This window comes from Botrytis byssoidea (assembly GCF_014898295.1).
Source record: "Botrytis byssoidea strain MUCL 94 chromosome Unknown BBYS_043, whole genome shotgun sequence".
In the NCBI taxonomy this organism is placed as follows: domain Eukaryota; kingdom Fungi; phylum Ascomycota; class Leotiomycetes; order Helotiales; family Sclerotiniaceae; genus Botrytis; species Botrytis byssoidea.
In genome coordinates this window covers 1-54,609 of record NW_024065884.1, presented here as the reverse complement: position 1 = coordinate 54,609, position 54,609 = coordinate 1, and the positions used below count along the sequence as shown (strand labels likewise).

Here is a 54,609-nt window from a genome sequence, read left to right as displayed (position 1 = left end):
GTAGCCCTAGCTTTTAGAACCTTAAGTAATATTACAATAGTGTGAACTATAGTACTATATTGTCTTCACTATCCCTATAGTGATATCAATACTAATCAGTAATATCACAGATCAGGAGCCTGATATCTTAATTTCAAATACAATATAAGTTTGTAATTAAGATTGATATTTCTTTGAAGAGATATAAGCTTTTATATCAATCTAATGTGATTTGATACCTGCTTTTATATAAATAAAAACTATTAGCAATATAATAATAATTCTTATATTAAATATTAATTCAATATAATTTAATATTAATAAAATCTAAGATTAATTAATAATATAATAATAACTTTTATATTCAATTTTAATTTATATTTTATTCTTTAAAATAATATATATTAAAAAATATAAATTAGTAGCTATTAGCTTAAGCTAAATATTATCTTTTTTGAATAAATATAATTCTATTAGATTTTGATAAAATTATATTTAAACTATTTTATTCTATTACTTATTTGCTATCTATCAATATAATAGGATTATACAAAAACGACTCCATAGAATACAAGTCTAAGTACAGTAATATTACTGGAAGTATGACCGAATTGACTATACCATTAATTATTCTGTCTAATAATTTTAATATATTAGCTATAAAATGATAGAAATACTCTATTAATTTTATAAAAAGAATAAATATAAAAGAAATTAGGGATTTCTGTAAGTATAAACTATACGAATATTAATAATCGATTTATTATAATAATAAGCTTTAATTGGATTACTTTAATGTATTTGAATACTTTATTCCAGAATATTTTTAGGCAGTTGATATGTATCTTTTATACAAGTTTAGGTATAAACTATGCTTATACAGCTTATTTATTATAAAATATGAGATCTGTACAATACAAGTTATTTATAATACTTTAATTAATATAATTCAATTATTATATAGAGAATAGTTTAATAAAGAGATTATGAATATATTTATAGATAAGGAATTTATATTTCAATTGAAAAGTATATAATATAAAATAGTTATAAAAGATATTTGAGTATTTATATATATATTATTAAAGAAACCCAAGGTATTTCAAGTAAATAATTAGCCTGAATTATTAGATTTTAATTAATATAAGCTATTACAAATATTAAATGTTCTACCCCAGATTGTAATTATTTCCGGATTTCAATCTTTGAATAATAAAGGAAAGAGTATTGAGATTAAATAAAAAGTATTATTATAAGCATTCTTGTATTCTGAATTCATTTGTCAAATTAATATCAACCCTCTACGAAAGTATAGTGAACCCAATGAATATATTATATACTAATTCTATTAATAGAATAATTCATTATCTTCAAAAACTATTCAGTATTATTTGGAACAATTTCAATCAGAATTATATTCTTAATAAATCAACTCTCTATTATTATAATTATTATTATTATTAAAGAAAAAAGATAATCAATTATATAGTATTCTATATAAAAGTAGTAATGATTTAGGTAAGGGCGAAAGAGGTGAAGGGAATAATATTTTATAAGAAAGCAAAGGAAATAATATCTTATAAGAATATAATGGGAATAATAATAGTAAAAGAAAAAGCGATATAGGAGAAGATAATGGAGATAATCTAGAATATAATTAAAATATTCCAAAGATTTTTCTAAATCTATTATTAAGAGTTATAAATATTAATTAACTTTTTGGAAATCTTGTAAAACTTTATAATAAAGATAACAAGTATAGTGAGCAAAATAACAATTTCGCTTATAAATATAATTTATTTCTCAACAATTACTAATATATTGATATATCTAAAAATCTATTTTCAAAAGTATTTTTAATTATACTTATTGATATAATACTTGACTTTTATTATATAAATTTAGAATCTATACCGAATATAATATAAGATATTCATAATCTATTTGAGGTTATATTTAAAGATTTTGAGTATAAAAGGAATATCATATGGTAATAAGAGATTGTTACACTAAAGAGTGTTATAGTAAAACCAGAGAATAATGGGAAATCAATTATCTACTGCTTATAGTAAATAATGACAAAACTATATCACTTGTATAAAGAACTCAATGCTGTTATTCGAATAGATGAATTATTTTATTAAAAGATTATTAACATAACGTGGTTTATCAGTGGTCGGCTATATCAGTGGATCGGCCACTTTTTACCTCGAATTATTATTCTAAAGCTATATTATTCAATAATGATTAAATCAATTAATTGAAATTATAAAGATTCTAATAATCTAGGATCTATTATATTATTTTGATAAATCCTTATATTATATCTAGTTTTTCTGTATTTATTATAGTACCAATTAGAAAATACTTTTTTATTAGAATTTCCCCCTTTTTAATACTCATTATATTAAATCTGAATATCAATCTCTTACTAAAATAATATATTTTTAGTCTTTTATTCAATAAGTATTCCCTTTATTATATAATTGAATCTTTTAGTATATCAATATTTACTTAATACTTTATTTGTTTTTCGAAGTATATAATTCTTTATATTTAAAAATATATTCTTATAAGCTAATCTCTTTATATCTTTAGCTAAAGTTAATATAGTTTCAAATAACATGATTTAACACCGAGTACACCATATCACCGAATGTACCACTTTTACCTCAATTTGCATTCTTCAACTTCAACACACGATTTATTAATCATTTATTATATAATCAAATAGAAAAGAAGCTCAAATACTTTTAGTTATTAAAGTTATTCAAAAAGATAAAAAACTCAGTATTTGAAAAACTATCAAACTATATAATATAATATATATAATACTTTTTTATAAAATAAATGATTTACTCCCTTATATAGAAATTCGAGCAAATAATTATAAAATAATTGATTTAGAAGAGAAGATATTTATTTAATATATAATTAATATAAATAATAAAGGATTTTTATTTAAATTAAATAATATAAAAGATATAATAAATTATATTCTTTAATTATAAGGAATAAAAAAGATTGAAAAGCTTTAGGTTTATTGATTTATAAAATATTATATAAAATTAAAGATATATTTTAATTATATTTATAATTTTCAAAGAGTTTTTTATAAAGATTCTAAATTTATTAAAAATTAATTTTATATAATTTCAAATATATAAACAAAATATAGTATTTTCGATTATAATTTCTATAATTTCAATAAAATTAGTTTTATAATAAATATAATATACTCTAGAATAATTATAATTAATATTAAACGAAATAGTAGAAGAAAAGTAATACAATTAAATAATTGAGAATGGGCGATAGTGATTATATATGATAATAATAAAGGGAATATTATATCTTCATTTCTGATAATTCAAGGATAAATGTATCTTTTCAATTAATATATTAAAACTAATTTTTTTATGAATTGAGCTATTAAACCTATATTTAATAAATAAATAAATAATAAGATAGGATTAAAATAATTGAAATACTTCGATAAATATATAAGAAATCGAATTAAGAGCAAATATAGAATATTAATACTAAATAGATATAAAAATCATGAATTAATATTATTTCAAAATTATTATAAGAAGAATAATATTAAATATATATATTTATTATTATATTTAAGTTATTTAATTTAATTTCTTAATATTAAATATTTTAATATTTTAAAATAAGAATATAATATTTAAATTAAGAAGTTTATAAAAACATATATTTATTATATTTTAAAAATCAAATTCTTTATAGTTTTTAAAGCTATATATCAATAATCAATTACAAATCAAAATATAAGAACTAAATTCCAAGAAGTAGAATTAATTTTATTTAATTCTAAAATTATATTTTCTAAATTAAATATTCAAATTTATATATTTATTCTTTTTTCTTTTAATTTAAATCTCTAAATCTCTTAAATACCTTAGAATTCTATAAAAACTTTTTTTCAATTAATATTAATTAAATCTCAAATAATTTATTATTAATTAAACTTTTTTATATTTATATTCAAAATTATATTAGCTTTAGTTAAAGGTATAGAGAAATTAGCTTATAAGAATACATTTTTGAATATAAAGATTTGTATATTTCAAAAAGCAAATAAGGTATTAAGCAAATGTTGATATGCAAAAAAAACTTAATTATATTAAAAAGGAATATTTATTAAACAAAAGGCTTTTAATATATTATTTTAATAAAAAGTTGATATTCAGATTTAATATAATAAATATCAAAATAAGAGAAATCCTAATAAAAAAGTATTTTCTAATTAATACTATAATAAGTATGGAAAATCAGGTTATAATTCAAGAATTTATTAAAATAATATAATAGATTCTAGATTATTAGATTCTTAATAGTTTTAATCAATTAATTCAATTGTTATTGAATAATATAAATTAGAAAGCGCAAATTGAGGTAAAAGTGGTGTATTTGGTGATATGGTGCACTCGGTGTTAAACCACGTTATAAGTATAGAAGAATTTAATTGATAATAAGCTATTTGAGATTTCATTAGAATTGATTATAAAAGAGCTTTAGTTAAATTATAAAATATTTGAGAGATTCAAATGTTTGAATTAATAGATAAAGGGATAAATATATAAATCTGAATATTCAATTTCGAAAGTATAGCTTAAGGATTAAATAATATTAAATTTATTTCTTGAAAATCAGTTTTTATATTTTAAGCTGTAATTGATTATTGATATATAGTTTTAAAAGCTATAAGGAATTCAATTTTAATAATATAATTGATATAAGTTTTAATAAATTCATTAATTTGATAATTATATACTCATTTTAATATATCAAAATAGCTAATATTAAATGATTGAGTTAAATAATTTAAATGTAGTAATAGTTTAATTACTATAATATTATTTGATTTATAATATAATTAAAAAAATATTAATTTGTGACTTTTATATTCATTTAATATTAATATTTGATATTTGCTCTTTGTTTAATAAACTATATATTTATTAAAATACTTTAATTATTCTAATCCTATTTCATTATTTATTTATTTATTAAAAATAGTTTTAATAGTTTAATTTATAGGAAAATCGCTTTTTATATATTAATTAGAAAAGTAATATTATTCTTATATAATTAAAAATGGTAGTATAATTTCCCCCTTTTTATTATTATATATAATCATTATAGCCTATTCTTTATTGTCTGATTATATTATCTTACTTTTGCTATTTCGTTTAATATTAGTTATTATTATTCCAGAATATATTATATTTATTATAAAACTAGTTTTATTGAAATTATAGAAATTGTAATTAAAAATATCATATTTTGTTTATATATTTGAAATTAAATAAAACCAATTTTTAATAAATTTAGGATTTTTGTAAAAAGCTTTTTGAAAGTTATAAATACAATTAAAATATATTTCTAATTTTATATAATACTTTACAAATCAATAAGCTCAAAGCTTTTCAACCTTTCTTGCCCCTTGCATTTCAAATATATAATTTATTATATTTTCAATAATATTCAATTTAGATAAAAATTCTCTACTATCCATATTAAATATATATTAAATAAATATCTCCTCTTCCAATTCAATTAAATTATAACTTTTTGATTGATTTTTAATTATATTAGATTTACCTCGAATTCTATTATTCAATATAGATTGAGATATACCATAAAGCTAAGCTACCTTTCGAATTGTTAATTTTTTATTTGATTTAATAGCTTGAATAGCTAAGATTATATGTACTTCTTTAAAATGATTTTTTATATTTATTTATAAAGAAAATATATATTGAAAATAGAATAATAATTCGAGGTAAAAGTGGTCGATCTACTGATATAGCCGACCCACTGATAAACCACGTTATATGTATTAGTTTAAGCATACTCTCTAATTTGTTTTTGTTTAGCTAATAATATACTAAGCCTTTTTGAAGAATTTAGATCAGTTATTATGATATAGGAGCTAGCTTATTCAAGTGGAAATACGATATTCTACACCAACCGGAAGTATCAATGCAAAGAAGGATATAATTAGAATAAAGACTTTGAACAAAGCAACCAATATTTATTTAAACCGTAAGATAAAAAGAAGTGTTTTGTTTGCAAAAAGGATAACTATTGATCAATCTAATATAGTAAGGAGGAGTATAATGAATTATAACACAAATATAAAAAGTAATTTAAGAGTACTAGTAACAGCTTTGATAAGGGTTTTAAATAGTTTCTTATTGAATATAAAGGATCTGCCGAAAACTTTAATCTCGATATAGATAACAAAGTTATAATTTATTTCGCATAATTCGAATTTCAGGATTTATCTATATAAAAAAACCATATTCAAGTTTCTTTACCCAAAATAGATTTATTAATAATAGAGAGATTATATCTCATTTAATTAATAAATCCTTTATATATATTCTAATACATTAAGTCTATAGTACAACATATATTAGCAGATATAATACAAGAGAATTTCAAGGAATCATTATCAATACAGCTATAGTATAATAATTGATAATAGGCTATAAGTAATATATAATATACAAGACAATTATCAAAGATATACTATTAAATAAAAGCCAAATAGGAATTATAAATATAATATTTGGAATTGGAAAAATTAAGTTAATTGAATCAATCAAACTCAAACTATTATCAGGAATTATCGAATTTTATATTATAAATACAGAAACATTATTTCTACTATTATTAAATAATATAAATAAATTTAATGTATATTATAATAATATTATCAATTCGATTATTGAATAATATATAGGAGTAAGCTATCTATATATTTATTGTAATAAGTATACAATACTTTTTTGATATATAAATATATAATAATTTATATAATAGATTATTAATAACAATAAGTATTATCTTATTATTATAGAACTATATTGCCTATATTATCATTTTGATTACCCCTCAGCCTACAGACTTCTACAAGTATTGCAATAAGTTGGCTATAATGATATTTCACAAATTGAAATTGATAAATTTATTAAGTTCTATTAATATTATTAAAAGTACAATAAATCACTAGATCGATTTAAGTTCAATTTACAAAATAATATTGATTTCAATTATTCAATTATAGTTGATATAATATATATCAATACTAACCCCATTCTATATATTATTAATGAAGATATACAATTCCAAGTCGTATAGTAGCTGAATAATATTATTACGAAATATACCTTTAATACTCTTCGAAAATATTGAATGAACACCTATATTAGCTTTTTAGATTATATTATACATAATACTAAAAAGAATTTTATCAACAAGGAATTTATGTAATATGTAGTAATTATATCAACAAAAACAAAGAGTATATTAATTAAAGTTTATTAATTAATTAATATAATTAAATAATATCACACAATTATTAAAAGAATATATACTATCATTGCAAATAAACTAAATAACTCTATTTCAAAGGAGATAATACTACAAATAATTATAAAAACAGTAAACAATACCGCAGAACCAGATAGATTAGTTCTAATACTCTTAGTCTTTGGAGTATATCCATATATATTCGAATCCAACCCATTTATACCTATAATCCTATAATATTAAATAGTAATCAAGAAAGCAATATTTGAGATCTATAAACTACAAGCTATAAGACAAATATTTAATACTTTAAATCAATATAATAAACTATTTATAATAACTTTATATAATTTATTTATTAACTTAAAGATTTGGGTATAAAAAGAATACAAAGGATAGATAAATTCATATTATTTATTAGATATAAAGAATAAAATATATATTATATAACTAATAAGTAATTTAACGGAATTTTGTATCATCTAAGTTAAATTATATATAAAAGAGAATCAAGATTGACATTAGGATTAATCCCAAAACGAATAATTTATTAAATTGATATAATCATTATTATCTGTATAACCTATATGAGCAATATATTCAATGCATTAAGAACAGGCTATTATACCTATGTAAATAATAGATTAAATAATATAAAATATATTCAGAAATATAATTAAAATAATTTTACTAAAATCTAATAAAGTTACATTTCTCTTTTTATTTATTAATACCCGAATTATTTATAATAGGAATTCTAAGAAAATACTTTTAGATATATCTAGGGATTTACAATATTAGTAATATTTATTCTCCTAAGTTATAATTCTTATATTCTAAATTTATTTCTCAAATAATAATATAATATATATTTTATAAAATCTATAATATTATTTAATTTAATAATATATCTTTTAAATAATAATAAGTATATTGAATATTATATAGTATTTGCTAATATATAAGTATCAATAATTTTTATTAAATTAAAATAAAAAGAAATTAATAACTTATAAAAAACAATATATTCTAATTTATAAAACTTATAGATATATCTATAAATACTAGAATATTTAATTTATATTTTATTAATAAAATCAAGAATAAAGGAATCAATAAAGTATTTCCTAAATTCCCAATTGGTTATATAAGTATAGAAAAATCAAGGAAAAAAGTATTATTTTAATACAATTATTTACTATATATATGTTAGCCAATGTATTATATTAACAGTAATAGCTATACTACCTAAGAACAAGATTACTATAAGTATTTGTAACATTATATAAGTATATATATAATTAATATCAAATCTAATTTGAAAATTCTATATATAATTTTTAATAAAAATAAATATTCTAAAAGATTTTATTCTGTAAGTAGTATAATTATTATATAGTATTCCAGAAGCAGGTAATTACTGATTTAATATTTACTATAAGTATCACATTAATACTCTCAAAATGATATAATCAATCTATAACCTATATTTATTATATATAATTAAAAATGATACAGTATTTAGCATTGTTGAATTATAAATAGATAATATATTTATTATAGTTAACGTAACGTATGGGGAGCTCGTGCATATGAGGAGTTCGTGCATTTTGCCCCACCACCCTACCAAAAACTACTTGAAATCAACTACAATACAGCTTCCAGTAGAATCTGAATCAGTAGAATCACTTAGTATCTCTTCCTCTTCCTCATCCTCTTCTACCTCTTCAATAAGCCTTTTACATAGCCGTCCCCGTAGCTTTTTTGCGACCAATCTCTTTTCAGCCTCCCGAGCGATTTTCAATACTTTAGTAGTACTGAAGACAAATTGGCTCTACAATCTAACCCTCTTGCCCTTTTTATGAGTCTTTCATTGATTGAGTATCGCTCTCTATTCTTCAAATTCCTTTCGAATTACTATAAGTTTGGCATTCTGTTTTTCGAGTAGCTGGGTTACTTGTTTTGCATATCGACGGGTTGGACTTGCAGTAGGCTTGTTACTTGCTAGAGCTGAATTAAATACTGAGTTTGCTTCCCGGAGTTCTGTTCTATTAGGAGGAGAGCTTTTCAATATTGAGAGGTTTAGCTGAGGGGTTTTTCTTGGTTGCTGGGGGGTAATAGGTTGAGGCTGGAAGGGTACGGGTAGCTGATTAAGTATTCTATTACTACAAAACAGAACTAAACCAGCACCTCTCCATTCGCTATGTATATTCTCGATAGATAAGGCCTTTTTATGGATAATTTGGTATAGTGTCACCCATTCTGCCCGCTGGAATCGCGTGATGCCAGTGCGGATAAGCCGATCGATCTCAAGCGCATGGTATTTCTTCATTGGGCCAAATACCCCTATATCTAGCGGTTGGAGCAAGTGGGAGCAGTGGGAGGGTAGAATAAGGAGGTCGATGTTGTTGTCGATACAGAAACTGATCATATTGCCAGTTATATGGCTGGAATGGCCATCTGCAATGAGTAGTCGTGGTTTGTCTCCAGACTTTTGTCGAGATTCAGGCTCAAATACAGTCCGCAACCACTCAAATCCATGACTGTCTGAAGTCCAACCGCTGTTACTTGTTGAGAATCTCCAATCCGCTGACACTTCTTGTGGTATCCAGCTTGAATTGGTGTTTTTGGCTTTGAATATAACCATGGGTGGGAGAGCCCCACCAGCAGCATCGACACATTCAATTGCAGTTATCCATTCTTGCCGTCCAGGTGTAGCCTTCCAGCTAGATTTCTGAGTAGAATCGATTATTATATGCGTAGATTGGGTGGTTCCTACTGCGAATCCCGTCTCGTCCATGTTGTAGACGTTCTGGAGTTCGTACTTCTGTTCAGCAAAACGCGATCGGAACGCACTAAACCACTGGGAGATCTTATTGTATGTAGCCCCTTGTTGTCTTGCCGACTCTAATTGTTTAGAGTACGTTCCCTTTAGTATAGGGTATCGATTTAAGAACCGGTAGAGCCATTCGTGGCCAATTGGAGGTAGTTGAGTACGCTGAGGATGTAAGGAGGGGCTAAGCTTGATGCGTCCCTGGCGAATTTGTTCAGCTGTTTCTATGACCAACGCTGGAGTTGCTGGATATCCAGTACTGGTAAGATGTGTAATCCATTGTTCTAGGGTCTTTTCTTCCGCGTTTGATAGTATTTGGGCCTCCTCATGGGCTGTTGCGTTAGTTTTCCGTTCAGCCATTCGGTCACGTAGTGTTTGAACTGGAACTTGAAAATGGAGTGCTGTAGCCCGAATCGACTTAAACTCTTTCCTTTTCCAGCTAGTTATTGCCTTCTGCATATCCTCTTCGGTATACACTTTAGCAGTTGCTTTTTTATAACCCATTGTGGGTGGTTGTAGGGATTAGTAGGTAGGGTGGTAGGGCAAAATGCACGAGCTCCCCATATGCACGAGCTCCCCATACGTTACGTTAATAAAGCATTTGCAGATTATAAGCAAATTGAGTTTAAAAACGCAAATTTCATAGTAAAAGAGCATGAAATACTTATATTAGATATATTATTTAAATTCAATAGTGATCTGATTATTCAATGATATAATGATATAATCTATCTTAATTAGAAGAAACAATACGAAAACCTTTATCTAATTAAATCAAAACTATCTGATATGCAAAGCATGTGTAACAAGCTTAGAAAGTTAATAATAGCAAAAGATCAATATATTATATAATATGCTCAAGAAGTATATATAGTAATTATATATTAGTCAAAAGTATCTTTTGATTTGTTATATATTATACAAATAATTAATTTAAAGGAAAAAAATGCTAATTCTTTCAATAAATGTATTTAATAATAAATTAATAATTTAGAGAAAAAACTATAATTTATTCCACTTAATATAAATTCTCTTAAATTGATTATATTCATAGATATATCCTTTGTGAATAATAAAGATTTATTCTTTTAGATTAGATATATTATTGTTTTATAGAATAGATTCAATAAAGTTAATATTATTCATTAATCATTAATCAAATGCAAAAGAGTTACTAGGAGCATATTAATATCAGAGCTCTACAATATGGTTTTGGGCTTTAATATTAGTGTAGCAATCAAAGGTACACTTAATAAGATCTTTCTAAACCGCAATATACTATTAGTCATATATATTAACTCAAGATCACTTTACAATTATCTTATAAAGCTCGATATAATTATTGAAAAGAAATTAATGATTGATGTAATAGTTATTTAGAAGATATATAAGAAATAAGAAATTGTAAAGATCAAATAAATTAATAAAAAATCTAATCCAGTTAATATAATAATTAAATCTGAACTATATCAAGCCCTAAAGAATTTGATTAATAATAATATTATAAAGATTAAAGTTATAGAGTGGATTGAAAAAGATTAGAAGGATAGGTGATTATACAGACAAAGAGGTATTAGCTAAAAGGATACAATCCGATAATTTTAGAGAATTGCTAATATCGGGATAGGGATTATATGACTGCACTAACGCTTACACTAGTGTCTCGGCATTATAGTATAAATGTATCGTAGTCCTAGCTTTTAGAACCTTAAGCAATATTACAATAGTGTGAACCATAGTACTATATTGTCTTCACCATCCCCATGGTGATACCAACAATATTAATAATTTATTATTTTTATTACATTATTCCCTATTATCCTTTTTATTATTATTATTATTATTATTATTATTATTATTAGAATCTCTTTCTTTATTACTTTTTTTATTCTTTTGATTGTTCTCTTTATATTTGAAGTTATTTTTAATAAATCTATTAAGTATCCTAGATTTAAATTTAGGCTTTTTAATATTATAATTTTTCAAAACTTTTTGAATTTGTTTTTTTATCTATGTATCTATAGTAAATCTATGAAATTGATTATATAAAGCTTTAAATACTTCAATACCTGTTTTTGATATTAATATTCCTTAGGTATATAATACCATACATAGCTTTTATACATCTATTTAATAAATTTTCGTGAATTATATAGCTATAAATATATTAAAGTTATTATAAAAGATCTTAATAAGTTTGTTATTATTGATATTTTCATAATTATATTATTTACATTTGAATTTGATATATTTAGTAAACTCTTTAGTATCAAAATCAATAATCCCATTATTAATCTATTATTTCTTTAATAAACTTAATTATTTCTTGTAATACTCCTTTTTTTCCTTCATATATAAATCCTTATTGATAATTTTAGAGATAATTAGATTAATAGCGTTATTATTATTTGATATAATAGTATATAAAAATATTCTGAGATTTATAGATATTTCGAAGATTATAAGTATAAGTATTTATAAAAAGATATTTATAAAGATATTTAAATAAAGGTTTTATAAGTTACCTTGTACAATATATAATACAAAAGTGAATATATAATGAATACAAGCTTGATTCGTTATAATTAATAAAATCAATCTTCTTGAATATATCTTCCTGATATAATTATTTAGAGCATATTCTTTAACATAACAAAAAGAGATAATGTATTATACTAGATACAATAATATCTTCTTTATAGTTTTTTCAGAATTTATATTAATTCTAAAAACTACCTTAAAACACTTAGTGCTTTATAATAGAATTCAAGGTCCTAATTTGTAATATTATTAATTAGTGTTAATATCAATTTGATTGATATAAGTATAAAGTACTTTAGTTTATTATGATTATATTCGTTTTTGATTATTATTATCTATAAGAAGCTAGTACTTTATATAGGGTAGCGCTAGTGCGACGCTAGCTAATACAGTGCCCTCTTTGATCACATGATCGATGTCCCGACAGTATGTAAGTGTTGGGATGAAGGATCATTTCAGTAATCTGGACATGCTTTTATATATTTCATGATGTTCAAGAGAATCTCTAAACAAAACCGAGTGAAGAATCTGCTTCGCAACATCGGCAAGAGTAAATTTACACGGTCTCATTACCCCTTCCTCCGAAATTCCATTTTCTTGTGTACTGGCTATATAAATTGAGATTTCCCAAGGCATTCATTATGCAAGCATAAGAATCCTTTGCACGCTCCCAATTTATGGTAATTGGCATCTTTTACAGCCTCAGGAACTGTCTGTAGATATTCAAATCATTCATTTATCGCTTATGGACTATGCGACAAAGAGAATTCTCGACGACCAGCTCATATCTGAGTATTGCTGTTAATTAACAACGATCCTATAATAATTGATGATGATACTCATATTGATAATGAGTAATAACTCAGTGATAATTGCACAAGTAATATATTCGTCTGAATACTCGCTAGTATTCACTACATTATTTTGTGATAAGATTCTCCTTTCCAAAAAGCTGAGCTGTATTCGTCAGTTCTTAAAACATGGATTGTGAGCTATTCTCGTTTCTACTTGGAATTTCTCCAGGGGATGACCTATCAATTTATACTCGCAGCCTGCTTGAGATATTGTTTTCTTGACACTAGCTTTCGATTGAGGGATTGCACTCTAATCTCAATATGATCCGACGAAAAGTGATTCGTAAGATATAAAGATCATCGAGCTAATGAAGTGACATGAACCATATGTGTCCAAGAGGGCTGAAAAGAGCTTTTAATCATCCCAGAAGGTAGGCTAAGCGTGCAAATAAAGATTTCAGACACAAGGCAAGATTCCGATGCTTTACCGCCCTTGTTCTTAGATCATGTTCGACAAAAATTGTGCGACAACGAGCATGCAATCAAGAAATGGAAATAAAAGAAAAAAGTTGATAGTAATCATTGAGAACATCATATCGGAGATGTGATCAGACGAGACACAAGATGCGACATCAAGCCCAGCTTTCTTATTTCCAATTTCTAAATTCCATTGCTGAGGTAGACTTTTTATATCGTATTAAAGTTCTATATAAATCTGACGATTTGGGGTAGTCCTGAGCCAATGCATGTAAATTTCTATAGTCGAAATCGATCATGTAACAACTCGTCTTGATACTGGATTTGTATGTAAATAGTACCTGGGGAGTTATCAATTGTTGTTACAACGTTGAGTATGGTAAGTCTGTCGCAAAAATGAAGTGAAATGAATATTCCGTGATAGCAAATCACTTCTCACTTCAACCGGAATAGTGTACATTCCACTCCAGTCCAATGCCGGACATCCTCCCGAGAAAGCCTTGATCCGGACTGTTATTAGTTCACTACATTGACATTCCTTGCTGCTGGAAACCCAATAAGCATTGTGGTGTATTCTTGATTTATGTAAAGACTCAAAAACTTTATACGCCTTAATGATGAAACAAGCGAAGCCATCTAAGAACAAGACGAAATATGGACTTGCTCCTATGATTCTCTCCCATATTGATTGATTCTCCAAAAATTTCTATATGAAGTTGGAGTTTATCAAATGTATCACCAGAAATAGTACTGCATCCGAATCATCAGTGAAAATTTTAGAGATTCGAGGACTACACAATGGCCATGGGTGCTTGAAGACATGGTACCACAGAAGAGGTGCAAGAAAGAAAGCACGCTGAGATGTGTATTTAAAACGCTCTAATCAGGAAACATCTTTGATAACCAAGGGCTGAAGTGAAATTGATAGAAGTGATTGGGAATGACAGCAACAATGACGCAGAAAAACTGAATCATGTGAGACTTTAAGCCTACTCGAGTAGATACTACAAAGTGCATATCTTACAACAAGAGATAAGAGAATAGCAAAAAAATTGAGTCTTCAATATTACTACCTAGGATTAACACTCATTAGTGACAGTATTTAGGAATTGTGACCCTAGTTATTAATCATTTGAGCAAAACACTTACACTAGTTGCAGTTTTAAGTTTTGAGCTGGCCTAGAAGTTCTTATGGTGTTTGTGGTAGATGAATTCACGCAACTCTTCGTCCTCATACAGATCATCCAGTGGAAGTATAGATCATGTCTGTACTGAATCCAAGGAGAAACAACAGAGACTTTTATACCTCCAGTATCTGAGCTGAGATGTTTGGGAAAGTAGACGCGAAATACGTCACATTTCGCAAAATCATCGAGATATCCCATTTATTTCAATATAAAACTATAAGAGCAGTGCCTTAGTATTCCTCGAGATCGGATACTGAAATTTCTCCCACAAAAACACACTCCCAATGACATGGTAGTGGTTTAGTTCCCCGGCTTCATATAAACGTGTCCAAGCTGAAGTATCATAGAGATTCTAAGAATTCCAGACTTTGAGTCAAATGTTTAACTGAAATAGCAAAGTATGTTAAGAATTGACGACATGATGAAATGAAAAAAGATAAGACCGATAGATGGCAATAATAATAAATTGAGATGATAAGACTACACCGGCAACGAAAAATTAAACGAATGAGAATAGTAACCATTAGCCAAACCTGGTAAACGATTGATACTAGTTCTTAGTCAAAGAATTATATTCTGGAATCTAAAACCAAACGCTATCGTCCCACCTCGGGCGTAAAGCAGGAGGCGACGACATACGATTGTTTTTTCTATCATGTCAATCTCATATTTCTTTACATCTTCTTCCTCTTGACATCTCCAATTTCGCTTCGTGGAAAGAGACAAGCAGCCAAATGAGGATAGCGGGGTAGGTGCCTGCAAATAAGCGAGCGACGTCACACTTTGCGTCTCCAGCCCTAAGACGTCTCAATTCATTGAGGGCTCCCAATTTTCACAATTTTGTCAACATGCTGTATTTGAAAATGAAGTTTGTATATCTCGCCGAGCCCCATTGTCAGAATACTTTCAGATTATATTGACGATAAATTCCTGACAATAATGAGTGAAAATAACAAGCATGAATGAACAGCAAAAGAACGTCTCAAGCCACAATGGCAAAATAGTGAATTGCAGTACCGTGGATGGCAAGCTAAATTCTCATAATAATGGTCATATACTAAACCCTGGAACTTTCACATTCATGACACGGTATCCCCTCTCGTCGAAGCTCCTGAATCCATGCAGATCCCAATTCTAGGTTTCCTCAATCTAGCTAAGCTGTCTACTAAATTTATACTCCGCGCCCTGATCCTCCCCTAAAGCCACGCAAAGAGAATGGTAAAATCCACTACAAGTGGCGAAGCACAATGTTATCTCTTTATCAGATCAGTTAGCAAATCTGCATTTGCTCTACATAATCTCTCGAATGTAGATCCTCTCAATCAGAGAGATCCAAGCCATCTAGAAGAAGATAAACAGGCTGGAGTGCGCGAGCTGCGGATTCGCTGGGAGTAATATTTCTCGCATTTATGTTTATATTGGTATCTATATGGTTGAATCATTCAGAAATGGTCTTAAATTCATTACTACTCAAGATAAAAATCGACGATTCTTTTGAGAAGTCTATGAAAATGTTAAACCATTTTTTTGACAACAAAAATAACGGAATATATGTGAGAACATCAGATCTCAACAGAGCTAATCCCCAGAGACCAGATCAACCTATAGTATAAGGAAGAAAACATTCAAAGACTGGTCAGAACGATCACCTCATCTTCGATGCCACTTCTCCGGGAAATCATTATTTGATCACAGAGAGTCGGAATGAGGGACTTCTTATATCCCTCCCAGTGCTCAAAACCTCAAGGCAAGATGTATTGTACAAAAAGTGGTATACACCTATGTGTAGCCACAAGCAAGGCTTACAGTATATTCCAACCCTCGCAGTACAAAAGCCACACTCTCTCTTCTTTATTGAGTTCCTCCAGCTACTTTAAGACATATAATCACCATGCCTATGCTTCACAATGATCCTCCCGTCAATTTTGAAACAATCAAAAATTTCCATTTCAAACTCTCATCATAGATACTAGACTTCATCCGACACACCCCAGAGAAACTCCAACCTACCTTCACTTCAGTATTTCCCAGTCATCGTAGGACTCAATATTTTATGACTGACAGCAAAACCCTCTCTCCAACTGAGACTTATCAACAGCGACATTAATATGTATCATTATTATTATCAAAGAGAACCCATCATTCCACCATCAACGCAGAACTCCTATCCGACGTGCAAATTCTGATCCCAACCCCAAACCACCAACCACCAACCACCAACCACAAACTACAAAAGTCCGAATTGTCGCTCACAAATCCCTATCTTGTCTCTCAGTATTTGCTTTATTCGCAAACATAGAGAGAGAAAAAAAGTAATAATAGAGTAACTTATATACTTCCGCTTTTCCTGCCCCTTTCACTTGTTCGCGAGAGCCATTGATCCACTTCTCCAGGCTCTATCTCCATACCTAATTACAACACAACAACTACCGAGATCCACCAGATCAAAATATTTGAAATACCTAAATCCACTTTCCTGCTCCTTTACTCCTATACTCCGAAGAACCAATAACCTATTCCAAAATATGCTCAAAAACCACACATCGAAGACTCGAAGAACCTCTCACTTCTCACCATCCAAACGAATCCACCATGCACCACAGTAACAAAGCATAACAATACCCGTTAGGTTCCTCATACAGGCACAAGAAAAAATCATCTCAAGAATACATGTTCGAGTATATGAGGCACTAGTCCCAACCCAATATCCATATCCATATCCACATTCACATCCACATCCACATCCTTCTCCCCTCTCCCCTCTCAACTCCCATTCTTTCTCTCCTAATTCCCGCATCAAAATATTGATACAGCCACCACCACCACCACTCATCAGCTCTAAAACCCATACCCAAAACCCAGCCCAAAAACAACCCTAAAACCCCCCCTCCTCCCCTAATCCCCTCCTCTCCACAGCCAGATCTACCCAAACAACTACCCAAAGACATGCATATGCGTACCCAATACATCAATAACTTAACCCTAATCCCAACCAACAATCATCACTCATCAATCCTCATTTCTTGACCAACCCTTCAGAAGTCAGCAGTTAGGTCAGTAAGTAGTGATTCAGATTTCCGAACCTCTAAACTTCCTAAGACCGTAAAGTGAGAAGTTCAAGTAGAGTAGAGTAGAGTCAACTAAAGTAAGTAAGATCGACAACCTAGTCAACGATCGATAGCTACCTAGCTAGTAATACCAAAAAAACCCGTACACATATGCGCAATCCGCGCAGCAAACCAGCAGGAAAACATGTCCTCTCTCGCTCCGCCTCCCGCTTCCCCCCAGAAACAAAGAGTTGAAAAAAGACCTACTTCATTTTTCCAATCCCTCTTCTACCACTAAACTCCACAAATCAAACACAATATCACGAGTAAAGTAGAGATCTCTGTCTCAACAACTTGAATCACGTCTCTTCTATTCACCGACACGTATTATCTCTGTCACTTCTATCTAACCAGCTATCCGGGAATCTATTCTGCAACTATAATCCTCCTATCAAACACACTTGAATATCATTCATCTTCTTTTCTAATCGAGATTTCCTCCACCCCTATCCATATCATGTCAAGCTCTACAACTTAGCCTTAGCAGGTTCAAGAGTAGGCATCAAGAGATCTCTAATATCTCCCGCCGCCTCATTGAGATAAAAGCTCATTCTTTCCGAGCCTAGACCCTTAGAGACGACGTTGAATTGAATACTATTTCATCACGTTAGCTTATGTTCCTCTCGTATAGTAACTTTGAACCCAAAAATTGAAAAATTAGGGGAAATCCATACCTATTCTCATTAATCATATAAGCAATACCCCAACCATCATCTACCACCTGACTCCATCCATACCCATTAAAGTATTCCGAGCTCAATTGGGAACTCGAAATGAACCATTTACTACTGTATCCGTAAGTAGGATCTTGGTAGATAGCTGGGAGTTCCTCCCCTGGCTCCAACAATTTCTTTAATCCAAACAAATGACGATCAACACCCTTTCCATCACTAGCAGCTGTGATATATTCAACATGCGAATTGATAGCAGCACGGAAAGCGGCTACAGCTTTGGAAGGCTCGACAGTGTGATCAGAGATAGCTTTACAGAAAGCAACGGAGTCATCAGAGACAGAACGACATGTTTCAGTGCGACCTTGTTGGAAACGACGAGTTGCTGCACTTTCGTATGTAGGTCTGTTCTTACCGTACATCTTGAAATAAGCGAGTTGAATAATCATTTGTACATAGGCGTCAGGTGAACATTTGAATTTCTTGATGAGGCCTTTGCCATAACCTTGGTAAGCTTGTACGCGGAGTTCGTGGGCGGCAATGACTTCGTTGAAATCTTTGGTCGCACGCTCGATTTCTGATTGCACCTCCTTTGTGATATGGAATTTGAGAGGTGTAGGATCGGGGAGATTGGAACGGACGGAGGGATTGGAGAAATCGAGTTTGTTGTTGAAGATGACTTCATTTACGTAGTCATTCAAACGATGGGTAGGTGTTCCATCCATCATGGAATGTTCGCCCATGAAACCGGATGTACCGTTATCGTTGATGATGAATTGGAGAGGCTTATCAAACCAACGGTTTGCGCCATCACCGTGCCAGTATTGATGGGCTCTTTCTTCGAGGGTGACTGGAGAAGCATCATCTAAGCAAACAACGAACGAAGCAGATTCAATGTCTTTGAGAATCTTGGCGTTTGAAGGGTTTGCCTTGAGAAGAACTTCACGAGCATCAGTCCAGATATCGCGGTTTTCAGATGTAAGAATTCCGACTGCTGGGGTTTTCTCGGCCTTCTCATAAATGCGCTTGAATTGTTGTTCCAACTCAGAAGTATTCAATTGATTTCCATCAACTTCGTGCATAACCTTGAAGAATTGATTCTTTCGAATGACCAAAATATGTTTATTCTCCTCCGCAGCATATTTGACTGGGTGATCTGCTGGCTTCGAGGGAACTCTGCTGGCGTTGAACATCCATTGATAACTTTCCATGGAAATTGGGAGTTTCTTCATGTACTCTGGTTCCAAAGTTCCACTATCCACTTGTTTCTTGAATTCCAAAACTGCAGTACTGATTGCGGCAGCTCTCTTTGATGGATCGCGCCGCCTTCTATCATCTCGGTGAGAATAAAAATAGCTGACGTATGGAACAACTGGATCTCTGTAGCTCAAGTATGCTGCATCGTTCCACCATTCATATATCCAATTCTTGTGTTTAGGATCTTCTCGACGAGCAATCAACTTTTCTTGAAGTTTGCTACCAATTCCACCTGGCTTTATGAATTCTTGAACAGCTTTTGTGGTGTTTTGTAATTCGGAGGAGGTAAGCAAGGGGTGAACTGATTTGAGGTATCGAACAGCTGTTTCTTCTAAAGTAGGAACTGGAAGCTTTGGGAGTGATTCCTCGAATCGCAGCATAGGACCTTTAGTTGAGTCCTCCTTATAACCTATCATCCCATATCATCAGCCATCAACTCCTTAGTAGCGGGGCGCAAGGGGAATATATTCGTACCTGCTGGAAGAGAGCTATTGCTCCGCGAATTTGCTGGTGCCATACCTAGAGTCTGCCAAATCTCATTAGCCTTCGAATTCCTCGCACAAGGTCATGTAGACTTACTCTTGAAACTCTTGCAGACGTAAAACTATTTCTGAGCACCGGAGACTGTGTACGACCTTTTGCCAACAACTTCAACATACCAACGACGTTTCTGTGAAACGAGGGAAGAGCAGAGAGATTTATTGTAGATGGAAATTAAAGAGAGATTCTGCTGGGGAAAAGTAGCAGGGAACTGGTAGATTATGGCTTCTTTTAGATAGAGTTATGGTTAGTTGCTAATTACATACATAAACAAGTACATTTGGCCTTGGGGCTCGGGATCAATGAAACATGAAGCGAGTACCGAGGCAGAAAAGAATGAAGCTAAAACCCCCACAATGTTACTTACCACTTCGCGCCGTTCCTATATCCAAGACCAAGAATGCCGCAAACACCCCACAATATATTTGGAAATCCCCTCGGTCGCATTGAACATTTTCATCGTGGATAAATTTCGGTCAATTTCTCAGCCCAAGTGATGAATCCATTGTCGGAAGGAATCATGAGAAATTTGCATAATTATCCGTCTTCCATCCGACTAGACATTTTCGAGAAAGGGGGCGATGGATGTACTTTCTGTATCTAAGAGTACATCCTCGGTCGTCCGGAAAGGAACGTTGAAAATATCAAAAGTATCATTTGACCCCTTCAAAGAAAATCGACGTTTCTGTTCATAAATGTTGCGTCTATCATCGGATATATCATTATCAGCAACGATATTTGACATGTGATCTGTCTCAAATCCATCTTGTCAGCACCGTCGTTGTTCGTCTAAAAAGCTCCGAGGATGATATTGCCAACTTGCAGTGACCTCCTTCATCAAGAAGACTCAGTCATCCCTCTCTCTCCCCCTCTTTATTTGGAGGACGGTGTTCGTACTCAACGTGTCCATTTCTTGAGTAAGGACAAGCCTCCAAACCCCCTTAGCTCGCTGTGCTTGAAACTTCCCTATTATGATAATCTGGGTATGTGACATTACGAATCGTAGAAAGACCATAATAGATGTCTTCTGCCTTAGATTTCTACCTTCTTCCGCCCATCCAGTAATGTTCTAGATTCTCAAAGCTCACGATCCATTACACACTAAGCTTTGAGATTATGTATATACACATATAGAGACATGTCCTATCAAAATAGTCTGCCTCCACGGCAGTGGCCCTCGGAGAGCCAGCGGAGCATGATTCCGATGTCTCTCGACAAAAGATCAGTGTCGGTTTCCATATCAATACAATCAAGTATAGCGATCAAAAGATCTGCTTCGGCTTCAACTTCCCCTACGCAGCACCCTTGATTCCCTAGGCGACTAAGCGGAGCCTCGTTCGAACAGTTGTAGTATGAAATTGTAACAGTTTGGAGTATCAGTGATAGCCTACATAAGGTTATGATTTGAGAATTTGTTTTCATTTAGTAACCCATTTTCATGCATGTACCGATCTCATCCCCTCTACGATTTCGGGTGTATAATACAGAATCTTCATACATGTCACATCATTCGTTGACTACTAGGTATGACCAGCCCTCACTCACCATCTCCACCTACTTTTACTATTCCTTCTTCCACTATCTCCTCCTCAAATACCAATTATGTGCCAACTGCAACAATTCCATAGAAAATGGACTAGGCACTTCACTCAGCCCTGGTCTCGCTACTGGATGTCTAAGATAAACCGCACTGCAAATCTTCTGGTTGACCTCTAGATATCTAGGAATAAATGCAAAAGCACTCATGTAAGGTCTTGGTTGCCAAGGAGTCATGTATGGTTTCGATTCATCAATTGGATTTTCCCTCGCACGTTGGATCGCCAATTTTAATTTTTCTTGGTAATCAGGTGCGTCTTCTGCGTTGATTACTGCGGGGGCTTCCGAAGCAATTGTTTCCAAATCTTCGGATTTGGCGAGTTTAGTGGTGTAGGAGTTGAGCATGGAGGTTAAGTCTGCAACGGATTTGCGGTTTAGTTGTGAGAGAATGGCTCGAATTTCGCGCTTGAGTTTGCGGAGGGCGATCTTGCGTTTACCGGATGGGGCATTTTTGCTATCGGTTAGAAGAACATCGGCGTGTTCTTGAAGGGTACGGAATTCCATGCGAAGGTTTTCCTTTTGCTCTTTTTCCTTGGTTTCAGGAGTTTCTGTGGGAGTTGCGACTTCACCACCTTCGGTCGCGGCCTTTGCAGCTGCATCTTTTTCTCTTTTGGCGGCAGCATTTTTTGCCTTTTGATCATTCATTGCGCGAAGAGATCTTCTGAGTCCTCGACCACTTTTGATTTGGTCTGCGGTTTTCGGGGCGCCGGTTGCGAAGAGAACTCTCTCAACATCCACTTGAAACATATCTCCTGGATTTAAAAGATATCCTGGGTATGGCATCTAATGATTTTTTGTGAGTAAATAGTAGATTCTAACCCCAGACATCATCGAGTCCATACCTTCTTTCCATTGACCTTAACCTTTCCGTGAACGACGAATTGCCTGGCTTGTCTTGTACTGCTTGCGAATAGCGCTCTGAATATAGCTGTATCCAATCGTCTTTCGATAGGTGCGTAAACCATGGACATATAAGGTATTTGATTCTTGTTGAACTGTGGACGAGAAGAACTGTTCAGCTGTTCCACCCCGGATCCTCGTCCAGCAGCCAACTCTGAACCATCATGTTCAGCTAAATATCTATGATCCATAGGGATAACAGCTTTTGCTCTCGGCCTGAACATTCTCGACCATTGCCCCTCTCGAATCTGTTCTCCGTGGTATGCTCGACTTATCGACTTTGCTTTCCATTTTTGTTGAAAGAATGTAACACCTTCCGGCCTTGGCTTATATCTTGAGAGATTGTATAAATTGATTTTGTTCCATGTTTGGCGGATTTTCTAAGGGAGGTATTGAATGATTAGCCCACTATGTCCCTTGGTCATGTAGAGTGCATTGGAGGGCGGGGAAGGGCAATTTTCAGGAAGCAGAATTCTCACATACCACTTTCTTCAACTGATGAAATCTTGACCTCATGATTAATTATATATGAGGTGGTCGTCGCTCAATATAATAAGCTTGAATATAGATTCAATTTCACGACGATGATGTTGAAATTCATTAATCCTCGAAATAAAAAAGTACGCTAATGACACTAGCGCGGACCTTTTTAGTTTTCCACCTGCAAAAAAAAATGACCATACAAATTAATTTTCTATCGCTGTAGCTTCTTCCAAAACCTTTTAAGCTCTTGAATAAAATCCAATCCAAATCTTTCTTTCGCATTGAAAGTTTGGAAATCCTACAACAATTCTATACAAAGCATTTTATAAGCTTTTACTCAGCATTCATATCTTTGATCAGTCTCCAGTGAGCTTTATCAATTTACTTGATAACATCTCTTAAAAGATTGTCAGCCTCTTCAAGGGTCGCGCATCACCTTTTTTTTTTATCTGACTCTTCACCCCGCCTTGTTCGCCTTATCGAGTCAATCAAGACGGATTTTATCAATCTAGATAACAAAATAAGAATCTACCGTATGTTTCAATTGAGAAATCATTGTCGCAATCACTCATTGCATTTTTCTAGCTACATTCACATACTAAAATACAATAGTTGCACAACTTTTCGCAAACAATCATGTCTGACATCAACATGGAAGGCCAAGAGCCAGTCGCAGCAGCTCCAGCTACTACCAACGAGCAAGTAAAGATCGAGGCAGAAACTGCTCCTGCAGCACCAATTGAGCCAGAAATCAAGGACGAGAAGATGGAGGATGCTGAGGTTACAACTGAAACCAAGGAAGAGAAAGTAGAGGCTACCAATGGCGATGTCAAGAAGGAGGAGGAAGATGAAAAGAAGGAAAAGAAGTTCAACTATGACGAGCCAAGATTTTACGACAATGGAGTTCTGAAGACAAATGCCAATGAGATTCACGGTCAGAACAACAGTAAATATGACGCTTCAGTTCTCCCTGCATCTAATGATGAGGGATTAATTCGCCGACAAGTAAGATAATTGCTTTGAATTTAGGAGATCTCTACTAATTATTTTTGTGTAAAGGTCGAATTCTACTTCGGTGACTCCAATTTACCAACTGATCAGTTCTTAATGAAGACCACTGGAGGCGCAGAGAATAAGCCAGTCTCAATCGCAACTATCCACTCATTCAAGCGCATGCAGCGATTCCAGCCATACTCCTTGGTCGTCGAAGCACTCAAGAAAAGCAAATTCCTTGTAGTTGAAGGAGAAGAAGGAAAGGAGACTGTCAAGCGCGTAAAGGCTTTCGATCCATCTGCCAAATCTCCAAAACGTGAGGCACGATCAGTTTACATCAAAGGTTTCGGTGATGAGGAGCCAAGTTCTCAATTCGATATCGAAGCTTTCGTTGCTCCATACGGTGAGGTCAACTCTGTCCGTCTTCGTCGTACCGAAGAGAAACTTTTCAAGGGATCTGTCTTTGTTGAATTTGCGGACGAAGAAACTGCTCAAAAATTCCTTGCTCTTGACCCAAAGCCACAATGGAAGGGAAAGCATGTTTTGGAAATCAAGTCCAAAACTCAATACATGGAAGAGAAGAACGAAGAAATCCGAAATGGTACCTTAGTCCCAGGTCAACACAGAGGACGTGGACGTGGAAACTTCAGAGGCCGTGGTCGCGGTGGAAATTTCGTCAAGAAAGAGCGCGATGGGGAAGGCGATGGAGACCGTGATCCAAATGACTGGAAGAAGAGACGTGAAAGCGACAGGGAGAACGGATTCCGAGGTGGACGTGGAGGTGGACGCGGTGATCGTAACCGTGGTGGTCGTGGTGGAAGAGGAAATGGTAATGATAGAAAGGGCGGTCGCAATGATCGTGGACCACGAAACAATGATCGCAATAAGGAGAAGAACGGGTATGCTTTATATCTTTCTATTTCATATCACTTACTAACGAACAAACAGTGATGACAAGGAAGTCAAGGTCGAAAAATCTGCTGCAGAGACCGCTGCCGCACCTCCAACAAACGACAAAAAGAGAGCCAGAGAAGATGATGGAGGAGCCGATGAACATCAAAATAAGAAAGAGAAGACTTCAGCTGAGGTCCCAGCCGCAGCTTAAATAATATCCGGTCCAGTTTTACATTGATCTCTGCGTTTCCCGTCTCACAACGACACGGTCATTCAAGGGCGTTTACGAGTTTATTCTTTTTGTTCTTTTTCGGTGGGAGGGGTATCTATGCAATAGTGCATTTGTACAATGGATTTCACGGTATGGTCATTGCATATTGGTACATGAGCGGTAAAACTCTTGAGCCCTGATTTACAGAAACGGGGATTTCATCTACTTCATTTTGAAGAATGACGCGTGTATGGATGGAATAGTGCGCAAGCAATGAGGGAAGAAACCCAAAATTGATAGGTAAAGGGGTTTAGCGATTACAGTTGAGAGTTTGTAATGTAAGCCTTTTCATTTCGCTAAAGGCAAATGATAAAAGGAGAGCAGAATTTGCAATACAAAATTCACATTGAAAAGACCAATCAAGCTTCCATAATTGAACGGACTGCATGGTAGCTTCCCTCCGTTCACTTAAGGAAGCGTATCTGATTGTAGTTCGGAATCACGCGTTCCTTTCTACCCTGTCCAATAGTACCTGTGAACCTCACTCTTCGATCTCAATCCACATATTCCCCCAGACCATGTCTCATTTCTAGAGATACTTTAATCCCCTATTACCTTTTCTTGCTCTTTCCTCCCAATCACTATACTATACAAATAAACCTATCTCTCCATAACCACTCTTGCTTCCCACCCCGCCCAAAAAATAAAACGTCGACCTTGGCAAAATATCTACTTTGTTATTCGAACCCCTTTATGCACTGTGTTGATTTTTGCAGCTTTTTGGGAAGAGGCGGTGGAGGTTCAGTTATGGATAGTGGAGTGGATGTGGTGATTTCAGTCAAGAGTCGGAATGGATAGATAATGGGGATGAGGTAGTGTTGAGATCAGGATGGGAAAGGGGAGAAAGATAGAAAGTAGAAGGGGATATGTTAAGAGGGTAAAAGGTAGATAGGTAGGTAGGTCTAATGAGATCGAATTTGATGATACCTCCATGTGACATGCAACATGTGAAACGATACATCGCACGGTACCATTTACTTCCTGGCAGATTTATAAATCATTATTCGAGCGGAAGGAATACTTATGATCGAGAAACGTTTATAGAGACAGGGCATTATGTGAATTGAAAGAAGGAAATTTCATGAGGCGTAATGCAAGTTTAAAGGGCCATTAATTATTCTTTTTGTTTGCATTCGTGAAGGAATAACTAATATATTGCGTGGAGACATTATTTATTCGTACATCATATGAGTATTCATCAAGTGAGCTAGATACGATTTTTGATATTTTTTCTTTCTTTTGCTGCTGATTTACTCTATAGGTATCAACACGTCCACGTGGTTTCCTTCTCAGATGTTTTGGCTTTTATTTTGTAGTCCCGCCATCCAAATGCATTTATAAACCATCACCTACCCCTCTCCCCCCGCCCAGTATGTAACTGCATAGTAATATACAATAGATCATGTCATTGATCATGTTCCCTCATTTACATCAATATGAAGACGAGAAATGTAAGAATGTCCTCTCTGCTTTCTTTCCGTTCCATGCATGTGCTCATTTCCTCGACACACGTTGTATTCACATCCACATCATACAATTGAAGCTCTTAGGCAATAATCTCTCCGATATCCACATGTACTGGTTCCCAACTCTTCGCTCCCTCTTTCCCTCCACTCGGAATTTCCGTTTCACTTGGCAACGACCTACGTCCTGGGCTATAAAGGTACCAAGACTTTAATCCCGCAACACTAGCTCTAATTCTCGCCTCATTCAAACTTGCACCTGGTGCCTCACCCAGCTTTTCTCTTCCGCTATAAATTCCCACTACGAAGACTGGACTTCGAGAGTGTCGACCTGTTTCACTCAGAATTCTAGCAACTGGTGCTTCGAAATCTTCGCGTGCGCATAGACGGGCGAGATCGCGGACTGGCTGGGAAAATTGGAATAACTTGTCGAGGTCCAGGTGACGGGATAAGATATGTTGTTCGATGAACGTTTTTGCTGCTGCGCGACCTGCATGGAGATAGACTGCACCAATGAGTGCTTTAACGAAAGAGGCGTAAGCACTGTTCATTGGTTGAGGATTGGTAACTTGATTCGATTTCCTGACTGTGTCTCCAAATTCATCATCGTAGACAACTCTGGAAGCCATTCCTCTTCTAAAATAAGGCGCCTCTTTTCTGGTAGTTTTTCCTGTAGAACTGGTCTCTCCATTTGGCGACAAATGTTTGTATTGCAATAATCCAACATCGACTTCTTGCCCAGGAGCAAAAGCAGGCTGAACACCCCAATCTCTTCCAACCAGATGTAAAGTATCAGGACCACTATATGCCAGAACACTTGCGTAGAAAACGGCTAATGGTAAACGTGGATATGTACAAATAAGATATTCGGAGACGTGGTAATTTAGGAGGTCGCCTCCAATACGAGAGAGTCCTGCATTATTGAAGGCTGGGTTGTTGTTTGCGGAGGGGGTAATGAGGGTTCGAGCGAGTGTTTGGAGGGGTAATTTGGAGGGGAGAGAAAGACGGGCGTGGAGAGCTGCTACTTTCGCGGAGGGTTTTTTGGGGGTGGGTTGCTGAATTGGTGGTTCGAGGGATTGTTCGCCATCTTCAAAAACTATCTCTTCTGATTTGGGAGCAAGTGTAGATGTTGAGTTCATGCGGACATATGCAGGTATCGATGTCGTCTTTGGGAGAAGATTTTGTGCTAGAGCATGCCGCCTCGGACAAGTAGAAACGGATCTTGTATTTTGAGAAAGCAATTGGTTGCTCCATCTTTCTAAATGTAACCTCTTCATCATTTCTCCTATATTCCCCTTTCCAACACTTCCAATTCGAGTGTAGGAATTATGATCGAGTAATTGTGGCGGATAGAAATTGGACCGGCGATTTCGATAACAAATTCCAAAATTTCTCGCCCAAGCTCGTGTGTGATGCTATAATTATTGCACTAGTACCTTTGCGGTTAGTGGGGACTGGATGTCTGAGGAACGAGGAACGACATCGTCAAAATTGACCAAAATCATATACCTTAAAAAATCCCTCGCACATTTCGCAATTGATTAAAAATGGTGTGTTCCTTCCTCTCCTCTGCACGCAAGCATGTCTGCCAGGAAATACTAACAAAAAACCCAGGGCGGCGGCGGCAAAATTCCGTAAGTTCTTCAGTTCCACCAAACTTCGACCGACCTTGAAATAAGCAAGTCCGCCCAAGCACATTATCTAACAACATGATGTTAGATATCCCAAACACGTCTGGTCTCCAGCCGGAGGATGGTACTCGCAACCTGGCAACTGGAAAGCGAATACCGCGATCATGGCGACTGTTATTGTCGGGATTACTGCTGGAATGTGGAAATTGAGTGCGGAGAGAGAGTATAGGACGAAGTTCCCGGAGGAGGGAAGGTTCTTCCCAAGTCGATAGTGAGTTTGGTTTATACAATTTTTACAAATGGGAGTCTAGAGAATACTGGGGGACGCCGGAGGAATCAAGGACGGAGCTCAGGGTTGCAAGATAATGGAAGCCGGGCAGTGACTGACAAAATTATAGCTGGAGTAAACAAATCAAGGAGCACGAGGCACAGAAGAACAAGAGCATTACCGATCGTGTAGTAGAGAAGGTCACTGGAAACTAAATTCGAAAATGAGGAAAGAATTGTACATATTTAGGTCGTCATACAATGAATAAACAACTTCGAGAACAATGATTGCACTCCTCATCATAATGGAGTTTGATGTTTTCTGCGACATGAAATTCCGGGCAGATCGGGAAAGGAAAGAAAAAAGGCTACGTTGTCGGATCGAACGGCAACTGGTCTGTGTTGTTGCTTTGATATTGTCTATGATTGTACGAATGCTTCTATGTTGAAGTATGGTTACTGCGGTTAGTACTCGAGGTAGGAAATATTTGAGGATACCTCTTTTCGCACCGAAATGCCCTCTACAGTCGTGCAGCACAGCTTATTCATAGAATAGTTCAATTAGTTCACGCTGCTATTTTACAATTTACACCATGGTTTACTCCTCATTTTAAATGCGTGTTCATTCTTTTTCCACTTCCTGGGTCGAGATTATCCAATAGTTTTTAATTCGCCGATTTTCCACTTTAAGCTTCACTTCTATGGAAGTGCATGGTGATCAGTCTAGTCATATCCCAGGCTATTATCTGGAAGTGAGTTGTACAACGAGAGTTCATTGTGTCAACAAAATTCATCCAATAGGATCTCAATGTTTGAAAATAGATTACACATGAAGAGTTACAATCAAATTGTCTGTATACCATTCAGTTCAATGTGTGTGTTAAAGTGTTCTCCGGTGATGTTTACTGTCCTAGTTCCTAGCTTGAGGCAATCATCACTAAGCCGGGGAATCTCCTAAGTTATTGAATTGTTGGATTTGTGATGCAGAGGATTAAGGTTAAATTGTGATGGTTGGTCAATGAAGATGCTCTACTCGTGAATTCCCGTCTAAACAGACTGGAGCCGAGTGCTTCTACTCTATACCTCGCTTCTTCGAGACCTCATGGATTGAACATCAATTCCGGTGTTATCATCTGGTATTGATTCTGCTCAAGTAATGGTGCTGAACAACGGTGATAGTCATATGGTCTCAACCAAATTTGCAACACATACATTGCGGTCTGGTAATCCTTGAAGGGGCACTTCCTGCCATGCATTTCTTTGTACAATTGTAAAGACTTGCGATAAACGATCAGGTTTGGTTTCCCTACAGATCAAGTAATTCAAGCTTCATTTTCAATAACCCTAGGAAGTGTGCTTCTTGGTGAAGCTTAGTTGGTTGTGTTGTTTTAAAAATAAACTGTCCAAGTGGGTGGCATGCAAAATTTCTGTGGTGGATGTGAATCATCAATTCACTTCTCCTGGTACTTTTGCTGCATTGGAAGAACAACTTGTTCTTCTTTGGAGAATAAATATATTGGCAAAGTCGATGCATAAAATCAACGAACCTGCTTGATTGATCCGGAAGCTCGCTATCCAGCTGATATTGGCTATATAGTGGATGCTGGCAGCTTCCCATCGAGGGGAGGCACTCTCATGTTGCGTCTCATGATAGGAAGATGATTTGGTCTAATTTGCTTGTAGGATGGAATGCTCATCATTTTACCCTGGGTTCTAAGGGTATCCAATATCAGCGTAGTAAATCCATCACTTCCGAAATGTTACAACCTGAAACAACTCGATGTATATGGTGAGACCATACATGAGTTCCTCATAATCCAAGCAGTTCTGCCTCGTAGGCTCTCCTGTTTTACATGTATGAGCGTCGTTTGCAGATCTGAGCTAATTTCGCTAAACTTCGACAGCACGCATTCTCAATATTGGCATGAAATAAGTCTCATTGTCGATTTCCTCTATCATGTTCTAGCTATTCACGTGTAAAACCTTCGCAGGGTTTTCTCATTCTTTAACAGTTTGCAACCTATTTCGGGAGCATGTCTATTCCATTCATAGATTGTTCATACACCTCAATTTTTGCTCTATGCTACTAGAATCCAAGTTCAAAAATCTGTTTTATAGACTGCGGAAGAATTAATTGACTTTTAGGATTTCCTGGCTGTGTAGTCTGAAGATCACCAATTGCACGAGTGGCTAATGGTAAACTGAATCCACATTCATTGTTCCTTGCCCCTTAGCATTAGTGTGAATCGAATTTACTTCCACTTTCATTGGTATATATAGTTCTCATGGTCACACATTATGAACTGTAAAGACGAGCTCTCGAAAGCGGCTTATCGCCGAGGACTACGGGACTGCTAATCCAAAGCGCGAAGCGGCAGAAAAACATCTTCATCTCTCACAGATAGCTCTTCGATATCAAAATGCGTGTAGGTATCAAGCTTCAGATGAATTACAAATTCAGTGACAGTAACCCGGTGAATTTCTGTCACGACTCACACTACGAAATAGTGAATTCAATTTTTGTTGTCACCCATCAACAGGATGTCTTCGATTCTCCAAAGTGTTCTATAAAGTAAATTTCTTCCCTTTGATTATGACGGGCAACCAAAAGGCAACTGGCAACGTTTCCCCCAATACGCAGCACCCTTTGAGGCATACTGGAACGTTCTTCTGCTTATTGTTTGGTGTGTTCATGAAAAGCTAGAACTTTATACTAGATTCATCTTATAAAGGCATTAATTTCCCATTGCAGCTCTACAGAAGTTTTACCCTGTGAGAAGTGAATAATCCATCCTGACTATACCTCTCAGACTGCGGAAAATTCTTGAGGCTGAAGATACATAAAAGGCCTTGAGTTCTCATCATCAGATTGTAAATATTGATAAAAAACTGACCAAGAAACCGAACCTGTGCCTTCATATCTGCCATCTTCGATTCCCCAACTATATAAAACATGGCCGTAGTAGAAGGGTAGGAGTGAGATATTTCTCAATGGTGCCCTTCGACTGCCCATTGTCAATGGACATAATTGCTCGAGCGTTTTTATTGTCATTTCCGCCTTCCATCGTAAATGATGTCGCATAACAACGAAAGTTTTTTTCATCCCACAGTATTATAAAACGATGGACATCTCAATTATTGACCACTAGTTGGAGCCAAGCTTCTCAACATGTCGTTTCCTCATTGGCTATTAACCACCAATTAACATTATCGATGCGTTCTTCCCTAGTAGATTGAACCTTCGTAGAAAACAGTACATTGTGCTCTCATACCCTATCGGATGAAAATCTCATTCCTGACATTTGGGTGTGGTCAAGATTTATTCGCCAACCTACAAAAGTGCTAATGAGCACATAAACTACTTTGAATGGACCGAATCTCGCGTGTGATGATTCTATATCGTTGTCTTAAAGCACGAGCCAGTCATCCTTTGTGACTAACGCCAACATCTCCATATCTACCACTCACTCATATCCTTTTAAACAGTCATCAACACTACACTACTGGCACTCGCAGATACAACAGTCACACGCTCTGAAACATAAAAACCAGCAATCTACAATCAAATAAAACACAGTTTATTTCCACTTATCAGCTGATAAAAGCGTATCTACCGTAGTTTCAAAATCACGCTTCCTCCACTTCCCCCCTTCCCCTTCCCTTGCATTCCAACCCCCATTAATCTCAATAACCCCAAGAAAAGTTCTTCAAAATCCAACAACTCATACCAGCATACCACCAACTCACTAAATCACCAAAACATCTCAAACCCCATCATCCTCGCTAATCCAAAAATTGCCGAAGATGATACTTTTCCACAGCAGCATCAGCCCCACACGGATCAGTAAGTTTATGCAAACGCAGCATATTCTTCACAGGCATACGTCTCCGTTTCTGAAGACGCTCATCGTCTTCTTTGAACCACTCTGCAGTGAGGGTTGTCTCTAAATTTTCATAAATGTCGAGAAGTGGTGGGGCCTTGAAGATTTCAAGATTTTTAAATATTAGAGTTATAGGAAAGGTGGATGGAAGAGTATGTATATAGAAATCAGGAGAGAAGTAATAGTCGGCTCTTGTAAGCAGCATCCTAGTTCCTAGTTAGGGAAATCGATTGTTCCTAGAAAGTAGTTATCTCTGTTCAAAAAATGATCTGCTATTTGAAACCCAATTATATTTCTGAATTCAATGAAATTATAATATTTCAATCTTATTAAACTCATAATTTTGCTTTGAAAAATGAATAAATTATTGTACAAGAATAGAAGGTGGTAGGGTCGTAGAATAGTTCTTCGCATATACTATAGGAGAGTTACTGTAAACGTAGCGTTTTCAGTAGAGAAGAGAAAAGGGAGACTTTAGATAGCGTTTCATAGTATGTAAAGGAAATTGAATTTTCGGAAAATGTTTTGGACATATACTCCATAAGGAAAAGCTTAGAATGAAATGCTTGGGATATGGAATGATTAGAGCATCATACCTAAGGCACTCATGATGAACGCTTAACTATATCGAATGCCATGGTTACGGTCGCGCAACCGACTTCTTGAATCAATTATTACATACTGATTTTTGCATCAAAACATTAAAATATGACAACATCTCTTTGCTTATAAACTATATAATAATTCAATAATTAATTTGCTCTTGAATTTCAAACATTCTGTATGTCGTTCCGCAAAGTGATAGGGCTATAAGCAGACGATTTAAAAGCTCACAATTTAATACGAAAACCAAATTCAGAAAATAGTCATTCCATGCTCATTCTTATCTACCACAACTCTAGTCTTAGTATAGTACCATGTTTCCAACCCAACTCTCTTGCGGTCAAACCAGTCGAACGTAAGTTGTCTTCCCGATCGTCTGAGTAAACAGCGGACACATGGCTAGCCTGTATCAACCCCAGCACATGCTGCACCGTATATGTCATTGGAATGAATACGGTATGGTTTGTTTCGCGGATATCCTTTCTCTTGTTTGACACCCTGTACTTTGTTTGGCAGCGAAGGATCACCAACACGCGGTCATGGTGTTGAAGCAGAAATGCATTCTGTTCTGGGAACTTGACCGATAGCACTTTCTCGCTCCACGTCCAGGATTCGTCGTTTGTTGTTGGGCTACTGTCAATGATTGCGAAAGATATCTGCGCGTTTGATGATGCGATTATTATGGCTGTATCTGGTTCTATACTGCCAGGCTCCCAGGCATTTAGGTCTAACTCTGCATCGTTTTTAATAAGCTTCCACGCACCTGGCTGTGGTGAGATAATCGTAGGGTATTGGTGGATCAATTCCTTGAGAAGGCCATCGATGAAATTGCAGAGTTGCTGAAAATCTTAGTGTCATCACAAAAGGATTGATTCGTGGTAACGAACTTGCCTACTCATAATATCTCCTAAGATCGGTGTATATAAAATTTCATGTGGAGGGACATGAAATACAACACGAAGCTGTTGCAGTTTCTGTCGTTGCCCAAATGTCATAGGTGGGTCTGTGGAAGCAACATTTGTGGCCATCGTAGCTCAATTATACGATTCAGAGATGGTAACAGAACACTGTAATAGTCAAGGATATTCAGGGATAGCAGCAATAAATTATGAGAATAAAAACGATATAAAAGTGCTAACAAAGCATTGTGGGAACGAGAGAAGATTTAGAGGTGCTAGCGAAACACTGTGACATCGAAGACAATTTAGAGGTGCCAGCGAAACACTGTGACATCGAAGACAATTTAGAGGTGCCAGCGAAACACTGTTAGAACGAAGATGATTTAGAGGTGCCAGCGAAACACTGTGAGAACGAAAACGATTTAGAGATGCCAGCGAAACACTGTGAGAACGAAGATGATTTAGAGGTGCCAGCGAAACACTGTAAGAATGAAGAAGAGGTATTTGATATCACTGCTCGATTATGTCATAGAATGCCTCACCCACTATCTGATAGATAATTACTTATTCTCACTCTCACCTGCACTAAATTAAGATCATAGATTTATTTATCACTAGTAAATTGGGACTGAATTGATCTGATATTTTCATTCTGACTTTCTACTCGTTATCGCAATCATGTTGGCAGAAGATGCTACTAGACTTCAAAAAATCGATGAGTTGTATGCGTTGCGGCTTGACCAATATTTATCGCTTCCCCAGGTGAGTTCCATGCTCTATACCTAGTTGCGCTCTGCTGATTCTTACCGTATAGCTTGTTGTTGTTGGTGATCAGTCAAGTGGTAAGAGCTCTGTTCTCGAGGGTTTGACGTGCCTTCCATTTCCACGAGACTCTGGCCTATGTACTCGATTCCCAACACAGATTGTTTTCAAGCGTTCAAAGATAGAGCGAAGGGAAGTTAGTATCTTGGCTGCCCATGGCCAAGAGCAATCTAAGACAGACGCTATCGCGAACTTTGGCAAGATTCAGTTAACAAGCTTTGATGAACACTCCTTCTCGGATTTGTTAGCCAAGGTACGACTGTCATCATTTTATCGCCAACAAACTTGTTAAACGTCGCGCTGCAGGCATCTGAATGTATGGGACTTCCCTACCCTGGAAAGCAACGGGATAATAACATGGACTCTTTCTCTCATAATATCCTCAAGATCGAGCTCTCGGGTCCAGAGTATGAAAACTTTAGTGTTGTTGACCTTCCAGGTCTTTTTAGAAGTAAGACCAATACCTCTCACTAAATCATAGCTAATATGAGATCATAGAACCAACTCCAGGTCAGACAAGCAAAGAGGATATGGCCCTTGTTCGAGAAATAGTCGCGAGATATATGAAGAATCCTCGGAGCATTATCTTGTAATTACAGTATACAATTCTATATTTGACAATGGCTCACGTGTTTCAAAGAGCAGTTGTTCCCGCAAATATAGATATCGCAACGCAGGAGATAATTCAGATGGCTGAAGATGCTGATCCTGAGGGTCGAAGGACTCTAGGAGTCTTCACAAAGCCAGATCTAGTAGATCGAGGCGCAGAGGAGAAGGTTCGCACAACATTGTTACCAAGAACTAAATAATTTATTGATTATCTTAGGTCGTAGAGCTTGTGATTAATCAATCTAGTAGCGCACGTTTTGAACTTGGCTACACCATCGTGTGTAATCGAAGCCAGAGCGATCTTGGTATAACCAATGATGAGCGTAACGCTCGTGAAGCCATGTTCTTCAAGCGTGAGCCCTGGGACGTGATTCCAGAAGAGCGAGCAGGTGTGAAATCTTTAAAAAATCGGCTAAACAATCTCTTGGTCGACGTCACGAGACACAACTTCCAAGCCGTGGCTGAAGACGTAAGGATTAAGATTCGTGAATTGGGAGAAAAACTGGATGCCATGGGCCCGCGTCGCGATACACCCAATGATCAACGTAACCATCTGATTAGGATTACCACTGACGTCCGGGAAATAACATCCAAGGCTATTGACGCTCACTATGGTCGCGATCGATGTTTTGATGATGATACTTTTCGGTTGGCCACAAATGTGATGACAATGAACAAAGCTTTCTCCGATTTGATTTGGCTGAGGGGTTGTACAAGGAAGCTTAATTCCGCATCCAGCGAAACTGAGATAAGTGTTACCGCTAGAGAAGATAGCGAACTTGAGCCTCAGACAGAGAATCCTCTAGACAATCTTGATGCACCGACAGCTAGCAACAACCGCTGCACAAACATCGAATTTCTTCAAACTTATCCTGAGCTAAAGGTTTTTATAAGCCCATTCATCTCAATACCTTCTACGCCCAAACAAGGTATTATGGAATGGATAACGGAAAAATACGAAAAGTCTAGGGGCTTCGAAATAGGAACTTTGAATCCCTCCTTACTTCCATCCCTGTTTTTGGAGCAATCTCAGAACTGGGAATATTTTGCCCATGAGCATTTAAAGAATGTGATCCGAACAATTCATCGTTTTAACCACGAAGCACTTCGATATTGTTGCAAAGATGATACATTAAGCAAGAAATTATGGGCTATGTTATCTCAACTGTTGCTTCCACGATATAAGAGGGCACTAGATCATGTCAAGTTTCTGATTGAGGTTGAGCAACAGGGAAATCTGCTCACGATGAATCATTATTTCGCGGATAACTTGCGTAAGGCTCGTGAAGACCGGATCAAGAAACAGTTGGTTAATCTACAGTCCTGGACAACAAACGACTCACAAAAACAGCCTTTACTTCGTCTTGAAGATACTATTTCGACATTTATGAGTAATGAGGGTCAGACGACACAGGACTTGCACGATATACTGGAGGCATACTACAAAGTGTCTCGAAAACGATTTGTGGACGCAATTTGCCTTCAAGCTGTGGATCACTTCCTCATTAGTAGTAAACAGGGGCCTCTTTGGTTATTTTCACCGCAACTGATAGGCAACATGACAGACTCTGAACTCAGAAAGATTGCGGGTGAAAGTGATCAAACTATTGTACGCAGAGCACGACTTACCGAGGAAATTGCGAACTTAAATGCCGGTCAAAAAATTCTTGAATAGGTAGAATCTTTCGAATACATTAGATTTTCTCTTCTGAACTTCTTTGGCAAGCTGCAAGCGTGTTGTAGAATGATACCAGTTTTGATCTTCGATGCCCAATTTTTGTATTGAAAAACTTCATATACATTTGTTGAGGTCAAAGCTTACAGGTATAAATGAGATAGAACAAATAATGTTGAGCCTGCTTTTGATTGATATACTGTGACGATTCGGTCCCCTTCCGGTTCCTTAGTTATTTAGCTTCAAGGACCTCGGCCTAGCACGTGATTCTCTTGTTATATATAACCTAGAGCTCTTATATAGTTCCCTTTCTTTCCTTTTCTTCCTTAGTTTTAGATCCTAAGATAGAATTGAATTCTTTTTATGACAGTCGTAAAACCTTATAATATATAAACTTTAAGTTACTATTCATTTTCTTATATAGTAGGAATAAGCTAAACGTATTATCGAAAGTTTTCGTTCTATTAATATTATAGTGTTTATGTCACAGGATTACTTCTAGGAGCATTCAGCCTTCGGAGCTTAGGATTTAAGGGGCTCCAGGAAGAATAAAATCAAGAGTTCTATAGAATTTAAAGATTTATATAAGGAAATGAGTTTTATTATAATATAAAGCTTTATATTTAAGAATAATTATTAATTTTATTATTATAATTATGAGAATTACAATCAATCACAACCTTATTAAATTCCTATTTGAAATTTAGTCTAAATTATTTCGAAAAATCTTTCAACACTTTTATATAACCCTAGAGTATTACGAAAGCTGCCTCTAGGGTCATGTAGAAGTATCTAGAGATTTCTTGAAATAATTTAAACTAAACTTCAAGTAGGAATTCAATATGATTATAGTTGATTACAATTCTCATAATTATAATATAAAACTAATAATTGTTTTAAATACAAAATTCTATATTATAATAAAGTCTATTCCTGTCGGAACGTACGATCACGTGCTTAAGCGAATCACATGATTATTCCCACTATATATATATAATGGAAAGAATGATATCTTATTCTAGATCATCTCAATTCATATTATTCATTTTATATAGGCTTATCAATAGTGCTTTATACGGTGATTCGAGTCGACCTCACCCCAAGTGACATCTCAACAATTCTCTTATATAGACCTTTATTCTTTTCTAAATAATTAGAAAAACTAATCTTTTTTAAAACATTATTGTTTTAGATCTATTTATTATTTAACACTAATCATATAATTTCCAATAATACTATTATTGTCTAATTAATACTTTTTAACTATTTTATATTTACTTTATAATTTATACTTACTATTTAATATAACGTGGTTTATTAGCATATAGGTCATATCAGCATATGAGTCACTTTTATCTCAATTTACACTTTTCTTTTTCAATATACATTTTATCAATAATTTATAAAGAATTTAAATAATCAAAAAGCTTATATAGTCTTTATTATTAAAATTATTCAGAAAAAAAAATTAAGTATTCAAAAAATCGTTAAAATATATAACATCCTGTATATAAAAATTATAGTATAGAATTAATGATTTTACTTTTTATACAAAATATTAATATAAAGCTTATAATCTTTTAGAATTAGAAGAGAATATTATTATCAAATATATACTCGATATAGATTTGAGAAATTTTTTATTTAAACTTAAAAATATAGAAAATATAATAAATTATATTTTCAATTCGAGAGATACAAAGAATATTAAAAAGCTTTAGATGTATCGATTTGTAAAATGTTAAATCGAATTAAAGATGGATTTTAATTATATTTATAACTTTTAAAAAGTTTTTTACAAAAATCCTAAGTTTATTAAAAAATAATTTCGATTAGTTGCGAATATACAAGCGAAATATAGTATTTTAAATAAAAAAATTTATAATTTTGATAAAACGAGCTTTATAATAGGGATTATATATATAGTAATAATTATTATTAGTATTAAAAAATTCAATAGAAATAAATCAGTATAGTTAGATAATTAAGAATAAGCTATAGCAATAATATACGGAAATAGAAAGAATAAAAATATTTCCTTATTTCTAATAATTCAAGAATAAGTTTATTTTTTTAATTAATATATTAATGTTAGAGTAGATACTAGCAATGAATCAACTAGGTGAAATGTAGCACAAAGACTTTTCATTAATTCTTCTAAACTTATAAAAACTATATAATTTATATATATATATAAACTCTTTTCAATATATAATAAATCTGAGGGCTTATTATTATATACTTAATAAAACCCTTTAATTTATAATTATAACAAAACTCCTTTTTTTTAATTTTATATTCTAAGAAATATTTTATTTTTTTAATTAGATTATCTTAATAATATATAATTATATTACATTATATTTATATTATATTACATTTTCAAAAGAAAATTTCTATATTTTTATATACTACAAATAATAAAAAATATAAATAAAACAATCTTTATATATTTTATTATTTTATTAGTAGATTATTACATTTTTTATAAAAGAATATTTTTTTTTATATTAAAATAGAATTATTTTTGAATAATATAATCTCTTTTTTTTATTAAACCTTTTTCTATTTCTTTTATAATAATTATCTTTCAATTTGGTGGTATTATTTCTATTACCTTGTATTCTACCACCAGTTTAGCTAAATTAATTATTCTTATTTATCTTTAATACTCCAAATATATTATTAGTATTAATTCTAATAATTTTTATGAATTTGATTATAATTCATATACTTTTTATAATTATTATTATTATTAAAAGAAAATCTATATTCTAATACCTTTTTAATATATTCTTAATATTGATTTTATATATCAAATATATATTTATTATAATATAATTCTATATTATAATACTAAAAAGGCTATGGATAATATAGTTATAATTTGATAAGAGGAATGTTATATACAGAATATAGAAATCTTTTTATAAAAAAAGGTTAAGTATAGGGGTATTTATAAATCTTAGTTATTAAAAAAGTTAGATTTTTTAATTATAAATTAATTAGATTATATTAATAATTTAATAGAATATTTTATAAATTTCTATTAATCTATAATTAATTTATTATATATATAAAATACTCTATCTCCATTATATACTATTATATTAGATTTTATTACAAAGTTTATTTCTATTATTAATTTTAATCATAAAGGGGAATTTGTGGTTTTTATTATTTATAATTATATGATCCTTATAAATATACTATTGTTATCAAATTTAGTTTTTGAACTAATATTTTTTGTAATATTTATATAATTAGTTGTTTTATTTATAATTTTTTAACCTAATATATTATATATAATAGCTAGCTTTAAGAATTAATTTCACCACCAATCCACTATCAAAATACTAGATGTATTTATTTGTAAGAATTACATTAAGTCTAAATATCCTAGAATTCCGTTTTTTAAAGAATCTCTTTCTTTTTTCATATTTAATGATAATAAATTTGGTAAGAATAATAATAATAAAAATATATAAATCTTTTATAAAATCTCTAATATTTTACTATATATTACTATATATTACTATTTTTAAGGTTTTGGTTAATATATATGATATATTATATTTGATATATTATAATACTACCATTAATTTGCCATTTACCTCTTTTTGCTTTTTTTTCTATATTTCTTTTTCTTTTATTTATAAAATATCTTAAAAGTTTATAGGAAAAAAGGTTTCTTTATTTATTTATAAGAGTTCCTTTATAATAAGTTATTAAACTATTAAGCTAAAAAAAGATTTTGTATTTATTTTGAAAATATTAGAATTAAACCGAAAAATTTATATAAAAAAATCTGATAATTAAATAGATTTCTTAGAAAAATCTTAATAATAAAATAAAATAAGCATTAATTAACCTCCTAAATAATAATAAAATACTATAAATAAATTATTAAAGAATTAATTATCCAATAATATTTTCAAAAAAAAAAAAATTAATAAAAATAAGATTAATATATTAATAAATATAAAAAAATATAAAAATAATAATATAAATAATATTTACTTTAGAAATCTTTTTTTTTAAAAAAATATTTTAAGGATATAATATCAGAAATCTAACTTTACTATAGAATCCTATTACTAAGCTATTATAATCAATATTATATACTATTATAATCATATTAATTATAAACAAATTCTTATATAAAATAAAATCTTATAAAAAATTTGATATCAATCCCGCTAATTTAGTTTTAATAAAAATTCAATTAATATCAATTCTGAGATTTATAAATTGAAATCAAAAATTATTGAAAGATATTGAAAAAAAATGATTTATTTGATAATTATATATAATATATTAATAGAAAAGGGTTTATAATCTTATTTTTATTAAAATAGAAAAAAAAAAGGAAATATTTGAATAACTATATAATAATAATGAATCCCAGGTAGATATATAGTATAATCCTATTATTTTATAGCTTTTTCTTTTTTTTTTTAATTTCTATATTAATAATTCTTTTTTATTATTATATTCTTTTAATATTCACTTTACATTTTTGAGATTACAATAAATCTTCTATATATCTTTTATTAAATCAAATATTGAATACCCTTTCCTTTTTTTCTATATATTATAATTTTCTTTATCTTATATTCTAGATATTTTTTTTTTAATAATAGTGGATCTATAATATCCAATTATTTATATTATAATTCTGATAAAGAAATGTGAAAAATATTATAAATTTTTTAAATAAATAGTAATTTAAGTTTATATATTTAATTATTATTTTTTATATCTATTATTATAAAAAAACCTATAAATTAATTTGAAAATTTCTTCTTTAATTAAAGCTATTTAATATTTCGTATATTTAATATTATTTTATTTCTAATATTATATTATTGTAGAATTATATTTTTTGTTTTTAATACTTTTTATTTAATAATGAATTATCAAAGTTTTTTCAGCTTTTTCTATTTTTTATTAAAAATAGTAATTTGTTTATATATTGCTAGTGCTCTTCTTATAATATCGATATTCTTATTAATGTAATGAAAAGTAGATTGATATTTATATATTAATTAGAAGAGAATAGTATTTATTATATTATATTATATAATATTATATATAAATTCAGTAAGGGGGAATAGTAATATTTAATTGTTTTATTAGTAATTTACATAGCAAGTAATATAATAAATCAAATTTTGGTTTTATTGTTTTATTTGCCTATCAATCTATAAATAAAATACTATTAAAAACTTTTGATAGATTTATAAATAAAATAAAAAGCTTCTCTAAAACTTACTTATAAATTATATTCTTTTATTAGAAATAATATTCTTTAATATCTCAAAATCTTTAAATATATTTTATATTAATCTCTATATAAATTTAGATAATATAACGTGTTTTATCAGTGAGTGGGTTATATCAGTGAGTGGGTCACTTTCATCTCAATTCATTTATTCAAAATCATATTATTCAATAATAACAATATTAATTAATTGAAATTATAAAGATTCTAATAATCTAGAATCTATTATATTATTTTAATAGATTCTTATATTATAATCTGTTTTTTTATATTTACTATAATATCAATTAGAAAATACTTTTTTATTAGGATTCCTTTTTTTTAATATTTATTATATTAAATCTAAATATTAATCTTTTGCTAAAATAATATATTAAAAGTTTTTTATTTAATAAATACTCTTTCTTAATACAATTAAGTTTTTTTTATACATCAATATTTGCTTAATATCTCATTTGTTTTTCGAAATATATAGATCTCTATATTTAAAAATATATTCTTATAAACTAATCTTTTTATATTTTTAATTAAAATTAATATAATCTTAAATATAGATATAAAAAAACTTAATTGATAATAAGTTATTCAAAATTTAATTAATATTAATTAAAAAAGAATTTCAATTAAATTATAAGGAGTTTGAAAAATTTATTGATTTAAATCAAAAAAGAGAAAAATAAATATATAAATTTGAATATCTAATTTTGAGAATATAATTTCAGGATTAAATAAAATTAAATCTATTCTTCGAAATTCTGATTTTATATTCTGAAAAGTAATTGATTTTTTATATATAGTTTTAAAAGTTATAAAGAATTCAATTTTTAAAATATAATTAATATATATCTTAATAAATTCATTAATTTGATTACTATATAAATGTTTCAGATTACTAAACTAGTTTATATTAAATGATTAAATTAAATGATTTAAATATAATAATAAACTTAAGCATATAATATTATTCTTTTTGTAATATATTTGAAAAGCTCTTAATTTATAGTTTTTATATTTATTTAATATTAATATTTAATATTTACCTTTTTTTTAATTTTTAATATATTTATTGAAATATTTTAATTATTTTAAACCTATTTTATTATTTGTTTATTTATTAAATATAAATTTAATAATCTAATTTATAAAAAAATCGGTTTTGATATATCAATTAGAAAAATAAATCTATCCTTGAATTATTAAAAATAAGAATATAATTTCATTCTTTCTATTATTATATATAATTGCTATAGCTTATTTTCTATTACCTAATTGTATTATCTTGCTTCTACTATTTCATTTAATATTAATTATTATTATTTCAAAGTATATTATATTTATTATAAAGTCTATTTTATCAAAATTATAGAAATTATTATTTAAAATACTATATTTCGCTTATATATTTATAATCAATTGAAATTATTTTTTAATAAATTTAGAATTTTTATAAAAAACTTTTTGAAAATTATAAATATAATTAAAATATATTTTTAATTCGATTCAATGCTTTAAAAATCAATATACTTAAAGCTTTTTAATATAATTTGTATTCCTTAATTCAAGAATATAATTTATTATATCTTCTATATTTCTTAATTTAGATGAAAATCCTTTTATATTTATATCGATTATATATTCAAAAATAATATTTTCCTCTAATTCTAAAAGATTATTAGATTTAGATCAATATTCGGAATAAGGAATAGAATTATTGATTTTATATTATAATATTATATTCAGGATATTATACATCTTTATAATTTTTTAAATACTTATTTTTTTATTTTTTTGAATAACTTTAATAATAAGGAATATATGGGCTTCTTAATTATTCAAATTTATTATAGATTATTAATAAAATGCATATTAAAAAAGGAGAGAATGAATTGAGATGAAAGTAATCCACTCATTAATATAATCTATTCACTGATAAAACACGTTAATTATTTTGTTTATAGGAATATATTAGATAAGTTTTATAAATCTATTAATAATAATTAAAATTATATTATAAATATATTTATTTAATTTTAATAGAAATAAATTTATAATAAAATTTATAATTATTTTTTTCTATAATCTATAAAGTATAAAAAGGGTTTATAATTTATTATAAAATTTATATCTTTTTATAATAATTTATTGATATATTATATAGATTTTGATATAATTTTTAATATTCTTTTTCATTAAAAACTAGAAATATTTTAATTTTAGAATCTTTAAGGTTTTTGTAATACCCCAATATTCATTTATAGAATTATTATAATAAACTTTTAGAATTTCTATCTTTAAAATAAAATCTAATAGTATATAGGTATTTCTATTATATCTAAAAAGTCTATCAATATTTATCTATTATAGTAAAATAATTCTAATAAAATATAATCTTTAATTCAAATACTTTTTATTCTTTATAAATTTATTATTCTATTAAAAATATAATAAAGCATTTTTTATTATTTTTAATATTAATTTATATATTATTTTATCTTTTACTAAAATACAAACTATTTAATAAGATATCAATTATTTATAATTAGTTTCAACTAATTAAGCTAATTATTTATAGAATAATAAGCTATACTCTTTTTGTTATAAAAGATTTATAATATTATATAAGAACTTTATCTTCTTAATAAATATATTATGAAATAACTTTGTAATTATTAATCTGTTTTTTAATTTATTTTATAAAATTGGGAGTATATTATTAATACTCTTTATTTCTATTATATAATTAAAACAATATAATATTTTGTTAATAGAATTTAATTTTTCTAGTTTATATACTATTTTAAAATCATATGTAATTAGAATCTTTATTTACCTAATTTACTTGTTATTTAGACTTTTCTTTATTATAAAATATTAAAGGCTATTATAATTAGATATAACTATGATTATATATTAACTATTTATTATATAATAATATTATTATATAAAAATATTATATATTATAAATAACTTTTGATTGTGGGTAAAATATTATTATTCTATAGGATTTAGTTTTTTCAAATAAAATGTAATAGAATATTATTATTATATAAATAATATCTTTATATCTATAGGGAATAGTTGTGATAATATTTAATCTAATATAAATATCAATATATCGGTTTTTATTATTATATAAAACAAAAGATTAAAATATCAAAAGATTAATATTAAGATAAAAGTCTTTTTTAAAACTTTAAAAGTTTTTTAGACTTTATTAATCCATTTAAACTCAATTATATTCTCTTTCTTTTTTGTTTTCTTTATTAATATAATTATATTATAGACTATAATCAAATAGATTCTAATAAAATATTAATAAAAATTTATAAAATTAAAAAATATCTATATATTCTGGAGATTATTGAATATAGATTATTTCATTATAATTTAAATATATTCTAATTTTATTATAACCTCTATAGCTGAAATAACAAAATCTAAAAATTCAATTTTATTTATATAAAAGATATTCAAAAACCTTTTGGATATTTATTATATATATAATCTTATTTTTTAAATAGATTAGAATATTGTTTAAATATATTATATAAATATTATTTGTTAAGTTTATTAATATTTAATTAATATATATCTAGAATATTACTGAGATATTAATAAAATTGAATAATATTACTTTATATTTATATTAATTATATTATATATAAAATATTGTTTTTTATTTGTTTTTTGTTTATATATAAATATAATAATATATATCTTTTAAATCTAATTTTGTGAAAATAATATTTTATTATAATTAATTTAGGGATTTATTAATAAAAAATAATAAGATTCTATTTTTTTTTATAATTTAATTTAATTTATAATAATTGATATATAGTTGATAGCCTTCCCTTTTTTTAAATATAAATATAATTAGAGTATTTATCAAACTAATTGATTTTCTAATTTATTCTTTTTTTTAGTATTTTTTGAGGTATTTTTATAATATTAAGAATTCCTTTTTTGATAAGAAGTAGATAGAATCCTAAGAAGAGGTTGAATTGAATTTAAGATTAATATAATATTTTATTAGATAATGATTAAACAAAAAATTATTTTTATTTTTTAAGAATATTGTTTTATATTTTTTGAATTTCTTTAATATAATAATGTCACGGAATTCACCGTCTTGTGCAACAACACGTGATTGAGCATGGCACTCCTACGAAGTGCTTATTCCTATGATCACCACATAGTCTTCTATTCATTTCATATGTGAACCCTAATACCTAATTAGGCAACTTCGTTGCTCGATCAGGGTATATAAGGTAGGTATGATCCTTATGATCATACCACAAGTCAATCTAGTTTATTATCACTATACATACCTATTATATGATTAGAGTGACCAATCGACATAGCTATCCCTCCGTGATAAATAAATAATTCTAATATAAGTATTATACAATCCTATATCTTTAATTAATAGGGTATACTATTATTTAGAAATATTATAAAGATTCAATTACTTTATTTTATCTTTTAATAAAATTCCTTTATCAGAATTATTTCAAAATTGTTAAAACTAAAATAATATCAAAAAGATATTAATTTTTAATTAATATTCAGATTTATTATTTATAATTAAAATAAATCTAGAATAATATTTATCTTTAATAAATTTAATATAATAAAGATAAAATTATAAATATAAATCCTTTTCTTCTTTTTATTATTTTTCATTTTTATAATAAATTTATAATCTCTATATAAAACAATAATAATATCATTTATAAATATAAATAAAGTATTTTTCTTATTTAATATTCAATTCTTATTTATATATTTATTTTATTAAATAATATTAATTTATATTTCCAAATTAATAAAATATTAAAGGATTATTAGTTTTTTATTTATATTAAAAAATATAATAATTATATAAATTACTTTCTCTTCTTTTTGTAAATCTAATATTAAGGAAATATTTATTATAATAATTAAATCTAAATATTTTCCAAATAAAAAATATTAAATATATTATTTGAATAAATAGAATCTCTATACTTTCTTTTATAATATCTATATATAATAAGATTTTGATATATAATAATATAATGCCTTTTTTATTAATATTTATAACAAATAATATTTCGAATATAATCTATATATAATATTTTAATAAAAAGCTTTTTTGATTTGATTATTAAGTTTCTTATTAATTGATTTAATTCTCAATTCTAAAAAATAATATTTGTAAATATATTATTCTATATATAAAAATATTTTAAAAGAAAATCTAATTATAAAAAGAAATGAATATATTTATACACTTATTACAATTCCTTAATATTTCTATTTTGATATAATTTATCAATATTTTCTAATCTACAAATATATTTAATAAATTCAAAACGAAATTCAGATTATTAAAATAACTCAAATATTCTTTAAATCAAATTAAATAAAAGATTTACCAATAACCTTTTTCTTTAAATATTATTTAACTTTTACTTAATGTTTTTTTTGAAGTCTTTTGAATATATTATAAAGATATTTATAATTTCGTTTTTTTTTCTATTTTATATATATAATTTTTTGAATTATCTATTACTATCAATTTCTCTTATTTATAATTATATTATATATATATTCTTTAAAATTTCCCTATTTTATTATTTTATTAAATAATTTGTTTTTATATTGATATTAAATTACTAATAATTGCTTTTTAAAATATTAAATAATATAATTTATTTTTTTCTTATCTATTAGAAAATAATATTTATTATTATTTCAAAATATAATCTTTATCTAAAAAAAAAGTCTTTGGTTTTATTAATACTTTTTTTTTATATTATTTTAATCTCTATAATTTAAAAAACTTTTCCTAATTTAAAATAATAATTCTAGTAATTATATATATTATAATTACAAAACTATTATAATTAATTAGAATGATTATATATAATAAACAATCCATCATTATTTTATAAATTTCCCTTATAATAATTATTTCTTCTCTTATTTCTTAGAATTATTGAATTAATAATAGATTTTTATTATTAGAAGGTTATTGTAATTAGATTATTTATATATCGATATTGATTTCCTTAAAAAGTTGATTAGTATTTCTATTCAATTAATTTGAGGTTATACTATATAAATCATAACCTCTAAGTGTTTTTTTTATAAAGATTATATTGATATTAATAGCTTTTTAATAAATATTAATTAATGAATTGTTTTATTAAAAAATGAAAAGAATTGTTAAAAAAGATATTAACAATAAATCAATTAGATGAAATATAGCACAAAGACTTTTTATTAATTCTTCTAAATTTATGAAAACTATATAATTTATATATATATGCGGGCTTCTTTCGGTATATAGTAGGCCCGAGGGCTTACTATTACATGCCTAATGAAGCTCTTTAGTCCATGACCGTGACATTATACTCAAATATTTGTAGATATATTTCCAAAATTCAAAAATAAATTAAGCTTTATAATTAGATATAATAATCAGAAATAAGCTATAAAGTTTCTAGATATTTTTCCGGAATAGATAAATAATCTTTTTGAAATTATAAATATTATAATAGAACAAAAAATATTTCATTTCTAATAATTAGTTGATTATTATTATAATAATATCAAAACTAATACTTTTAGGCAAATATATAATAAAATCTATTAAGATATTTTATCAAACTTTTTATAGAATTGAAAGTAAACAAAGAATTCCTTTCTAACCTTTATAATTTGGAATAGTATGGTAACAATTATATTAATTATGGATTTATTATGTAATATAATTATAATATTTAGATTAATAATAATTTCGGGATAATAATTCGAAAATTCGAATATAATATAAATAATCAGTAATAAACAACTTGTAATATAAACAAAGCAAATAGGTTTTTAAGGGATTATAATCAAAAACATATAATTTCTCTCAATAATACAATAAATTATTATTTTCGATATATTCAATAAAAATGATTTTTGAATATTTCAAGGATTTCTTTTATAAAGATTTCAGAATAGATTTGAATATTAGATTAGTTTAATAATCTTTGTAAAACAGAATAAACAAATCAATAAAAAGATTTAAAGAAATTTCTAAATTCTTTAATTATATTACAGAATTGAATACAAATATAGTCCATAGGATTGTAGACTTTATAATTTTGTTATTTTCTAATAAAGTTATAAGATTATTGGAATCCAAATAATTGATAGTATTAATAAAATCGGGGTTTCTCTAACTACAAGTAATTATAGCAAAATATATTTTCTTAACAATTTTAAATTCAATTAGAATAATAATAATAAAAAATAGATTGGAATTCAGGTTTTTTTATTTCAGAATAGTATAGTTTTAATATAAAAAGCATTTATTTCCTTTTTTAAGGAAATTTTCTGATCTTTTAATTAGTATATCAGGTTTGATATCTAATTTCTTAGAATAATAAATGATTCAGAAATTAAATCAAAATAGAAATTCGAATTAGTGAGTTTGATAACAATTCAATAAATTTATTATAATAAAGTATTTTAGATTTTTATAATTAATAATTATTTAAATTAATAATATAGTATCCTCCAATTTAGAGTATTATTCCTTGAAGTAATAGATAATAGTTAGTAATTCTTTATTATAAATCTTATAATTGTATTTAATTATCAAATATTTTTTAGAAAAGAATTAACAGATCTAAATACTCCATTATTATTATATTAGAAAAATACTTTAATAAATATATAATCAGAAATATCAGTTTTTATAATTACTTTCTTTTCCTAATTGAAAGAAGTTAGAATAGATATTTTGATAAATATTTATTTTAATTAATTAAATACTTTTTGATAAATAGAATTTTATAAAAACGGAATATTCTTTTTAATCAGATTTACCATTAAATTAATAATCTTTGAAAAATCTCTAATAAATTATTAATAAAAATTCGAAAATTTAATAAATATTTAAATATTAATTATATTAACAAATAGTTTCTAATTTATGATTGTTTGAATTTTCTTTAGATTTATTTGAATATTATGATTTTTTATAATAAGGTTTAGGAATTTGATTTTGGATTTCAGGAATTTATATTTTTCGAATTTAGTAAATAAATTAGCTTCCTACAATATTTATAAAATCTTTTGAATATAATAGATATATTCCTTTTAAGTTTGATTATATATTAGAATATTGTTTAGATAAACAATATAAAATATATTTAAATATTCTTATAGAAAATTATTAATAAATCTTTAAAAGATTATAAGAGCTTTTATTAGTTCAAATGATATAATTAAGAATTTAAATAGTTCAAATTAGATATAAATATAATTAGATATTTCTATTTTTTTTTATTCTTATATTGTTGAAGACAAAAATAATATTGATCTTATTGAAATATTTTATTTCTTTCAGATTATTTAAAGATTTTTTTATTAATAATAAGGGATATCGATTCTTAATTAATAAATTATTTAAAATATGATAATCTATATAAAACTAGAGGTCTTTATTAATTTTCTTAATAAATAAAATAGGGGAAATAATAGGGGAAAAACTTGGCTAAATAAATCCTTTTTTAAAATTCTTTTTTAGCTATTTTTTTAAAATTTTTAATTTAGAATAAAATATGGAGTATAAGATATTAAAAGAAGAAATAGCTTTTTTTTAAAAATGGATTTTATAATTATATAATTAATAAGGGGGTAGTTTTTTTATATTCTTTAAGAAAAAAATATCTTTTTAATTCCGGAATTTGAATAATAGATTTTTAGAATCAAATATCTTTTTTTTTAAAAAAATCTTATTAATTTATTTAATTGATATTTGGAATATTTCGTATTTCTAATAAATATAAGTTAAATAGATTTTTAGGGAGATTATAGTTATATTCTTATTCTTTAATTCTTCGAGATAAACAAATAGATATATAGATTGGGTTTTTGAAAAGATATTTAATAAAGCTTTTATATAAAATAGATAGAATAGAATATTACAAAATTTGTAATAAAACGAATTATCAAATTAAAATAAATTTATTACAAAATTGATATAAAGATTATATTTCTTAAATTAAATTATTCCTAATATAATGGAATAATGGATTAGTTTGATTATATATAAAATAATCTTTTTTTTAATATAATTATTAATTCTGAATTCTATTTGGATATAGAAAATAATTCGATTATTGGGTAAAGTGTTTTTATTAAATTCTATAACTTTGAATATTATAAATAATTGATATATTAATATTTTTTGAAAAGATATTTAGTTTCGATTTATAAAGACAATTCCTGCATATTCATTATTAATTATAGTATATATTAAAAAGATATCTTTTTCTAAAAACAGAGTGATGAATAAGATTATTAGATTTGTATAATTATTTAATTTATTTTTCAAAAGAAAATTATAAATAATAATAGTAAATAAATAAAGGATATATAGAGGATTATTTTAATTATGGTTTAGATTAGGTGTATTCCGTTTTTTGAATTAATTAAGTTGGTTGATGAATGGGGAGGAGAATGAGGTAGGGAATGAATAGGGATTTGGTTTCTCAAAGGATTGTTTGATATAGGATTAGTTTTTGTAAAGCTGATTATAATAATAATAGTTTAGAGTTGAATAAAATGAATATCAGAATATGGGTAGTTTTATATTAAATAATTAATAAAACCATAGTGATAATATTCACTGCGATTCTACTATAAATTCAGGTTTTTAGTAATATATTCCTTTTTTTTAAATTCAGATTTATTGAGTTTTTAAAAATAATCTTTGAATTAATTAGTTATAAAAACGAAATAGTAATTATTTTTTAGAATGAAGTTTTGAAAGTGATAAAACAAATATAATGAATTTGTTATTAATATTAATAGAATCGATTATTGAATTATTATAAGTAATTAGTATATTAGCAAAATTCATAGATTAAAGTAAAGTTATATAATAATATATCTTACAATTTATAAAAGATTTCTTAAAATAAAAGTAGAATTAAAGTATTATTAAATATCTCCTTTTTTAAAACAAGTTTTTGAAATTTTATAAAAAAAATATTAAAATCGAGATATCTTTATTTTAATATATATAGTTTATTCTATATATTTTATATTTGATTGAAATCTTCAAAGATATTTTCGAAATATTCGAAAAATGTAATATAATCAATAAACTAAAGAATTCTATAAGAAATCTTAAATAATATAAATTTATATATCTTTTTAATAAATCTTTCAATAATATAAATCAATTGAGTAAAAATTGTTAGGAATTTATTATTATTTATATTCAATTTTTTGTATATTTATTAAACAAATCTATATAAATCGAAATAGATATCATTAAACTTTTTTGGATTGGGGATATACTTATTTAATTGAATAATTGAAGTAAATATAATAAATTCAAGAATAAAATCAATAAAAGTTTTAAGGGATATAGTTTTAATGTGGGTGGATATAGTAAATATAGATTCAATAAGGTAATTAAATAAGTAGATATTTTGAATAATAATTTGTTTTTATAAAATAATTTGGTTATGTTCCTGAATTAAAACTTTAAAGATTTTATATTTAAATAATCGATTAGTTTTTTTTAGTTCGATATAATATATAAATATCAATTAGAGATATTAATATTAGATTTAAGAATTCTCAATTATAAAAATATCGAATTCAAAGGTATCCCTAGATTAATTAGATAAATATAAAATAGATATTATAAAAACAATATATTAGTAAATAGAAGCTATATAATATTATAAAATAAGTAAACAGAAATAGAATTTTAATAACTTTGCCCTAATTTAACAAAATTATATTGATTTAGATAATAGATTCAAATTAAGGATTAAAATATAGTTTAAAAAGCTATAATACAGGATCTTCTAAATTGAAGATATACAGAATTTTCATAAGCGAGCTAGCTTGATTGGGCCCTAGTTCATTTGTGTTCCAATGCGAGCGCCTGTTTCGGTCCTATCCGATAGGATCAACATGTCACGTGGTTCCACACCGTGACAATTAATATCTTATAGATATTATCTTTTTTATATGAAAGGCTTAAGATATTATATAAAGAATTTACTTTTTTAATAAAATCAAATAAATATTTTATTAGTATATTATAGGTTTTTTATAGATATTATTTCGAATAGGATTTCGTTTTATAGAAAAGAAATTCTTTTTTTTTAAAATATTTTTTTTGATTTTTTTTGATTTTTTTTTAATTATTTTATTGTATATTGAAAGAATATTAATAGTATTATTTCAAGTATCTATTATTGTTAGAAATAGACAGCAAGTTACGCATAAAGAGTAATATATTGAATATATAACTTAAGTCTATATATATCCGGAAAGCCCGAACGAAGGAGTTTTATAGTAGTGTGCACGTGCCACACCGTGTTACACATGTGATTTCCAACAATTATCATATAAAGTAATTGTTGAATAATTAATATTTTGATATTATATAATATATATTTTTAAGATGGCCTGAAAGTGGAATATCCGATTTATTCTATAGCCGCCATCCTGAATTTTGAACCCTTTTCATCACTATCTATCTAGCTATATACTTCATACTTCATACTTCATATCTACATAAACATAACAATCA

General features: G+C 29.1%; 8 protein-coding genes across 8 annotated transcripts; 3 read left to right on the top strand and 5 right to left on the bottom strand.

The window, feature by feature from the left end:
* Positions 1-9,220: 9,220 nt before the first annotated feature.
* On the bottom strand, positions 9,221-10,666 carry EAE97_011859 (uncharacterized protein; the record flags this gene model as incomplete). Its single annotated transcript, XM_038882373.1, has 1 exon — positions 9,221-10,666. The coding sequence occupies one exon, from the start codon at positions 10,664-10,666 to the stop codon at positions 9,221-9,223; it is 1,446 nt and encodes a 481-aa protein (XP_038726769.1).
* A 7,807-nt stretch (positions 10,667-18,473) lies between these two features.
* On the bottom strand, positions 18,474-21,009 carry EAE97_011858 (uncharacterized protein). Its single transcript, XM_038882372.1, has 4 exons — positions 20,776-21,009; positions 20,671-20,722; positions 18,943-20,605; positions 18,474-18,862 (listed from the first exon to the last, which is right to left on the bottom strand). Exons 1-4 carry the CDS (start codon positions 20,851-20,853, stop codon positions 18,736-18,738), a joined length of 1,920 nt encoding a protein of 639 aa, XP_038726768.1. The 5' UTR covers positions 20,854-21,009; the 3' UTR covers positions 18,474-18,735.
* Positions 21,010-22,314: 1,305 nt separating this feature from the next.
* EAE97_011857 (uncharacterized protein) lies at positions 22,315-23,748 on the bottom strand (the record flags this gene model as incomplete). Its single annotated transcript, XM_038882371.1, has 3 exons — positions 22,315-23,115; positions 23,175-23,612; positions 23,716-23,748. The coding sequence occupies 3 exons, from the start codon at positions 23,746-23,748 to the stop codon at positions 22,315-22,317; spliced, it is 1,272 nt and encodes a 423-aa protein (XP_038726767.1).
* Positions 23,749-24,351: 603 nt separating this feature from the next.
* Positions 24,352-25,813, top strand: EAE97_011856 (uncharacterized protein; the record flags this gene model as incomplete). The annotated part of the gene is made up of 3 exons (XM_038882370.1): positions 24,352-24,720; positions 24,775-25,607; positions 25,657-25,813. The coding sequence occupies 3 exons, from the start codon at positions 24,352-24,354 to the stop codon at positions 25,811-25,813; spliced, it is 1,359 nt and encodes a 452-aa protein (XP_038726766.1).
* Positions 25,814-27,419: 1,606 nt separating this feature from the next.
* On the bottom strand, positions 27,420-28,616 carry EAE97_011855 (uncharacterized protein; the record flags this gene model as incomplete). Its single annotated transcript, XM_038882369.1, has 1 exon — positions 27,420-28,616. The coding sequence occupies one exon, from the start codon at positions 28,614-28,616 to the stop codon at positions 27,420-27,422; it is 1,197 nt and encodes a 398-aa protein (XP_038726765.1).
* A 267-nt stretch (positions 28,617-28,883) lies between these two features.
* Positions 28,884-29,450, top strand: EAE97_011854 (uncharacterized protein; the record flags this gene model as incomplete). Its single annotated transcript, XM_038882368.1, has 4 exons — positions 28,884-28,886; positions 28,951-28,970; positions 29,056-29,238; positions 29,366-29,450. 4 exons carry the CDS (start codon positions 28,884-28,886, stop codon positions 29,448-29,450), a joined length of 291 nt encoding a protein of 96 aa, XP_038726764.1.
* Positions 29,451-34,002: 4,552 nt separating this feature from the next.
* Positions 34,003-34,746, bottom strand: EAE97_011853 (uncharacterized protein; the record flags this gene model as incomplete). The annotated part of the gene is made up of 2 exons (XM_038882367.1): positions 34,003-34,557; positions 34,606-34,746. The coding sequence occupies 2 exons, from the start codon at positions 34,744-34,746 to the stop codon at positions 34,003-34,005; spliced, it is 696 nt and encodes a 231-aa protein (XP_038726763.1).
* A 549-nt stretch (positions 34,747-35,295) lies between these two features.
* On the top strand, positions 35,296-37,723 carry EAE97_011852 (uncharacterized protein; the record flags this gene model as incomplete). The annotated part of the gene is made up of 6 exons (XM_038882366.1): positions 35,296-35,379; positions 35,432-35,692; positions 35,746-35,890; positions 35,938-36,028; positions 36,080-36,215; positions 36,266-37,723. The coding sequence occupies 6 exons, from the start codon at positions 35,296-35,298 to the stop codon at positions 37,721-37,723; spliced, it is 2,175 nt and encodes a 724-aa protein (XP_038726762.1).
* Positions 37,724-54,609: the final 16,886 nt, after the last annotated feature.

Coding starts and splice junctions, on each gene's coding strand:
- EAE97_011858 (XM_038882372.1), bottom strand. CDS start 20,853: ATGTTGAAGTTGTTGGCAAAAGGTCGTACACAGTCTCCGGTGCTCAGA. Junction 20,606..20,670: donor CAATAGCTCTCTTCCAGCAG/GTACGAATATAT, acceptor ATGGGATGATAG/GTTATAAGGAGGACTCAACT. Junction 18,863..18,942: donor TATATGATTAATGAGAATAG/GTATGGATTTCC, acceptor GTGATGAAATAG/TATTCAATTCAACGTCGTCT.